The 72089-nt window shown below is 42.8% G+C and overlaps 1 protein-coding gene across 1 annotated transcript; it reads left to right on the plus strand.

The window, feature by feature from the left end:
• Positions 1–6590: 6590 nt before the first annotated feature.
• Positions 6591–57662, plus strand: Rybp (RING1 and YY1 binding protein). The gene is made up of 5 exons (XM_021165552.2): positions 6591–6710; positions 7347–7472; positions 56407–56583; positions 56681–56779; positions 57072–57662. Exons 1-5 carry the CDS (start codon positions 6679–6681, stop codon positions 57322–57324), a joined length of 687 nt encoding a protein of 228 aa, XP_021021211.1. The 5' UTR covers positions 6591–6678; the 3' UTR covers positions 57325–57662.
• The last annotated feature ends 14427 nt before the right edge of the window (positions 57663–72089 follow it).

The following is a 72089-nucleotide window of genomic DNA, read 5'->3' on the forward strand; positions in this document are numbered from 1 at the left end:
TGGGAGTCTACCTCAGATCCACAGACTTGCCAGGCAAGTGGTTTTGCCTGCCGAACCATCTCTATGGCTCAGGAATGGTGATTCTTAACTCACTGGGTCATTTGAGGCTTTAACAGGGGAATAGATGTAAACATGGTTTTGTCCTGCCTTCAGTTTTAACTGAGTATCTACTGGGCAGGGGGACATTTTCTACTCTAGTCTAGACACTACAGATATAGATTGAAGAAAGAAGAGCTGTAGTTCCTGAGAAATTAAGTTCTAGTCGATCCCCAGCAGACAGGCAGCCGGACATTCATGGTGGAAGTTGTTGGGTGCACGTTCAGGCTTAATCATCCAAGGGGGAAAATGTAGCAGTTTGAAGGGCGTTAGTGACTTGAGCTCACGGCATGTAAGATATTTAAGGATTTTTGAAGAGGGATTTAGCAGGCCCCAGGACACTGGGTAGCTTGGAACTATGGAGAGATCTAAGAGTGAACAAGGCAGAAAGACCTTAGGAGGGCTGTGCATGGCAGAGAAGGGCAAGGCCCTTGGGTGCCCAGAGTCAAACTGGAGACTGAAGAAGCCGTGTGAGCAGGAAGATAAGGAGCCTGGAGCAAAGGCAAGACTCTGGGTCTTAATCTAAACATCATGAGAAGTCCTAAGAACATCCTTAGCAAGGCAGTGCCTGTCATAGACACAGATAGGGATCCCCTTAATGCTGTTTAAGCAGCCTGGGGAGCCAGAAAGTGGACAGGCAAATGTTTCCTGCCGACTGTCTCTGAGGCACATGGGGATGGTCTTCCCGTTGGTGACTGTGGCCATGCCTCTTTAAGGTCCTCTAGGACTTCTTTTTCAGTGACCACCAGTACTCAAGGACAAGACACCTCATACAGCAGATTAATCAGTAATCTGATCACTAAGTTATAAGAAATTGTTTAGTTCCACCTTTTTCCAGAAAATTCTTAAGTGGAACCACACAGCAACCCATCTTCAGAGACTGGCATCTCTCATTTAGAATAAAGCATTTGCTATCTATCCCGCGGCCTGGGAGGCAGTTTGTCCTTTTAACTGCTGAGTATTATTCCACGCTGTAGATGTACCACAATGTGTTAATGATCCACCAGCTCGGGGCATCTGGATGGCTGCCAGACCTCAGTGCCAATAAAAAGGCAGCTTTAAGTATCTAAGTATAATGTTTTGTATGAACATATGCCTCCCCGTCTCTTGGTAAATCCTTAGGAGTGGGATTGCTGGCTCGCACGGCAAGTGTATGTTTAACTTGGTAAGAAACCGCCAATCTGTTTTTTCCAGAGGAAATGTACCATATTGCACTCCCACTGGGAATGAAGGAGGGTAGTGCCACATCCTCCCCTGCACTTGGCATTGTCAGGCTTTTTGACTTAAGCCACTCTGAGGCTCAGGAGGTACACTGCTGTGGCTTTAATGTGTGGGTTCCCTCCTCAATACTGATGTGGGACACGTTTCCTCTGACATCTCTGTATCTCCTGGTGAAATGTCTGCCTGTGTCTTCTGCTCATGTTTTCATTAGGATACAAATCTTCTATCATCTACGTATTCTGTGAATATTTGCCCATAGTCCTTGGCTTATTTCAGATCTGTCCCTTTTCTTTCTTGTGTGTGTGTGTGTGTGTGTGTGTGCGCACACTTCCTCTTCAGGGCTGGGCTTATAGGTCAGAGTCACCTATAAACTGTCAGATCTATATAGTACAGGAGATGGAATCCAGGGCCTTCTAAGTGCTAGGCAAGCATGCTACCAACTGAACTACACTTTCTGCTTCTCTTCGTTTTCTTAACAGTGATTTTTCAAAGAGAAGACTACTTAATTTTGTTTAGAGACAGGGTCTCGTGTAGCACGGGCCAGCTTGGAACTCTTTACGTCCCTGAGGAGGACCTCAAGCATCTAATTACTCTCCTCCACCTCTTGAGGGTTGGGGTTACAGATGCGTGCTGCTGTGCCTGATTTATGCAGTGTTGGGGATGGAACCGAGGCTTCCTGCATGCGGTTGGACCACTCTACCAATCCAGTTACAACCTCCGCCCCGAACCTTCTCTTTTCTGTGTCATTTTCTAAAAGCTCTTTATCTACAGCTATGAGACTCTCCTATTCCTACCTTCTTCCTTATACAATTTAGATTTTTATTCCTTGTTTTGTTTTGAGACAGAATCTCTTTACATAGCTCTGGCTTTCCTGGAACTCACTATGTAGACCAGGTTGGCCTCAAACTCACAGATCCACCTGCCTCTGCTTCCTGAGTTCTGGGATTAAAGTTGTACGCTATCATACTAAGACTGATTTCGTTTTAGTAATTGTGTGCCGTGTAGCTCAGCAGAGTTTTTGGTTCGTTGTTGTTGTTTTGCTTTAAAAAAAAAAAAAAAAAAAAAGGGCATGTGAACGTGTGCGCGCCACAGGCTTGCAGTTCTCAGCACCAGCTCCATTGTGACTTGTGGCTTCTCCTGCTGTTCGAGGCACAGGTTAATGTCAGGCCCTGTCTGATAGCACTCACACAGGTGACACTGCAAAGTCTGGGTAAGCTTCAGCACAGATGGTCAGGGACACTCCACCTGCTTCTGGCTTGGGCTCCTGCTCTAGAAGCTGGTCCTGCCTCCAGCATGCTGCTTTAGATGTGTTCAATGATATCCACACATGCCCTGGGTCAAGGGAATCCCGTTGGGTTCTTCTCAGTTCCTGAGACACTCCAGGTGGTTCGTTGGTCCCTCCAAGAAACAATTTTCTCTAACCCCTTAAAGGTACACTCTGTACAGAGTAGGGCATTAATTGTTAGTCACTACAATTGAAATCTCTACCTTCCGAAGTCGCTGCCCTTCTGACTCTTCCAGTCACCTGTTGATACTGTTTGGTCTCCGCACCCCTTCCCTTCAATCACACTGGCCCTGGAAGGGGTCATTAAAGCCATTGAGACCTCAGTGCCCTAACACCTTCAAGGATGAGATTACTGGGGAGTGTCAGGAAAGTAACCTAGCATTAGAACTGGTGGCCACCTGAATGCATTTTAAGAAAATCTACTACCAAACACTATTGCCATTAGTCCATTAAAGTCGGGATAAGCAGGACTGGGGCACACATCTGTGATCCTGCAGTTGGGAGGCGGTGTTAGGAGGCCCATGCATTCCAGGCCAACCTCAGCTACATGAGACCCTATCTGAAAAAGAGACACCTCCCCCCAGACAAAGACAAAACAACAAAGAAGGGATACTGAAACAAGTTAATCATCTAAGAGAAGAAAAAAAAAAAAAGTCAAGAAAATAATGTCAAATAAAAAATAGTTTCCCAAGCCGGGCGGTGGTGGCGCACGCCTTTAATCCCAGCACTTGGGAGGCAGAGGCAGGTGGATTTCTGAGTTCGAGGCCAGCCTGGTCTATAAAGTGAGTTCCAGGACAGCCAGGGCTATACAGAGAAACCCTGTCTCAAAAAAAACAAAACAAAAAAAAAAAATAGTTTCCCATGGAGAGATGGCTCGGGGGCTAGGAGCGCTGGCTGCTCTCTTCCAGAGGACCTGGGTTCAGATCCCAGCACCCACATGGTGGCTCATGGCCATGTTTCACTGCAGTTCCAGAAGATCAGTGTCTCTGTGGGCACCAGGCTATCACGTGGTACACGTGCATACATGCAGGCAAGGCACCCATCCACATAAAATAAATACATTAAAAAAAAATAGTTCTTCTAAGAACCATCTGTTGGTGGTACTTTCCTTGGGCTCAGGGAAGCATTCGCACGTTCAGCCTTTGCCGTCCTCAGTTCACTGTAAACCTCAGCCTAGACTGCCACTGGAGACTCCAACCATTAGGTTGATATGGGAGGGCCTGGGGCGAGCCTTGAGGTACTTGGAGACTGGCTTTGCCTCTCCCATTTGTTCATCACGTCTTTATTTGGAATTTTCAGGTTCAGAATTTCAGCCTCTGAGTATTCAGGCTAGCCCAGCTTGAGGGTAGCAGTAGCAAATTATCTATCTATCTATCTATCTATCTATCTATCTATCTATCTATCTATCCATCTATTTGAGTCAGGGTCTATTCAACCCTGGCTGGCTTCAATCTCACTACATAGGCCAGACTAGCTTCTAATTCAGAGATCCACGTGCCTCTGCTGCTGGGTGTTGGGGTTGAAGTGGAGCTGCACCATGCTTGCCCTCCTTTCTTTCTTGAGCAAAAAGTTCAAGATAAGAGCCAGAGGACCAGGGAAGGCTGTCACCTCTCGCTTGCAGGCTATGCAGCTCAAGCCACGGAGTGTGAACTCCAAAAATCTGGGGGTAGGGTGTCCCCGGAACTAGAAAGACACTTCTGACGTAATCTCCTTTCCCACAACCGAATGAAAGGAGAATTCCTGAAACAACAGTCGAATAAGAATCTGCTATCTCTTAGTAAGTTCCTAGCGATGAGATCTTTTGAAAAGGTAATACCAGACAAAGGCACACACACAAAACGGCATCCTGGAAAAGTTGTCCTATAGAGAAAGGATGGTGTGTTTGCAGTGGGATGCTACAAGATTAGGCAAAGACACGGGTGTGAACTTGGATGCAGGCAACAGAATGGAAGGATATCAGAGACTCTCTGCCTGGACAGAAGTGTCAGCCAGGGGCTGAGAGTGTAACTCAGTCAGCAGCAGTCCTTGCCTACCACAAGGCTGTGATTCCATCTCCACCACAGGGAGGAGAAAGTTCCACCCAGGCATACCAGTTTGGGAAGTGACAAAACTGAAGTTGACTGACCAAAGTTGAAGTGGAGTGATTGCCTTGGGTGGGGGCTGGGCTGCACAGGGACGGTAAAAAGGACACCCTCACCTAAGGGTGTATCCAAGGCCATGACTATCTTGCACTGAGGTGCAAGACTGCGGTTTGTGCTTTACTTCTACATAACAGAGTCAGTCTCCTTCCTATGACCTGTGAATCCCGTCCTTCTCTTGATGGAGTTTCCAGGGAGATTATTTATTCTTTTTACTTATTTCGTATTTATCCAGTGCTTGGGAATCAAACCCAGGACCGCCTGCCTGCTAGGCAGGAGCTGAGCTGCAGTCATTCAGTGGTTCCCTGACTCTCCCTCCAAAGAGATTTTTTTTTTTTTTTAATGCACCAGGGGCAGAATGCTGGAAGTACGCCAGGCTGACCCTAGGGGCTAAGGCTGCTGGCCTAGGGCCATGCCTTGACATGCACATTCCTTGGCTATCTCTGGTCCCTTTGCCCTGGGACTCCATCCTCCCTCTTCTTCCTCCTTCACTCCTAAGGAGTAAGTGGCCCAGGTCTGGGAGGGTGCTGACCCTTGCTGAACAGTGTAGCTGGCCCTTCTGGGTGTGCCTGTCTGGAGGACATCTAGTGCTGATCAAGCTTATCTCAGTCACATTGCCTCCCTCTTTTATTCTCTCCCTTCAGATCCCAGGACTTCCTGCTTCCCGCTCTCCAGTAGCTTCAGCCGGTCTCCAGTTTTGCTCTTCTCCCAAGAGCCAGTCCTGATAAGAACCTACTTTGAGTTTGCACGTCAGAGCTGGCTCTTATCTGTCCCCCACACCCAATCCCTGCCCCCACCTTTTAGCATCACCTACTGGTCCTGTTCCACCACCACCCCGGAGGGGGGGCTCCCTATAATCTTTAGACATTTCCCCCCAAGCCCGGGGTTCCTTGCCAGTGCCTGGGGGTAGAGGGCCCTGAGTCAGTCACAAAACCCAGTGGCAAGAGCACGCTTGGAGCAGGGCAGAAAGTGAGGGGTATCGATCTTCTCCCAATTCCAGACGCCGGAGGGAACGGAGTCGGGCCCTGGCACTTCCTAAGTGCGGGGTACAGGTTAGCGTGCGTTTCATCCAGGGTGCCCTCCCTGGGAAGAGCGTTAGGAGCCTTATTTCGCAGAGGCAGGAGCCGCGACTAGAGGTTGGAAAGCAGGCATGTGGTCGCCTGGATCTGAACAGCAACTTCCCCGGGGAAACGCCCTATTTCGGCTGCGGGGGCCCGAGGCTGCGCCACACCCTCTCCAGAGTTCCCTCCGGCGGCCCGGCCCAGGAGGCTGCAGGTCTGGCTGTCGCCGGGGAGGGCCGCTTGGGGAAGGCGGCCACAAAGCCCCTCGTGGCAGAAGCGGCAGTGCGGGAGACGCGGGCCTCGAGGCACAGCCCCCCGCGGCGCGCGCAAACTGCGCGGAACTACTTCAGCGGAGCGGCTGCGGGGCCAGAGTCCCAGCAGCGGCCGCACAGGGCTCGGCGGCGAGTGGGGGCCGCCACAGAGCCACGGGGGCCCGCGGGCACGGCCACGTGCTCCCCGCCGGGCTCGCACGCTCAGACGCGCCGGGGCCGCGGGGGCCACCGGCAGGCACGCGCGCCCCCCGCGCGCACACACACTCCCGGGCACGCACGCCGGCCGCCCCGCCCCCCCGCGGCGCCCCGCCCTCCCTCGCGCTACGCCACGCCCCCGCGGCGCCGGTCGTCGTCCTCTTATTGGTTGCCCGGCGCGTGACGCGCGGCGCCCGGCCCCGCCCCTCGTCAGTCACTCGGCGGAGGCGGCGCTGGCGGGGACTAGTCTCGTCCGGAGACTGGCGGCGGCAGCGGCGGCGGTGGCGGCTGGAGCTCGAGCCCAGCAGCGGAGGGCGGGCGGGCGGGGGCCGCTCCGCGACGCTGCGGACCGCGCTTCTCCTCTGAGCGGCGGCGCGCGCAGCTGTGGGGCGCCGGGGGCCAGCCCGTCCATGACCATGGGCGACAAGAAGAGCCCGACCAGGTACCTGCCGGGCGCCGAAGGGGCGGAAGGGGAGGGCGGCCGCGGCGGGCGGGGACACCGGCGACTAGGCCGGAGCGGCCGCGCGGGGGAGGCGCGCTAAGATGGAGACCCGGGGGCGGAGGGAGGCGGTGTCGCTCCGCTCGGGCCGGCGGCCGTGCGCGCCGCAGCCATGGCGGCTCCTCCTCAGCCGCCCTCCGCCGTCGCCGCTCCGCCCAGACAAAGGGAGATTTAACCAGGTGGGGCGGGCGGGAGGGCGCGAGCAGGGGCGGGCAGCGCGCGGCGCCGGCCCCCTCCGCGCCGCCGCCCGGCCGTCCCGGCTGCCCGCCGCCTTCGGGATCCGGCCCGCGGCCCGCGCCGCGCCCCCGCCGCCCCGCGCTCGCGCCCACGAGTCGGCCCGCTTCCTGCGCTCGGCGCGGCCCCGCGTGAGCCGCCGCCGCTAGGCGCTCGGTGCCCGGGGCCAGAGGGGGCGCCCGGCTCCGCGCTGTCCGTCGGCCTCTCGCCTCGGTGCCCGCCAGTGGGTTGGATGGGTGGTCGCCGCGAGAAGTTTCCAGCGTCGGATTCCTGGGAATTGACGAGGGCTCACCAGCGTCTGTTTTCTTTCCTCTATTCTCCCCTCGGTTCTCCACTCCTGCGAAGGCCAAAAAGACAAGCGAAACCTGCCGCAGACGAAGGCTTTTGGGATTGTAGCGTCTGCACCTTTAGGAACAGCGCCGAAGCCTTTAAATGCAGCATCTGCGATGTGCGGAAAGGCACCTCCACCAGGTACTGGAAGACGTGTGTTAGCTTTTGTTGAAAGACTTGTTTTGGCTTTATTTCTTTATTTATTGCGCGGAGGAGAGGGGAGTGAGTCGTACTTTCATTATTATTGATCGTCCTCTTGCCAACTTGTTGATTACGACCCTTTTTTTTTTTTTTTTTTAAAGCATTTGGTGATGGGCGATGTGGTTCAGGTTGTGTGCCATTTCAAGTTGCGTCCAGTGCCTCGTGCTAAAATACAGGATTTATGGGAGGGATTTCCCTCAGGTTTTCGTCTTGTTTCAGACAGACACTGGATTTATTTGACATTTGCATCCTTTGGCTTGTTGCTGTTGGCTCCCACAGGGGAGAAAGGAGGGTAGTGATATGGATTGAAGAACGTTAGACATTTTGGTATTTGCCGCGTGCAGAGTGGTTTTAATTTGTTCAGAATTAGTTTTTTCCTGAGTTTAATGGTGGTATGGTAGTACAATAAGACTGAATTGTGCCTTTTGTCTATCTTGGGTTGCAAATACCTTTTTTTTTTTTTTTTTTTTTTTGCAATTTTGGAGATACATTCTGGAGGGTTGGAAAAAGTGCATTTGTCAGGCAGGGGGCCTGATGATGTGTCTTTTGTTACTGGCTTGTGCAGAATGGTGAAGTGTGTGAATTGTTGAGGTGAATAGACTTGAAGTTTGTGTTAATGGCTTTATGTTAAAACATTGTAAGGGATTCTTTTATATTGAGATGAGAGTGGTTAACTGCAAATGAGTTGAAACTATTTGTAGAGGTAACATTAAAATTGATTTTATAGTCTTGCAGGTGTTTTAACTTTTACTTGGAATTTCTCTTGTTAAGGCTTAAGTTCTTATTGCTCCCATTTAAAGGGACTGTCTTTAGAACACATAAGAAAGGGAGAGTTAGCTTAAGACTCAGCAGGCCTTCAGGTTGATGACTAAATGTTTCATTTCAGCAGGTGCTTGCTTTTGAATTGGCAGCATCCATTGTCACTAGTTCCACCTGGATGTTCTGAGTGAGGAGTCCTATCATTCTAGTTGCTTACTTACATCTGGGATTAAGGAGGCTCAGCTGCAAGTATAAGTGGAATGAATTGCTCCAGTTACTGGGGAATTTTGTGAATTTTACTAACGCTTAAGAAATGAGACCTTTGAATCAAAACTCAAGAACTGAAATTTATTTCCCTGTAAGTAGTCTTTCTCTACTAAGACAGCATCTCACTATACTTAGAGCTCATCTGGAACTGCAATCCTGTTACTTCAGCCTCCTGGGTGCTGGGATGTAGATCAGCCTCCTGGTATCCAGCTAGTAGGATCTTTTTTTTTTTTTTTTTAAGTAAAGTAAATTAACGTCAGTTTTTTGTATCATAATAGATTAGTTAAACAGAAAACCCATTTCTTAGGATTTGTTCTGCTGTCTAAAATCGCGGAGATTCCATCACAGCATGAAAGTTTAGAAATGTATTTGTTAACTTTAAATCAATAGTAACTGTATACTATTTATGAGTAATGTTTTTTACATGTAGAATCCCGCTGAGGCCAAAGCTCTTTATTGTGGTTTTGCCTTGAGTGTTATGTGTAGTTGATGTTCAAGGAAATGACCAGGGAAACTAGTAAGAACTTGAGAACCTTGCTGGTAAAGAGAAACTTCAGCCAGATTCAAAAGTTTACATCTGATGTATTGCTGGGAATAATTATCTCATATTGAAATGCTTTTCAACTTTTACTTTTATTGAAAAGTCTGATTCACTAACTTTTTGGAAGCATGCGAAAAGTGTTGATTTAAGATTTTGTTTACCGTTTTCAGAACCACAGATGACCATAGTGAAATTTTAAACGGGTATATTGGCATGCAAGGATATTTGAGTCTGTCCATTCAGAAAAAAATGAAGTACCGTCTTTCAGGTCTTTATGCAGTTGAAGTCATTCAGTAGGCTTTGAACAAAGTATGCAGGTGGGAAACCGTCACCAGTTCATGATAGTCTTTTTGAACCAATCTTATTTGGATTTGGTTGTTATCAATACTTTAGAATTCCTCATTAAGTGGAATGCAAGTGGCATTTTGTGTACTGTATAGCTCACTGGTTTCATATGAAGAAGTATGTCCAGTGTTCATGCTCTCCGAGCCAGTGCATTCCTTCACTTAATTTTTCTTGGATATTGGCTGTACAGTATTTTTTCTTGAACCTTTTTCTTAAGTAAATTTACATTTGAGTTTTTTTTTTTAAGATTTTATTTATTATATGTAAGTACACTGTAGCTGTCTTCAGATCTCATTACGGGTGGTTGTGAGCCACCATGTGGTTTCTGGGATTTGAACTCAGGACCTCCAGAAGAGCAGTCAGTGCTCTTAACCACTGAGCCATCTCACCAGCCCTACATTTGAGTTTTAAAAAATGTTTTTATTTTCTTTCCATAATTTACTTATTTTGTTCCCATTACATCCCAATCTCACCCCTCCTCTCCTCTCATTCCTGCCCTTACAGATCCCCCTTCCTCTTCTCTTCAGAGATAAGGAAGCACTGCCCCGCCCCCTCCCCCCCCCCCCCCCACCGGTCTAGTCAGGACAAAACACCTCCTTCACTGAAGTCCAACCATGCAGTCCAGGTAGGGGAAGGGATCCCCTGGCAGGCAACAGAGTCAGAGGCAGCCCCCACCCCAAATTGTTGTTAATGGACCACGTGAAGACCTAACTGCTCTTCTGCTGCAAATATGGGGGTGAGTTGGGGGAGGCTTAAATAGTTTTATATCTCCAAAATTTCATAGGAATTTGCCTGTGTTTTCTCTCTTGTGGCAGTGGAAAACTTAATTTGGTTTTTGGTTTGTTTTTGCAGCAGTGGGCATTAATGTCAGGTCTATAGGAACTTCAAGCCAGCATGATGGTTGGGATTGGGTAGTGGGTAATAGCTGAAAATTGGCAATTTTGAAATAGTGTGTTTGCTGATAGACATAGTTTTGTTGCTTTAAGCTAGTGTTTAAACAGTCTTAACTGGTTGGCTGGCCAGCAGTTATTGTGGAGTTGTTGATTACCCTTGCCTTTATTTATTGCTGCTGGCATCAACCAGTCAATCCAGGAAAACAGCTTGAAATTAGTCCAATAGGACACAGCGATTTGCCCTTTGTGGATAGCGTTGATGTTCCTCAATTTAAGTAGAAAAATACTGCCCATCATCTAAAGAGCGTTTATAAAAATTCCTAGGATGTGAAAGATGCTGCTGAAAGTGGGTGGGGGTGTTAGTTAAGGATGGTAGAACATGTCGTCAAGTAACTAGTCAAAGCTCTAAAGACTACCAAAGGTTGTGTAAAGTGAGGTTAGAATAGTCTTGGCTTGGAAATCAAGCCAGGGAGAAGGAACCCTTCCTCCCATTCCTTTGGAAAAGAAAAACTGATTTCTACAAAATCAGTTGCTAGCTTTTTACTAATATTAGGATGTGCAGTAGGTTTTTTGTTTGTTTGTTTTTTAGTTGTATTTATTATATGTAAGCACACTGTAGCTGTCTTCAGACACACCAGAAGAGGGCATCAGATCCCATTACAGATGGTTGTGAGCCACCATGTGGTTGCTAAGATTTGAACTCATGACCTCTGGAAAAGCAGTCAGTGCTGTTAACCACTGAGCCATCTCTCCAGCCTGTGCAGTAGTAGTTTAAATCTGCACTTAGAACTGAATTATTTTAGAATAGGGACTTTGTACCAGTAGCATGGAGCAGAGTGAAAAGAACAGTCCCAAGGGAATAGGAGTGTAGACATTTATCTAGTGGGATTGTCTGAGGGCAAAAGAGAGCTTTATATATTTGTTCCTTCATTATTTATGAATGATCCTGCTGGGCTAAGGTCTGTATTTTAGAGATAATTACTACATATATGTTTGATCTGAAATTTTTTTTTTGAGATAGGGTCCTGAATTGCCTGTAACTGGCTACATAGCTTAGGCTGGCTTTGAACTCTTGGCTTCATTCCGTTGCTAATCTTGATAGTTCTGGTATTATAGACTATGTGCCATTAACTCTGGCCTTCTCTAGTCTGTAATTCCTTTCCTAACCATATTTTCCCATTCTCTAATCTTTAGCTGATTTTTTAAAAGAGTTATTTATTATTATAAATAAGTACACTGTAACTATCTTCAGATGAACCAGAAGGGGGCATCAGATCTCATTACGGGTGGTTATTGAGCTACTATGTGGTTGCTGGAATTTGAACTCAGGACCTTTGGAAGAGCAGTCAGTGCTCTTACCTGCTGAGCCATCTCACCAGCTAGCTGTTTTTTGTTTTTTAAAGATTTATTTAATGCATATGAGTTTACTATCATTGCTCTCTTCAGACACACCAGAAGAGGGCACCAGACCCCATTACAGATGGTTGTGAGCCACCATGTGGTTGCTGGGAATTGAACTCAGGATCTCTGGAAGAGCAGCTAGTGCTCTTAACTTCTGAGCCATCTTTCCAGCCCCTTTAGCTGATTTTTTTTTTTAATGTTATTTATGTGTTAGGTGTATAGGTATGTATGTGCAGGTGAGCAATGGCATCAGATTCCCTGGACCAGCTGGAGCTACAGGTGGTTGTTAGCTGCCTGATGTAGATCCTGGAAATCCAACTCTGGTACTCTGATAGAGCTTCAAGTGTTCTTAACCACTGAGTCATCTCTTCAGCCTGTTTATTACTACTATTATTATTATTATTATGTTTTAAAGAGCTTTATTAGGGACTGGGGGCATACTTTACATATCATACCATTTAGTCATCATGAGTGCAACTAAGTGATTTTTCTTCGCCATTTGAAAGAGTACAGCTGTCAACACATTGCAAGTTTTAGAACATTGCCATAATGTGATTTCCACTTTCAAAGTCAGTGATACACAGTAAAGTTAACCCTAATGTAATAATAGACTCTGGAGGGTTGCCTCTCATCATGGTGTTAACACCTAGCTTTGTAAGATGGAGAGATACAGGAGCTTTTTTTGTATGTGCAAGATGGCAGGTGGGTGGAAGAGAAGCATGACCCCTTTCCTAGGTGTAGCTTGAAGTAGTATTTCTTATCCTTTTAATGAAAGAGGGAAGGAAAAGTAAAGCATTATAAATGCATGAACTAATGCAAGTTTGTGCTACAAGGTTTTCAAATTGTTGGACAGAATAACTTCCTACACATGGTGGTAAAGCTGATTTTGTGACTTTGGTTTTTTTCTCTGAGTGAAATACTCTAGACTTACTGGAACACTGTTTGTTGTATATTCTTGTCAGTGATTGTTACTTTGCTAGTAGTGGTATATCTTTCCCTCCAGCTGCTACTTAAATTGCCCTCCCTTGAGAAAGTAGAGATGCTTTGGATCAGTCACTATAGGTTTAGAACTTGGTTGGTTTTGTTTCCAGATATTCCTTTTTTTTTTTTAACATTCTTTTTACGTGTGCACATTCACTCCATGGCAGATGTGGAAGGCAGAGAACACTTTTCAGAAGTTGGGTGCTCTTCCCATCGCTTCTGTCTTGGCCATTCCTTGTATCTGCAGAGTTTATGCATGCCCCTGTCGTCCTGATCTGCATATTTTATCTCAATGTTGAGTTGAAAGTCTTTTTTAATTCCTGGTTTTTTGTTTGTTTGATTTTTGGTTTTTCAAGACAGGGTTTCTCTGTGTAGCCTGGGCTGTCCTGGAACTCACTCTGTAGACCAGGCTGGCCTCGAACTCAGAAATCCACCTGCCTCTGCCTCCCAAGTGTTGGGATTAAAGGCATGCGCCACCACACCCGGCATTTCTGGTTATTTAAACACAGCCACGACAAAAAGTTTATATTGTTTTTAGAACTTTGTGGACAGTAGAAAGAACGGAAAAATTTAAGCTGACTACTACAGTTGTAGAGAAATAACTAGTTTTATAGAAAGATATTCAGGCTGTTGAATTAGAAGTCAGAGAAGTGACTGTTAGTATAAACTTGTGTTTGAGAGCTTTGGAGTTTTCACTTTGTAACTTTGGACTTCCCTTATAAAGATATCTTGACAATTCAGTCTTTTGAAAAATCACTGATTACTACAGAAGTTTTGTGGAATAGCCATAATATAGTTATGATCTTTGCTGAAGCCCTTTAAAGGGCATCTTTCTGGCAGTACATTTATCCGTATTTCCCGAGAATCCACAACTGTGGTTTTGCACCTCAAGTCACATTGGCTTCACTGTGTTTTTCTTTAGTAAAAACACTCCTGTGTTCCAGATCATCAAACTTTACCCAGCCTCTGAAGCTGATGTGCCTTTCAGAGCTGGAGGTTTTCAAAATCACTCTTAATGCAAATTGAGTAATCACTTTGTTATTGTAGTGAACTTACTGTTTCGTTGGTACTTATGTGCACTTGATGTCCTTAAATAAATTACCTTGGTAGCTGTCATTTGACCAAGTTTTTATTGTGCACATAGCTGTGTGAGCTCTGTGTACATGCACAGTGATGCAAAGATAGGTGAAGTTCCCGTTCCCATTCCTATGGAGAGGAAAGGGAAAATATATAAACAGAAAACTGAGATCATTTCAACAGTGACACATGCCCTGAAGAGTGTGGTAGTGAGGAACATAGAGGAATGAGGGCTGGACTGGTAGAGGCTGCTCTTCATATAGACAATTCCCCTGTTTAGGTGTGGGTGGTGATGCTGTTTGCTTTTGGAGTCAGGAGAGTTGAGTTCTGCTGGTTTATGTGTGCTGTTTAGCTTTTTTAAAGTTCAGATGTTTATATTGCTGGCGTTGGGGTCATAGGGTACCCAACTTTTCTTAGTTGTATGTTATATACTAAACACAAGTCAGTTACAATACCTTGTGATGTTTTTTAATCACCAGGATAGGAAATTATAACACCACTGTATTACTTACTGGACTGTATGGCAGATATTAATTATGCACTTCAGTATGTGAACTTCCAAGGTTTAGAAACCTTCCAGTTGCAGTAGCTTACCAAAAGAACTACCAGAACCAGCTCCTTTCCTAGTTGCTCAGAGTAGTGGAGTTCTGGACTTGAGCTGGAGCTGATGGCATTCTCATGTCTTTCTGACTGGCTTTTGTTGTTGTTGTTGTTTTGTTTTGTTTTTCTCCTTGGTGGTATTGTCTTTGCTCCCTTGAAGTATTGACTGCTTTACCTGTTGGTAGTCTACACGTTTAAAGACTTGAATTTCTACAATGTGAACTCATGTTTGCAACTTGATGTTCCAGATTCTTCATGAAATTGTTTGGAGAACTTTCCCAGGAACTCCCTGTTTACTGCCTCATATTCTGTCCTTGGTGATTCCTTTCCCTTAATGTTTTAAGTTCTGTGAGAGGAGTCCTTCATCTTTACTCATTGTCATGCTGCTGTGAGCAGTTCTTGTTTATTTTACCAGTGCTGTTTTACTCTCAGGCCATCTGAGTGCTCTGAGCAGCTGCCCTCAGACTATCTCATCCCTTCCCTTTTCCTTTTCTTTTCTTTTTTTTTGAAGATTTATTCATTATATAAATACACTGTAGCTGTCTTCAGACACCCCAGAAGAGGGAGTCAGATCTCATTACAGATGGTTGTGAGCCACCATGTGGTTGCTGGAATGAGCTCAGAAGAGCTTGCTCTTAACCACTGAGCCATCTTTCCAGCCCTCTTTTTTTCCCCCTTCTAAAGATAGAATCTATTATGCAGACTAGGATCTAGGTCTGGGAGGTAGCTGGGTTGGTCAGACCATTAACTTATCTGCTCCCACCAAGGTAAGCTCTCCAGCACTGCCCCAGTTAGCTCACCAAATGTTGCTATCAGCAAGAGATAGGGACAGCTCTCCATTCTCTGTCTTCAGGGGCTCACCAGCACCCCCACCACCAGAGTCAGCTGCCTAGGTGACGGGCAGGGCTAGCTCTCTTGCTTTCTCATGACCTTAGGGTTAGGGTCAGCTCTGCTGCATGCATTGAGGGACAAGAGGGGAAGAGTCTCTAACATTATGTGACTAGGATTAAAGGTGTGAAACTTCTAGAGGTCATAATAGGGAGTTTATTCTCCTCTCTCATTGTTTATTTTGTTTAGCAGTTTTTCTTTTTGTTTGTAATTTTGAGTTGGAGTCTTAGCCAGGGTTGACCAGGGTATGTAGCCTTGAATAGTTAGTTCTCTTGCCTCAACCTCCCAAAGCTTTAGTTTCTGCCATGTTCTACTATACCTGGCCTGGCTCACCAGCCACTTCTATTTCAAGACATTGGTCAGTAAGTGAATGGAGAACTCTCTTTTAAGAACTTGGATTGAAAAAGATCAGAGCATCACGAAGTATCCAGGGAAGGAAAAGGCTGAGTGAGGTGACTGATGATGGCATGGTGTGAGGCAGCTCATCGGAGTTGATGATTGTTTAAAGTGGAAACCATCTTCTTCCTTGAAGAGAAGGACTCATCATTGTATTTGAAGTAAGATTGGTTGTTTAGACTGGTTCATGCTAAGCTTGAACTCAAGCTTGTTAGCCTCCTTCCCTGGATTAATGAACCACAACTGGACTGTGCTACTATACATAATGTTTCTATTACCTCTTTTTAAATCTCCAGGTTCTTAGAATAGGGCTTCAAGCATGTTAGGCAGGTGCTCTACAATTACATCCCAGCTCATCATCTCCATACTTTTAGTCTGCTCCCAATGCTATGAATTCCCGTAGAGTATTTATTATTAGTCTTCCTATTACTACTATCACCACTATTACTGCCTCATTGTCTCTGTGCTTGTGTATATATGACAAATATACCTGCTTCTTCACTTGAACAGCTTAAAGGCAGTTCAACCCATAGGTTGAAAAGCTGAGTTCTGAGAGAGTTTTCCAAAGGTGTCTCACAGACCACTCACAAATTCTGCTTCAAATTGTCTCCTTGTTTGCATTGCTTTTAGCAAGAAATCTAAATCCTGAATATGTCAAGTTTTTTGTGGTTTAGTCTTTTTCCTATGTCTGTCTTAATTTGTGCGAGCATCATGCAAGTACTCTATCTGCCCTCTATACAGAGTATGTTTGTTCAATACCAAACCGTTTGGTGTTTGTTTTTTTTTGTTTTGTTTTTTGTGTTTTTCGAGACAGGGTTTCTCTCTGTAGCCTGGGCTGTCCTGGAACTCACTCTGTAGACCAGGCTGGCCTTGAACTCATAAACTGCCTGCCTCTGCCTCCCAAGTGTTTAAGGGTGTGCACCACCACTGCCTGGCCGATTGGTGTTTTCTGAGTGTGGACTGTGATGTCTCACTTCATACATCCAGTATTTATTCTTCCTCTGTTTCCTTTCTTCCTTTACTTCTTTCTTTTCCTCCCCTTCCCTTTTATTTTATATGCATTGGCGTTTTTGCATGTATGTGGATCTGTGTTAGGGTGCCGGATCCCCTGGAACTAGAGTTAGACACCCCCTGCCAAGTGGGTGCTGGGAATTGAACTTGGGTCCTCTGGAAGAGCAGCCTGAGCTCTTAACTGCCAAGCCATCTTTCCAACCTTTTCACCTCCTCCCTTTTTCTTGTTTTTGGGTGGCCCTGGTGGTCCAGACTGGATTCAAACAGAGTTTTGCCTGCCTCTGACTCCCAGGTGCTGAGATTAAAGATGTGTGCCATCTCTGCTCCCTTCTGTTTTCTTTTTAAGGGGTTTTCCTTCCTGTGTGTTCTAGCTGATGTGTTTGTCCTTCCAGATGACCTTTCATGGTACCTTTTTGCATGCATTCTGTAATGCATATATCAGCTGTGTTTTTATTTGATTGCCAGTGTGCCTCTTTTTCATCTTGTTGGGTTTTTTTTTTTGTTTTGTTTTTTATAGTTTTGTTTTCCTGTGTTTATTATAATATACCCTGGCACTTCTAGGGGTCCACAGATGTCTGTTGTATAGAGTAAATAAAAACTTGGAGAAATATATAGTTCTTTTGGCTGTTAGGGTTCAAAAGCCACTGCTTAATTTGTGCTAGAGCAACACCCCCATTCAACCCCAGTTTTGAGTTCTTGTAAATGTTCTTTCATATATGAGGGCCTTTCCTTTTGTGTTTAATGTTAATGAGTTAGGTGAGCATTGTCTTCCTAAAGTGTGCCCCTAAGAGGAATAGTGCTGTTTTTCTGGTTTTGTTTTCTAGACAAATACTGGGACTTAAATGTAAGATTAAAAAATCTTGGAGGCAGGAAGTAGTAGTGCATTTAAAATGTTCCTGGGGTGCTTTTTGAGTTGTGGTGTTTTGAGGCACACTTGAATATCAACTGTCATAAGTATTATCTTAGTAGCCCAGGTGGTGGTTTTAGCGGCCAGAAGTCTTTGGGAAGTCTAGAAATGAAGCAAGGGGTTGATTTTTTTTTTTTTTTTTTTAAAATGGGCTAAACCAATTTTAAAGAGGCAGATTGTTTGTTTGTAAACTGATACCCAATGCAGCTTACAGATGGTTAGCACTGACTGATGATGGAAGCCCTCTGTCCCTTCTGCATTGTAGTGTGTTTATAACTTGATGGTACACCTCCTACATAGGGGAGGTAGTTTCATCTTGATACCGGTTGTTTACTGTTGTGTGGAGTAATGTGGAGTAATTGTGTTCTGTTGAATTCTTGACACATTCACTTCATTTCTTTAGCTATATTTTCATTTCATGCAGTGATTGACACTATGGTGGCAAAAATGAACCCAGTAAATTATGGCAGTTGTGGATATGTATAGTGTTACTCAGAGATTGAGAGTTGGAATCCTAAGGTAAACAGGTGAAATTTCTAAGTTGGGTTAGATACTTTCTCTTTTCCTCTTAGCCAGTTTACAGTATCTGTTTTATCTTGTGGTTGGACAAAAAGAGAAAAAAGAAAAACAGTGGAAGGTATACAGGGATATGTAAAAAAGCATCTGCGTTAAGACTTAATGTAGTTTTCTAGCCGGGCGTGGTGGCGCACGCCTTTAATCCCAGCACTCGGGAGGCAGAGGCAGGCGGATTTCTGAGTTCGAGGCCAGCCTGGTCTACAAAGTGAGTGCCAGGACAGCCAGGGCTACACAGAGAAACCCTGTCTCGAAAAAAAAAAAAAAAAAAAAAAAAAAAAAGACTTAATGTAGTTTTCTATACAATTAAAGAGCATGAAGCATATAGTTAAAAAATTTAGTGGCCTTTGGAAAGACAGAGATTAAGGGAATGCTAGTTTCCTCAGCATGATGACTCTTAAATTGTGGTTAGTCATAGAGAGAACAAACTGGTGACTGCTTTCTAAGAACAGCTCAGATGTTGCATGTAGAGTGTGAGGTTTGCTAGCTCTTCTCTTTTACAAGAACTCTGTTTGCTACCACAGGTACTGAAAGAATAGAATATGGCAAGAAGTCAGACTCTTGACTCAAACTACTTTAAGCCCTCAAATCCAGAACCCTTTAGTGGTCTATATAGCCCGTAAGGAGAAGGGTGCCATGACTGACTGCAGTATTATTCAGATGTTTTGACCAATTCCTGAGTCACTACTGTCTAATACATGTGGTAATATGATTGGCCAATCATTAGATGAATCAAACTTAGGGCCTTAGGAAGAGCATCTAGTGTTGATCACAGTTGAGCCACTTCCACAGCCCATTAGTTTCTGCTGTATGAATAAAGAAAATGTCAGTAAAGGTTGATAAACTAACCAGGCAATGGTGGCAGCGGTGGTGCATGTCTTTAAACCCAGCACCTGGGAGGCAGAGGCAGGCGATCTCTGAGTTCTAGGACAGTCAAGCGCTACACAGAGAAACCCTGTCTTGGGGGTGGGGGTGGGGCTCTAGAACCTATTTAGAGACTAAACAAGAGTAGAAACACCACCAGCTGAAATGTTTTTGAGGAATTTAGTTACTGGACCACAAATACTTGTGTACATTTCTCCTGGTGCTATGTGGTCATATGAGGTTTTGTTAGGAGTGACAAAATGGGATAGGTGGTAGCAGCATATGGGATGATAAGCTGTATGTAGGGTAGGAAAGGTGATGAAACTGAGTGGACCAATTAGTGTGTACAAGGTATAAACTTCTTTACCCTGCACCTTCACAACATTCCATCCTTTTCTAGGACTATTTCAGTTTGAAGAGAGCAATATTATAATGCTTACTCAGAATTCTGGAAAAAAGCCTAGTCACAGAGCCTGTAATGGTTAGTTAACACTGTATAGATTAAGAGATTCATTTTACTTATTCCTGTTTCATTTTCCTTGTGTTTCTTATCCTTCTCATCCTGACTCCTAAAGAAATAATCACCTTTAAATCTAGACAGAGTGTATATTATTTTCTGCCTTGAAATCAAAAGTTCGCTGCTTGACTTAGAAAATTATACAATTCCTCGAAAGAACTTTTCATGATATTAAAATTACCAGCAAGAAGCAGCAAGTGAGTTGTGAGCTCTGTAGGTAAGTGTCACAGTGGGAAGTACTTGTTGCCTGGGTAGAATCTGGTTGATAGAAGTTGGGGACCCTGTTAGTTCTGCTTTCACTCTGTGCACTGACCCTGTGTCCAGTTCTCTTCAGTTACTGAGGAAGTCAGGTGACATTCAGCTTGTCGTTAGTTATTCTAGGATGTAGTATATATATGTCAGTAAATAATCAGCTCATGGGTTGGCAAATGCCTCCTTTCCCGTCTGCCTCTCTTATTCCAGATACAGATTACTGTGAACCTTCCTCAAACATGGCACCCATCACATCCGCATACAAATCTTTGCTCACTGCTGCTGATATCACCTGATTCCTGACTAGGACATTTTTGCCATTGTTTTGCTCCTCCCTTTCCCTTTAGGAAAACCTTGAGCATGCCCTTCCTGATGCGCATACCCTTCCTGGTGGGTTTGGGGGTTTGTTTTTAGAGTTTCTCTCTTTGGAGGGTTCCTGAGTCTGCACACATAGGATCTTGTGTGACTGTGTTTTCTGATTTATTGTTGTTTTCTGAGAAAGGACTTAAACTTTCTCTTAAAATACTTCAATGCCAAATTATTTGTCTAAAAATTTATAGGGAAATGGATTTGTAATGTGCTACATCCAATGATGTATGAATAAGTACTAAAAATAATTTGGTATCTCTGCTCGAAGGAGTTTTATCTGATATAAATGTTGGAGTGTTCAGTTAATATGTAACTGAACAGTTTTTTTTTTAAAGCTAAACTCTTCATTTACATACCCTAATTTTTTCTAAGCTCAGTGAAGACTGAGGAAAGTGAGGGTGTCGACAGTGGTATTCGAATATCTGACCTTGAAGGTAGGTGGTACATGCCTTTAATCCCAGCTCTTGGGAGGGCAAGGGTGGGGAATTATGTAAATTCCAAGACCAAGCCTGATTTACATAGTACCAGAATGCCCAGGGCTACATAGAGACCTTGTTTCAAACAACAAAACAAAGGACCCCAAAAAGAAGAAATTTGGAAAACTTGAAATCACTACAGAACACTCAGTGCAGAATACAATTGTGTTTTAAAGTATTTGATGTATTGCAGCCCTGGGGTGGTGCATACTTACACCTTTGTTTTATTGTGTTAATTAAGGAAACCCCCTGTAGCATACTTCTTCTGACAGATGCCATCTACATTGGGAGGTCTCTGTGACTAGCATGCATTGAACATCAGATGTATATTGACTGTACTTGGTACTACGTATGGAGGTACAGCTTGTCCTTATCTGCATAACAAGCCATCCCAGGGCTGGGTAGCTTGGTGTGACCTTGTTTTTGTTTTTAAAGCTTCATTAATGACCTTGTAGTCCACCCAGTGCTGATAAGATCCAATTTTTAATGGGGATTTAACAGAGTAGGAGTTTGCATTTTTCTCCTTTAATCCTCACAAGGCATTGGAATCAGAGAGGTATATGGCTCTTTAACAGATAAGGAAGTGAGGCTTAGAGTTTTAACACTCCTAATCCCAAGGAGGTTTTGTTGTTGTTGATCTTTCTTGCTCCGTAGGATCTTTCTTGCAGGATCTTTCTTGCTCCGTAGAAATAGCATATTTATTTAAAACCACAGTTTAGAAACATTAGATGCCCATCCACCATGATAGTCAACAAACTAAACTTATTTTATTCTTCTAATATTTTACTGCCTTAATACTATTCTTCACTGCATTTTTTTTTTTATTTCAGTGTATTTTGCAGAATCTCTTATCAATTTTAGTCTCTTGGAGTTAACATCAGAAATGCAGAGAGCATGTAATTTGTCTATCCAACAATTGGTTGATTGTTTGGTTTTTTTGTTTGTTTGTTTGTTTTTTATCTGCAAGGCTCTCTTGCCCTTGGTATATATTTCCTGGCCACACTAATCAGTGTTCATTGAACTCTTTATGCCACTATGTTGCTTGTCCAGCCACATAGTTTGTGGTTCAGGGCAGCCTCCATCACTGAGAGACATGGCTAGCCCAGTTGGATAATTGTCTAAAAACTTTACCCTTTATCCCTATCTGCTAAACTTCAGCTTCTGGTACAAGGTCCAGCTTATAATAACCCTTCAGGGAAACCATCCTTGATTCTTGTCTGATCATTAAAGCAATGTTATATTAGGTCTCCAGCAGAACATGAAATTATTTTGTACTTTTTTTTCCCTCATATTTGTTCATCTGTATTTGGGCTTGAACCCCTCAGGGTAGATATATTGTTACATTTTCCAGTACAGGCTTTTGTATTCTTCATTACATTTAAGAGCACAATCCACTATGCTCATTTCTTGTTTAAATGCCTTTCACCCTTAAGGATAATTAGGTCTTATGTTGGTAAAATTTTTATGCAAACATATTTCCAGTTTAAAAAACTGAGTTTAGGTATGGTGGCACACTTCTGTGGTCCCAGCACTCAGGAAGTTGAGACAGGAAGATGAAGAGTTGGAGGCCAGTCTGGGTTACCTAAGTAGCAAATTAAAAGCCAGCTCACACTGAAAGCTGGTGTGACACCAAAACCAAAGGCTGAGAATGTAGCCCAGTGCTTGCCTATATGTTGTGTAGTCTGAGTTTAATCTCATTCTGGAACACAAACAAGAAACTAGGTGGATGGCTTGGAAATATTACCATACCCAGGTTTTTTGGTTTCTTGAGAGAGTTTCTCTGTGTAGCCTTGGCTATCCTGAAACTCCCTCTGTAGACCAATCTTTGAACTCAGATCCTCCTCGTTTGTCTGTGTTAGAATTGAAGGTGTGGCCGTGAGGCTGGGCTGCTGTTGTCTTATTCCTTACTTGGGTTTCTGGTTTTACTTTTCACATAGACTATATTAATTTTAGGGTGATTATAGTTTCAGTGAGTATCTGCTTTTCTGCTCACAGCTGACATATAGTTGATACAAGGTGGGCTTCTCATTCTCTAGTCAAGCTGCTGGATACAAACTGTACAAATAGGGTCAGGGTAGGTGGTCTGGATCCTGAAAATGGCTTAGGGTGATGGTAAAGGTAGATTAAATTCAACAAAAAACTTGTAATATGTACTTTCCTTCAGAGATTTTGCAGTTTGAGTAGCACTCGGAATGTTTGTAGTTCTTTTCTTTTCTAAGGGGTTTTTCAAAGAGATGAACTAGAGCTCTTGAACGAGGTACAGTCATTTTTGGCCAACTGGGGAAATTCTAGGTCTTTCTTTTCAGCTCTTTGGTATTGTTTTATAAATGAAGTCTCTAAATTGTTTATTAATGCTTTCAGAAGTATTGTGAGTTTCATGAGTGGAAATGACATTTCTCCCAATGCATTGTGGTGTTTTGGTAAAAAGATTTGCTGCATTTAAGAAATATACATCAGTTACCAATTGTCAAACTTAACAGGCTGGTCCTCAACTCTGTGTCCCTGCCCCATACTTTTCCCTAGTGCTGGGATTACAGACATGTACTTTCATATCAAACCCAATAGTTAATGTTTGAATAAACTTAAGGCTGGTTGTATTTGTTTGCTTTTCATTTTCTTGTGCTTTGAAAATCACTTGAATATGGTAGGTTGCATAGTGACTCCCAAAAACATGAAGCTTGCTTATTTATTTATCTATTTAGGCTTTACATATTTATTTGTTTGTTGTTGTTATTTTGAGACAGGGCTTCTCTGTGTAGCCCTGGCTGTCCTGGAACTCACTCTGTAGACCAGGCTGGCCTCAAACTCAGAGAAATCCACCTGCCTCTGCCTCCCAAGTGCTGGGATTAAGTGTGCCACCACTGCCCGGCTACATGAAACTTTAGTGTTGCTAGACAGGAATGACCTCTTCAGGATCACTGAGTTTATGCTTCCACAAAAGCTTTGCAGTGTAGATCATTCTAAAAAGATGGGTGCTATAGTCTATGAAGTGTGTTGAGTGTGGGATGTGTGTAATGGTGGTTTTGGCACTAAATTGACAGCTCAAAAATGTTAGAATCTGTTGCCAACCAAATTAATCAAGAAAGAAAATACATTTAAAAACATTTAGCAAGCTAGTGAGATTTTTTTAAAAGATTTATTTATTTGTTTTATGTATGTGAGTACACTGTAGCTGTACAGATGGTTATGAGCCTTCTTGTGGTTGTTGGGTATTGAATTTAGACCTCTGCTCTCTCTGGTCAACCCTGCTGGCTCCAGTTGGCCCACTCAGTCTGTTTGGCCACTCATTCAGGCCCAAAGATTTATTTATTACAAATAAGTACACGGTAGCTGTCTTCAGATGCACCAAAAGAAGGCGTCAGATCTCATTACAGGTGGTTATGAGCCACCATGTGGTTGCTGGGATTTAAACTCAGGACTTTCGGAAGAGCAGTAGGGTGCTCTTAACTGCTGAGCCATCTTACCAGCCCTTCTGTGCTGTCTTATGTCCATACTAGTCTATGGAGCCTCTTAATTTCCTGTCCTTAAGTATTTTCAATTGCTCCATTGTCCTTCCTCACTCCTGTTATGGAAGGTTGGCCTTAGCAATTTATTCCTGCTCTTCCTTCATACCCCATCACCTTTTTGTTTTTGAGACCAGGTCTCACTATGTAGCTCTAGCTGTCCTAGTCTTCACTATGTAGACCAGCTTGACTTTGAACTTCCTGCCTCTTTCTCCCTAGTGCTGAGATTAAATTCATACACCACTAAGCTCAGCTCTGGATTTTTTTATATTACATTTCAGCAGTTGATGATGGGTCTTGTATAGTTTTCTTTTTTCTTGTTTTCTAGTTTTCTTTCTTGTTCTAGGGTTTTGGTTTTTTTTTTTTTTTGTTTCGTTTTTTTTTGTTTTTTTGTTTTTTTTTGTTTTGAGACAGGGTTTCTCTGTAGTCCTGGCTGTCCTGGAACTCACTTTGTAGACCAGGCTGTCCTCGGATTGGAACTCAGAAATCCACCTGCCTCTGCCTCTGCCTCCCAAGTGCTGGGATTAAAGGCGCACGCCACCACTGCCCAGCGGTATAGTTTTCTTGATCTCAGTGTTTATCTAGCATTTTTTACCTGAAACTTAAGTGTCAGTCAAGTCCTCATACACTCTCTAAGCAAAGGAATGCCAAATAGGCTTGAATATTTGAGAGTTCCCAAATGTGGACTGTTCAGGAAGGATTAGGAGGTATGGCCTTGTTGGGGGAAGGTGTGTCACAATGGGCTTTGAACTTTTAAAAACAATGCCACCACCACCCTTTTTCTCCCAACTTGGAGATAATGATGCAAGCCATTAGCTCCTGCTACCATGATGGCCATGGACTATTTGTAGTCCTCTGTACCTTAAGCGAGCCTGTAATTAAATGCTTTCTTTTATAAGGTGCAGTGCAACAGTAACTAAGACAATTAACCTTTGACTGCTGCTTCTTGAAAAATCTTTTTTAAAACAAGCCATAGGGATTGTTTACCCAGCTGTTATATACAAGGAGCTAAAATCCAGTTAGATAAAGGACTGTCTCACTTAAGGTGATGGAGGAACTGAGTAGAACTACATCTAGATCAGACCACTCTGCCTCCCTGTGAAGTGACCCTACGAGGCAAACCAGTCATTAGGAGCACGACTGGAAGGATTGCTCTGGACTCTTAAGTGCAGCTGCTTCCATGCTCTTTCTCTGCTTCGGAATGTTTTACCCTTTGGACAGGCAGAAATGATGTGCCTTATTCTCTCATTTTCTGTTTCCCCCTGCCTGTTGGAATCACGGAAGGCGGCATGTATTTCAAAACAACTAAGGACAGTCTCTTGGTTTCCACTTCTCACAGTTCTCCAGATGATCACTCCTGAGAGGAGAGATTCCCAATTAGCAGTGTATAAACAATAGCAACTCTCAAATTTCTAGTGGGTCCATGTTATTTCAGCAGGCCTATGATTGGTTTTGCTTGCTTATCTTGAACAGCACTTAGCTTGACAGGTATTTGATATGAGGGACTTCCAGGTGTGAACTGTTTGTCTTGACATCTGTTTCTCTTCTCTGCCTTCTAATTTCCCCCAGTGGCAAGTATGTATGTACAATTTTTTTTTAATTACCATCTGAAACCCATCCAGTAGCAGTTCCTTTCCCCTTGTAAGGATTTGGTTGTAGTCTACTTTCATTTCAGTCATGTTACTTGATGACTTTCTTTGTAGATAACTGTGGACCACCTGAGCATTTTGATAAGACTAGAAATGCTCTACATGTCTTCATCTCTTTGAAGCTTATCTGTTTGTTTATATATTTTCATATATCAGAAAACGGTGGGGACAGCCATTCCTTACTTTGCAGACATCATGTGTGATGTAACTGTTTACACAAGGCTCTCAGAAGGTCACATAGAAGTGCAAGACAAGAGGAGTTTATTTAATTTTAGGTTTTTTATTTGTATGTGTGTATGCATATGTGTACATGCTTGTCATTGTGCAAATGAGGGTCAGAGCATAAGCTGATGGACTTTGAATCCGAGTGGGTCCTCCGGATTCAAACTCATCATCAAGCTTAGCAGCAAACACCTTAATCCACTGAGAATTTGCTGTCTTAAAAGGAGTTGGTTTTTGTTTTTTAATAGAAAAATGAGATGTTAGAATTTTACATGAGTTTTTTTTTTAAATATTGATACTCAGACATAATAAAACCTTTTTGGTATTGAGTCTGAATTTTGATTGTGCAAATCTTTTTTTTTTTGTTTTGTTGTTTTTTTTTTCGAGACAGGGTTTCTCTGTATAGCTCTGGCTGTCCTGGAACTCACTTTGTAGACCAGGCTGGCCTCGAATTCAGAAATCCACCTGCCTCTGCCTCCCAATCCTGGGATTAAAGGCGTGCGCCACCACCCCCCGGCTGATTGTGCAAATCTTAAGAAAGTATTCCCATAGTCTCAGAAACTCTCCTTTCCCCTCGCCAATAATATGAATTCCTGTTCCTGTTCTTGTTTCTTCAGTATTTTATTTTCAGGTTATTAGATTTATGAAAAAAATTAAGTGACTTTAGCATATTTATTATAGTTTTATATTCTGTTGAATGAGCTTTTTTATGTAGATATACATCATCAACTTCTTTGGTAAAGTAAGCTTATTATTTTTTTATTTTAGGATAGTAATACCTTAGTAAGTTATTAGTTTTTCACAGGTGTGCTGATATGCTGGATAGCAATAGTTTGCTTACTGGAGAGAACAGAAGACACTTAATATAGCCCAGACTGGTCTTGAACGTGTGACCTTTCTCCTGCTTCAGTCTCCCAGATACTGGGAGTGTAAATGTGCGCCATCACACTTGATTAGATATAGGCAGGTTTGTTTTTGTTTTTGTTTTTTTTTAAGGGGGTCATAGTTAAAATGCTTTTGAAAGTGTTCTGGCTGACAACAGAATTTCCTTTTTTCTACTGACATTTGAGGCAGACAGAGTTCTGCCTGAGGTGGAAGAGCTAAAAAACAGGACATATTTCATTGTTGTTGGTTAAGAGATGGATTACATACTTTTGGTTATTTAGTAACCCATATGAGATCATCTCTCTTATTAACTACATTACTGAGAACTTGAGCCTAGAAAAGATTTGGTCTTGTAGAATATACTTTACTAACTGACTTTTTTTTTGTTAGTTTTAGCTTTTTAAAGTCTTCCACAGTATTTCCCTGAGCTCTTAGCCCTGTGTTCAACACCCTGTACTTGAGAGCAAAAGACTATACTGTGCTGTGTCAGGTATTGCTCTATAGCTGGCTACTCCTTTCTTAGAGGAAGGAGGCTTTCCTACCCTTGGTTTTCCTTTTCCTAGTTGTCTAGTCACCAGGCTCAGGGGGACTGAACTTTAAACAACCATACAGTGAAGTGGATGTTCAGATTATCGTATAGTCATAATCTCTTTGGTAGATGTCAGTCAAGGTTTTAAGTTCAGTTAATCGCCAGAACTTTGTAAACCGAGAATTGGAAAGGAAGCGTGTTTCTGACGTGAAAGTTTCTATATGGACAGTAAGTTCCTGCTTGAGATAGTTTTTGTCCTGTGTCAATTGTAAATTACCTACAGATTTTAGGCTGCTTATGAGAACTGTTTGGTACTGAATCCATCACCAACCCCCTCCCACCCTTGGTTAGGAATCTGATAATTAATGGTTGATTTTTCACCATTTTTGGTCTACTTATATTCAGGAACAACTTTTCTGTTCATAAGATTAATTAGTGCAGCACTTAAAACAGTTCAGCCTCAAACTATATACTACCTGTTGGTATTCCATAGAGATATAGGTGCAGTGTACCTATATCTGTCTTCATAATGGGGGAAAAATCTTTTATCTTGAAAATTGTAATTCCATACTGCATTTATGAGAACCACTGCAGAAAAGTCTCATACTGTTTTTCTTAGTGTCAGTTTTGCACAATGGGCATGATTCTGTTTCCTGATTTTGTGTATAGTCCTCACATGGTGTGTGCTTCTATGTTGCAGTGTATAGGTTGTCTTGCTACAAAGTCTAGTCATAAGAATCTTTTAGCAGCAACTTACTAGACTCTGTGTGTGTGTGTGTGTGTGTGTGTGTGTGTGTGTGTGTGTGTGTGATGTTTAGATGGCCACATAGCAAAAACTTGTTGCTTCCACTACACTGGTGTTGATGTCATCAGTGATGACCATCCACATTGTACCTCACAAGACTTCATTACCCAGGATCTCCTTAATTTCAGAAGTTCTCTAGCTAAAGACCTGTGCAGTGTTGGCAGGCTCATGGTCAGTTTCACTGTACTCCTCAGACCTTTTCCAGTCATTGGTTGCCTTTTTGGAGACAGATTTTTGGCCAAGGCAAATGTGGTGCCAATCTTGCTTGCCTCTGATACACCTCTGGTACATGACTTTGTTCTCGTTGGGGTTGAACTTGGGCAGCATGCTAAAGAAAGTTGCAGCGCAGCTTCTTTGAGCAGAAAGCAGAAAGGCTTGATCGTTTTTATTATCATAAAGGGGGTACGTGTGCATGCCATGGCTCTCCTGTGGAGGTCACAGATGACTCTGGAGTCAATTGTCTCTTTATACCACTGTGTGGGTTCTGGGAATTAAACTCAGGCCATCAGGTTTTTGAAACAAGTTATCTGCTGAGCTGGTCAACCAGAGCATGAGTTTTTAAATAACATTTTCTTGGACCTTACTAAAAGACTGAAATATGCATATGTGAGAATGTTCTAAACATTATGGCTTACACAAGAAAACAGCTATTCTGTGAAATGTCCTTTAATCCTACCTATAATTTGTGTGCTGAAAATGTAACTTGCATACAAGTTACAAATGGGATGCAAGAATATTTGAAAATTAAGGGTTTTTATGTTAATCTTTAGAAGATTGAGTTGCTACAATTTCCATTTAAGATTTTTTAATAGAGTAATTTATAGTACATGTAAATTGTCTGTTAACCAGCTCCATTTTTAGTGATTTTACTTAGCTGTGTAGTCTTCACCCTCAGAAGTTCCCTTGTGCCTGATGGCAGCCCATCTTCTTGCCTTAGGGCAGCTGTTGACTTAAATACCCATTGGAATGAAACATGCAGTTTTTGCTCAGCATATTGCTGAGAGTTGTTTCTTTTGTTATGTCATATCAATAATATATTTCATTTCTTTTACTGCTTTGTAATTTGTTACCTGGATAAACTACATTTTCTGCATTCATAAGTAGATAGATTTGAGATTAACTCTGACTTTATGGCTTTTATGAATAATGCTGTAAGCAGTAGGGCCATGGGTATATGTTTTTAGATTTCTTTAATAGTAGATATCTATGGGTAGGTAGCAGACTTTAAAGACGCTTCTTAATTGCTTACAAACTCTTTTCTGAAGTAGTGCTATTTTTACATTACTGCTACCAACATATAGTCCTACCAACTGTAGGACTTGGTGAATTGTCTTTGATATTGTAGTCCTTTTTGAGTGGGTGTATTGTGAAACCTCCTTGTGGTTTCAATTTTTATTTCTTGAATGACTAATGACTAGCATCTTGAGCTTGCTGCCCCTTTGCAGCCCTTGGTCAAGTTTCTACTCTGGTTTTTAGCTCAATTAAGGATTAGGATTGTTTTATTGAGCTGTAAAATGTTCCTTCTGTATTTTGGACATATGTCTGTTACTTTGAGTTTTTTTCAAGGTCGTCTTGGTGTATTTTGAAGAGCAAAAGTTATTACTGTTGCTGGCTGTGCTGTGTTTATGTCCCTCAATCCAAATGTTGCTGTCTAATCTCTATCTAGTATGTTGGTATTAAGAATGAGGACTTGAGGGTAGGGTACTCGCAATTGGATTTCATATCCTTTTCCTTTATTTCTTTTTCCTTCTTTCCCCATATGATGAGGGCATGCAGAACACATTGTCTTTGAGAAATGGGCTTTCATCGGACAGCAGATCTGCTAATTTTTTGATATAGGGCTTGAATCTCCAGAAATAACTGAGATAGATTCTGTTCATAAGATACTCAGTCTTTGGTATTTTGTCATGATAGCTCACGTGGACTGAGTCCCACTCACTTTTTTCCAAAAGAGAGGTATACATAACTATGCATTAATTAATACTTACTTGATAAATAGTTGTGTTTGGTTTGTGTGTGTGTGTGTGTGTGTGTGTGGGTGTGTTTTAAATTTACTTGTAAGGGAGACACATTTTGTCACAGGGTACATGAACTTACCATGAATTTAACTCTAGCAGAGGCTAGAATCCTATGATAAAGTCACCACCATCTGGGAAACAAGTCTACCATGAGTCAAGGGGACACTTCATATTCAAACCACAACAATTACCAAATTGCAAAATAGATCTTGAATAATACTGTTTTTTAAAAAAAAGACCAAAAATCAGTTAAATAGAAAATTTACAGTTACAGTACCAGAGTTGGACTTTGTGCTTTTATTCTGTACATCTGTAGTAGGCAGCATAGTGATAACAAGTATGTGTCTACCTGTCTTTTCTCTCTGTGCTGCCCCAGCCTCTCCCTCCCCTATGCATCTGTGAAGATCAGAGGACAACTTTTAGCATTTGATTTTTCCTGAGACCTTGTTTTTCTCAGCATGCATACTCTAGTCTAGGGTCCTGAGTTTCTTTTTTTTTTTTTTTTTCTATTTCTTGTCATGTACTATGAGACTACTGGGTTACACATGGGGACTACCACTTCAGGCTTTTTTGTGAATTATGGAAGTCATCTGGTATCTATCAGGCTTAGGTGGTTTCTGCTTTTATCTGCTGAGTTGTTTCCCCAGCCTAATAATGACTTAATGGAAAGTTAACCTAGAGGCAAGTTATGCTCACTTAGATTTCAAATCCTTATCATCCCCAGTCTTCTTTGAATCTCACCTTTGCAGAAATGTTGTCATATCTGGGCACTGTGTGCATGTGTCTGGATCCTGCCATAGGAGTGATAATCATGAAGATCAGAAGCTCTAGGGGCCTCAGGTCACTAGGCCAGGACATGGTAGTATGGACTGCTGAAGTGATTTAGCTTGTGTTATGAAATACCCCAAGACAAGGGAATTTGGAAGAGGTTCATTTTCTGAGTTCTGGAGGCTAGACTAGTTCCTTGCACTTGATATTTAGTGAGTACTGTTTGTTCTTTGCTTCCATCCTTATTGCTGTGCGTTCATTGCAGAAAGTAAAAAGCTGAATGATCTAGGCCCTTCCCTCAAACCCTTGGCAAGCCACTTGTTCATCCATAGAACAGAGCCTGTTCAGTGGGAATTCTTAAGATGGACATGAACAGGCCGGGGGGGGGGGGTGCAATAAGCTTTTCAATTATACACAAATGTTCTTTTCCTGTTATCTACATATATTTTACTTGGAAAAGCTGCATTTTAAAATATGGCTGGAGAAATGACTCCGTGGTTAAGAGTGCTTACTGCTTTTGCAGAGAAAACCAGTGTTCAGTTCTTAGCACCCCATGAAGAGTGTGCCTGCAACTCCAGTTCCAGGGGCATCAGACATAAGAGTACTTCCATTCAAGTACACAGGCATATCACACATACACAAATCTTTTAAAAATGAGTTTACGAAATGTTTCTAGCAGAAGCCATAGGTAGAAATTATAATTTATTTAACTTTTTAAGATTCTAAAAAATTTTGTTTTGGTCCCATACCTAGGAGAAGCCAGCCAGCATAGACAGGGTTCCTCATCTTCATTGAATTTTTTTCTTTTTTTAAGAGAGAAAAAGAGAGAGAGAGAGAGAGAGAGAGAGAGAGAGAGAGAGAGAGAGAGAGAGAGAGAGAACACAAAATGGAGTATGGAGACCTGGGAGATGTTGGCAGAGTGAATGTGTATGAAATTCTCAAACTGTACACAATATACTTTCTCGGCATGTTGAAGCTGTTAACCAGAGTTTCCCACTGACTAGAACAAACTATCATGAGAATATGCTCAGACTTTAAAATATAATAACAAATGGATTGGAGAGATGACTTAACAGTTAAGAACACTGTTTGCTTTTTCAGAGATCCTAAGTTCTATTCCCAGCAGCCACATGGTGGCTCACAACCATCTGTAATGGGTTCTGATGCCCTCTTCTAGTTTGTTTGGAGACAGTGACTAGCAGTGTACTAATATATATATAATAAATAAATTGAAAAAAGTAGGATTACAAACAGGTAAACTGTTACATGTGTTCCATATTTAGAAACACACAGTTGGAAAGCATGCAGAGACTTTTCCCTATTTTTTTTTTTTGAGGTGTTGGGGGAGTGGGTGCCACCAGAACTACATCCCTAGTCTAGTAAAATCTTTTCTTTCCAGTTATTAATACTTGCTAAATATTCATTGCTCAAGGAAACTTCCATCTTATCTAAAGCTTGGAAGTGTAGGTATGAATGGATAGAAGAGTAAGAATGCATGGAAAAGTACTCTTGGAAAATCTTGGTCATTTTGGCTTTGCTCCATCCTCCTATACACCCAGAGCAAGGTACTTAACACTTTCTTTTGCTTTCAAGACAAAAGGCCCACAACAAAAAGGCAAAAAGCAAAAAACCCAAGCGGCCAGTGATGGCGCACACATTTAATCCCAGCACTTGGGAGGCAGAGCCAGGTAGATTTCTGAGTTCAGGCCAGCCTGGTCTACAGTGAGTTCCAGGACAGCCAGGGCTACACAGAGAAACCCTGTCTTGAAAAAAAACCAACCAAACAAAAAACAAAAACAAAAAACACAAAAGGCCCAAGCTTACTTGGTTTACACAAGTGCTTTTCAGCTCCAAACCTACTTTATATGTTGAGATGTAAAGAAAACTTTGTGGTGTGTGTAGCTGCTGGTCTTTTTCAGCCATAGGATTTGTTTGCATTTTTGGATTCAATTAAAAGTATAGATTAAGAAAATCCAGCAAAATCACACCTGTAGGGAACATATACTTGATTCCGATCGGTGGGTGTAAGTGGACACAGCACACCTAGCAGTTTTTATCACTAGGTAATACGACTCTTTTTGGTGTGTTTCTTAACAGCATGTAAGGTGGTGTGGCACTTTGTCAACAGTTTTTCTCATTCCCTAAACAATGCAATATAACAAATAATTTGGAGATGATTTTGAAAGAGGGGAGAGTATATGGATTATATAGAATTCTGTGTCCTCTACAAAAAGGATTTAAACATGATTTTTGTATGAGGGAGTCTTGATCTAGATTCCATCACATATAATTAAGGATGATACCTAAAGATGATTGCATCAACCAGTGTATTTGTAATAAATGATGTGCAATCTATATATCATATAGATTGTAGAAAATAGCACATTTGTTTCTTCTCCTAACATCTAAGAAGAAAGTGACAAAAGCTCTTCACTAATTCCTAGCTTTGTATAAAAGCACTAAGCCATAAGTTGATACCAAAGCAATAGGCTCACTATTCAGGTAACTAGCTTATTCCCCCAGAAACATTTTTAACCCGTTCCAATACTTAAATGTGGGTGGTCAATCCCTATGGGGACAAAACCCATACCAAACGGGTCTTCCAGAGAGCTGATAGACTCACATCAGGTAGGGAATGTGAATGTTTATGGGTGGTTGAGAGATAAACAAAGAAGAGAAAGGCACAGTGTTCTGGGAGGATGCTTATGGGTGGATGAGTGTTCCTGTCTGTATAGGTCTGTATTTCCTTGTGTGGTCATGTGTGTGGGAAATCAGATCAAAGCCTGGAGTGGCTTTCTTCCTTAGGAACCATTTGTTTTGAGCAGCCTCCATTGGCTTGGAACTTTGCCTGGTGTGCTAGGGCACTAGTGGACCAGTGAGCTTTCTCTCTTTTTCATCTTGTCATCATTTGCCAGATACATACCACCATACCCAGCTTTTTATGTGGTTTGTGGGAAATTTAAACTCCTGCTTGTGAAGCAGGTGCATTTAGAGCAATTAAAACTGCCATTATAGTAGTTTCAAGAGTGCTCTAAAAATACTTACTGATGATATACATGGATGTTTTGTTTGTATATGTATGTATATATATACACACACACACACACACACATACCCCGTGTGTATGCCTGGTGCCTGAACAGAGGCCAAGAGGTCTTCAGATTCCCCTGGAGCTGGAGTTTAGGACATTGTGAGCAACCTTGTAGGTGCTGAGACTCTGGAAAAGCATCCCGTGTGTTTAACCACTGACCCCATTTCTTGAACACTTTTGGATGAATACCCTTCTGCCTCTTAACTTCTTGTGACTTCGCCATACTTTTCTAAGGCATCTCAAGAGTGTTTGGGTTTGCCTAGACACAGCAAGCAAATACAGATTCAGTAACCTCCTTTTCCTCTTCTTTTGTATTATGAGGGAAATGGCAAGAGCGTCTGTACCACAAGTATTCTTGGTTGGCCTGCCACCTTGCTAGGGTTTTGCGCCCCTATCAACTGAATAGGCATGTTCTGGGCTGCTTGCTTTTGGTAGCTTTTCCTAACCCAACAGGGCATGCACAATTTTACTGTTTGAAAGGGTTTGAAGAAAGTTAAGTGTGGCTTCTCAGCAGTGAAGAATGTGAGAATGTGTAGTGTTTCAGGAAGGGTGTGAGAAACAGCAGGCTGTTTCTGAGACTTGGTTCCCCCTACCAGGCTTTGCTACAGAACTTCCTGGCTCCCTGTTAGGTTCTTCTGAGTGAGCTACTTACAAAAAAACTTCCAAGAGTCTTCAAATTCATGCACCTTTAATCAGTATCTGTTGCCTGAGGGCAGATGATTGTTCTTGTAAGGACTGCCTATTTCTTAAAAAACAACTGAGGAAAAAATGCAGTGTTTAATACTGCATCCATCCCACAGATCTGGAAGGGAAAGCATGATTGAGAATCACTCATGACCTAGTGGGGTTGCCCTACCAAGCCACCTTTTGGGGGGAGGGGGTGGGAAGGAACTTGTGGATGTGCTGGTTAATCATGGCTATTAAGCATTCATTTACCCAGAAATAAAAATTTTAGTTTCCAACTACAGCTGGGCAGTGGTGGTACACACCTTTAATCCCAGCACTTGGGAGGCAGAGCCAGGCAGATTTCTGAGTTTGAGGACAGCCAGGGCTAAACAGAGAACCCCTGTCCTGAAAATTAAAAAAAAAAAAAAAAAAAAAGTTTCCAACTATAGTGTTAGTATAGGGGGCTCAGAATAGATGAGTGCATAATCCTTAAATGTCAGCAAAAACCTGTCTCTGCCTGTCATCCCTCATCCTGTATCTAGACTCTGCATTCAACTACCCTGGTCTTACTGTTGAGCAGTATGGATGATTATCTCTTCCTCAGACAGCTATTTCCTTTGAATATTCTCTTGCATTGGTGTCTATTGAAATGCTAAACTTCCATTGTATTTTCCACTTAAATACCCTTATGTGCCTGTTTTCATCTGCCATTGTATTTCCAGCATCTGCATGATGGTTGAATAACGCTGAACATTGAATGAATGGATGAATCATAGAAAGAACACTAACAGGACAGAAATGTTCTACAAAAGCATGTGCAGAACCACATAAATCTGACAGCTAAGATACTGAGAGCCTTTGATCAGGAGCTGTCAGGGACTGTGTGGAGTTGGAGGTGGAAAGGAGACATAGCTACCATGTTTGGGGTTAGCCTGGACACAAAAGAGACAGTAGTCACATCTGTGCTAAAACTTCCCCCAACCAACCATGTCTTTCCTGCTTGTAGAAAGAATGGCATTAGATGACATATGACACTGTGGCATTTAGGCTTAGGTGAAAATCCTACTGTCTAAATGACAGTCTAAATGGGAAACCTGGTGGAGAGGATATAACCAATGTTTATGAAAAGTGTTTATTTAGAGCAGTTGTTAGCAAATGATCACTAATGCTTACTGCAGCCATTTTATTGACAGGAGTAGGATAGCTAAGCTTTTCCTCAGTTACTTGTTTTTAAGGGGCAGAGATCATCTAAACCTTTAAAATTTTAAATTGCTTGGCAGATCACTTGTTTATTGTCTGGTGTTGCTTATTAATAGCAGATGAGTCTCAGGCTTGTCTCTAGTCTTTTGTAATATGTTTTTGCTTATCTGAGTACTACTAAGAAAGTCAAATAAGTGAACATTAAAGGAAGTTAATTAATCATAAGAATTTAGAGCAAGGCCACTATATCTAAAGCTTAAAATCACTAGAATTAAGGACAGACTCGAAGTTATCTGGACATGGTATTACACTTTCCTGTAAAGCCAGTATCCTGGAGGTTGAGACAAGTAGATTGCGAATTCAAGGCCTTCCTGGAGCAAGATTTTGCTTGCACTCCTCCCAAAAAGGCAGGGCCTTAGAAACTTCATTTTGTTGTCATATAATATGGAAATGGAATGAATATTTTTCAGCAGAAAGGGAAAATCAAAACATGGTTAATCTCACAGCATAAAGTATTCTAGTAAACATGAGAGAAGATAGTTGGGTCTTGCCCATTAATTGTCTGTTTCTAACTGTTGTAGGGAATTAAACACTGCTTGTTTGTTTGTTTTGCTGAGTGCCTTGTGGGAAGCCTAAGCATGTTTAGAGGGTAAGTTCCAGAAAGCATTGTCTAAGTCGGGACCTCTATAGTGATGTTGCCTGGTCGTGCTGTGCAGTGTTAAGTGACATGTGATTGGGAATTTTGAGCACAAGATTTAGTTATTTGTGTTAATGGTAGCTGTCCAAACCATAAAAGTGGAAGTTTCTCCTGCTGCTCTTCACCCTCTGTGGGAACATTATATAGTTGGACATATCTACCACCTGTTATCTAGGCCTCAGGTCTTCTATTCTGTCTTTTACTCAGTGGGTTCCCCAAATTGACTAAAAATGGCTCCTTAAAAAGTACACTTCTTCCATCACTTGCATCAAAGTGGCTTTATGATAGTTTATTCGTGGGTTCTGAGATCAGGGAAGAAGAACTTCCAGAATCGGTTTTCCCTTACACCATGTAGACCCTGGGGATCAAACTCAGATCAGGCTTAGTGGCATCTCTCCACCCTGGCTATAATTTTTTTCGGTGGGTGGGAGGTAGGGGTTCGAGACAGGGTTTCTCTGGGTAGACCAGGCTGGCGAACTCAGAAATCTGCCTGCCTCTGCCTCCCAAGTGCTTGGGATTAAAGGCGTGAGCCACCACTGCCCGACATGATTTTTAAATATTGAATTCTGCCCACCTCTGTGTGTGTGCACACATATGTGTCATTTTACCCTTTGCAGAAAAGGTAAAATGTAGTTTAATTATGAAATAAATCCAGCTAGTTTCCTTTCTTCAACTGTTTCCAACCTTTAGTCTTTATTTTGTCCCTTTGCACCATGCTTTAAAGTACTGCAAAGGAAAGTTTCATCAGATGTTGTAATAACTACAGTTATTTGAAAATACAAAGTTTCTGATTACATTGACTTTCCTTAAGGTGTACATACATTTCGTTCAGTTTTTAGTTTTGTGTTAGCAGGTCCCCTGGTATACATGCAGATTGGTTGTAAGTATGGCTGAAATACTTAAGACTTTGAATAATGTCTCAATATGTATTTGTACTACAAGACTCTTTAGCTTGATACCTTACCTCCAGCAGATGACTGACTCAGTAGAGGGAAATCAGGTTTTTCCTAAATGTCCCCAGCCACTGAGCAGGATACCTTGTAGAGATCGTGGCAATCTGATTTCACAGTGATCGCCTGCCTCTCCATTTGTGGCTGATGTAGCTTGATCCTGTTATTTTTCCTCTGGGGGTATTCAGGGTCATTGATTGGCCCACCAGACTGATTTCAAGTGCCTGCAGTGATACTTTGACTTGAGAAAAGACATTTAACGGGGAGCTTTTTTATTGGGGGAAAGAATTCTATTGAGATTAATGGATCTATAATTTTAGAGACAGAGACAAAATACTGTCTTAAGGCAAATTAAATAAGACTGAAGTTTCCTTTAGAAAATATTTCACTGGCATTTTAGAATTGTCATAAGATAGAGATTTCACCTTCTTCATGAGGGCTTCTGCCCCTTTTAACAGTTTCCTTAGGGATTACGCTTTTAAATTGAGAGTCGAGTGTGTGTGTGTGTGTGTGTGTGTGTGTGTGTGTGAGTGTAAAAACATTCAGACCTGCCTGCCTCTAATACAGTGATTGAAACAGATTGACACTTTTTTTCCTCTGTGACAGAATTGTGCCTTTGTTGTACGTGGCTCTGCAGGGTGTATAACAAATTTAACTTGGGAACGAATGGCAAACTTTCTCTGAAAAAGTAGTGATTCTACTTAGTTTTATTGCTGCTGGGTTTTGTTTTGTTTTTGAATTAAGATTTGCTCGTAGGACAACTTTTGAGTTAGTCTTTTGAAAATGCAAGCAATGGGAAAGTTTGGGGGTTGCCCTAGTAGGAGTGATTCTCCAGATTCTAGTGGACAAACCACAGCCTACAGCTCTTGTAGCACCTAAGAACTCATCCATGGCTTTTACATTTACTAGCAGTTGTTTCTTAAGTCTTGATTTTTGTGTCATTGCTATATTTGCAAATTTGCCTGGTTCACTACAGAAAAGGTTTCCTGATCCCTGATCTAAAGAAGTAGTGAATACTGACACATTTTAATTGAATATTTGTGTTAGCTAGGTTACTGAGTCAGGTGTCATATGACATTTTGGTCAGTTTAGTGGTGATCCCATGATATTATCAAGGAGCCGAAACAGTCTTCTTTTACCTGGCAACATCCTAGCCACCACAATGGAAATACAAAGTACTGTGTATGGTAAAACTAGTGTAAGCAATCCTATTGTATTTCCGGTGATGTAAAAGTATGGTGTTCATACCTGAATACAACATTCTTGATAATGACTGAGGTGTGTGTTGCCAGGTGGTCTCAGGCTGGTCTCCACCTTCTCATTCTCCTGTCTGAAGCATTGGTATTATGGGTATGTGCCAACACATCTTACTTGCTTTACGTACTTTTTGTTTTCATATAAGCTTATACATATTCACTGAAAAGCAACGTACTGCGTTATGCCAACAGCAGCCTCACATATCTGTTTAGTACACCTCGATTGTGTAATTTCTTTCTGCTGAATTTAATACTGAGTTATTTGTTCCCAATGGGCCTGTGAGAATTAGGCTATATATAATATCACCACCACTGGACAGTATAGGTTTGTAGTAGTTCTCAGATCATTCAGGTTTGTGTAAATGCAATGTGATACTCTTATAGCAATGAATTGCTGAACACATTTCTTAGAACATAGAGACATCATTAGTTCACCTGGGTTTTCTCAAATATACTGATATTCTCTCTAGAGTAGATTTAATCATGATGTATAAGTTAGATATTCTCTCTCTACGGCATCCATCACAAAGTTATCATACGTTTGGGAGATGATAGATGTGCTTTTGTTTATTAGTTGTGTGTTTGTATTCTATTAATTAATGTATTGCCCCCCAGATCAGTAATTGCAAGATAGTTTTTTTGGTAAGGAATCTGGGAGTGGCTTACTCCTTATGAAGTTCTTTCCTTTGAAGGCTTGGTAGGGGCTGGACAAAGTATTGCTCTGCTGAAGATCTTAAGTGCAGGTACAGATTTCAGTTGCTCACCAAGAAAGCCTGTCCATAAGGCTTTTTGTGGTATGGCTGCCTCACTCCCACACACAGTCAGTCATCCTGTTCTTGATTGCTTTATGAAAATGGGTGACTGCTGGACCCAGCCTGAACAACATGGGATCCACAAATCACACCTTCTGTTTAGTTCTTGTCTGTTAATAGTTGTTATATTACATGTTTAGGTTTCCAGGAGAGACCTCTCTCAGCCAAGTTAAGAATAGCAGATTTGATTTGTGATACAGCATTCCTCTTTCTCTCTTTGCTTATCATAGAGCTCAGTGAATAGAGGTGTTCCAAGGATGGGAAAAGTCCCTGTAGATTTCTGGTTTTTCTCCAGTAATTATGTGTTTACCTCCTGTTTCCACATGAGTGGGTCCAGCACAGCAGAAGCAACTGCATCACATTTGGAAGTGTTTTTCGAAGATGACTGAGGTGTTTAATAACAGCCCTTTTGATAGTTGATAAACTTCATAACTTCATGCACATTTCTGGAGTCTTAGGATCAGCAGTAACAATGTTACCTGTTTTAAGTCAGGTTCAAAATTTAATACCCTCTTTAAGGGATATGTTCAACCCCTACCCCATTCAGTCCTGTCCCCCAAAAACTACCCATATGGTTACAAACTTCCCCCATTTCGTTATAAGTATACATGGTTAGGATGAAGTTTAATTTTTAAGTTAGGCATAATAAAATAAGTAATACAAATCAAAACAGTATACCATAGTAAACGTTACTTAAAATTTGTGAAGTGATTATTTCTGTAACTTCCTATTAATATTTTTGGATTATAGCTAACACGTTGGAAAACAAAAGCTAAGGCTGAAGGAGACTACAATGTAGCATTGGGGTTTTGTTTGCATGCTTTGCTTCTGTTTTTGAGACAGGTCCTACTATGTATATACTCGGTTAACCTAAAACCCAAAGTTATATGTCTCTCTCGAGTGTTGGACAAGATCTCTTACTATGAACCATGCCTGGGACTTCAGATTCTCCTGCCGCAGCCACACAAGCACTTTGATTTCAGGTGTGCACCATCGCATCTGTCCTGAACAAGATTTTAAAGTCAGATTTATTTTCAGGGGCAACTATTTTAGCATAGAAGTAAATCGAATTGTACTCTGTCCTTCTGAGGTAAGCTTGTTTCCTGTGTTTGACTGGTGAACTTGTGCCACATGTTAAAATCATCAGTATCCCAGTTAGAAAATTAGAAGTGTTAATAGAAATAGGAGAGTGAGTCATGGTGTAGAAAACTGATACTCGAGCGTCAGAGGCAGACTTTTACCCTTAGAAATGTTTCACCTGTGTGTGTTGGGGCCAGGAGAGGAGGCAGACGTCTTAGTACCAAGTGACAGTGACTTTAAAACCACTGATAGGAAAGCATATCACTGTGCCCAGCCACAGACAATTTCTTACCTCTGGCATTGTTCCTTATGATGCTATATGATAATAAAGCTGCGATGTAAAATGGTAGTTGCTACAAACTAGACAAGAAGACTACGTTTAAAAACCAAAAATAAAAAAAAAATCCCATCAGCCATTGAGGCTGATGCAGATTTCATTGCTCAGTTTGCAGGTCATGTAAGGATCATGGAGGTGACTTTAGCCCTAAAATTTGTTCTAGCAGATCCAAGACCCTGGATTTATCTAATTTGTAAAAACATGCCTTTTAAAAATCATCTGTCCACCAAAATAACTGCTATTCTGGCCAACAACAGCTTTAATTGCTGATTCAACTCTTAAATTGTAAAAAATACCTATCCTGACATGATGATCAAGGGCACCAGGAATCTCTGAATCACACATTTCCCAACTTTTGCCTTATTTTTACATTCTTTTTGGTTTCAATTTCCAAACTGAAAGACACAAATATTTCAGATAATGGGTTTGAATCGTTTCCTGGGACTAACCCTTCTCAACAGTCTTGCTATACATCCACTTGTTGGTTTGTGGTCCTCTCCACTGACAGTGCAGTATTTGCTCTTACCTTCCTAGCCCCTGGCCTTTATGGAAGCCTTGTCTCCCTGCTAACTTGCTGCCCATATTAGGAAGGATGCGGATTTTGGTCTAGACTCTGACTGAAGTCTTGATTCCTCTTCATAAGGAAAACCTTGGGGCAACTCCTTGTCTTTCTCCACAAGGGAAGTAGGTACGAAGATTCTAGCTCCTTCTATACTTTGTTCCCTCTCCCTCTTCATCAGAATCTAGGTCTGGTTGCCTGGAAACTCACTGGCTTTAAGCCTGTCTTTATACCCTTCTTTCCTTATATTTCCTTCTGTATTTCTACTTCCCATGTTACTTTCTCATAAACATTAGAAAACATAGGCTCATTCATCAGCTAAGGGGATCAGAATTTTCCCTGTAGAAAACCCACCGGGAACAGGCTCCCATCTAGGGTAGGAGTGGTGTGTCTACAATCTGTTGGTCTCTCAGCATCCACTCAGCCCCCTCAGCATCCACTCATTTAGGCAAGGGCTTACTTCTTTGTTGTTGGGTTTGTTTGTGTGTACACTCAGTCCATTGGTTGTTTGCTTGAGTGAGAGCTGCGATTTCAAAAGCTTAAGGTTTTTGAACCAGTCTTCAGTTTTGAAGTCACTGGTCTTCACTCTTAAGTCGTCATAAAGGAACATCCATTTGGAAGTGTTTGAAACAAGAGTCTCACTAGGAACCCAAGTATACATAACTAAGGTTAGCCTTGAACTCTTGCCTCAGCTTCCAGAATGCTTGGGGTATATCACCAGGCTCTACTATCTTGGCACCTTTTGATGGTATCTCATGACTAGGAAAAGAGAGAACCAAAGTTCTTTAGGTCAGTACTGTCCTTCCTTACTGCCTTCTCCCCGAGTACAGAAATAAAAAGCAAGCCAGGCGTGGTGGCACATGCCTTTAATCCCAGCACTCGGGGGCGGGGCGGGGGGCAGAGGCAGGCAGATTTCTGAGTTCGATCCAGGACAGCCAGGGCTACACAGAGAAACCCCCATCTTGAAAAACCAAAAAAAAAAAAAAAAAAAGCAATATGATAGAATTTTGATATTGATTGAGAAAACAAGTAAAGCAAGAAGGTTCTGGGGTCAAATAAGTGGGAGTTATTGGTTGCAACCAAAGCTGTGGGACTCTAAAAGTGGTTCAGAGGCCAGACTAGAGTTTGGCTCCCAGCATCCACATCTGGTGGATCACAAATGTCTATAATTCCTCTTCCCTGGGATCGCAAGTCCCTTCTGGCCTCTGCAGGGGTCTGCATTCAGGGATCTGTACTTCTCCCATACATAATTTATTCACTTTGATAAAATTACCACAGCATTCTTCAAAACACATGTCTCACCCAAACACCACTAGGAATGGCTAGTAGATCAGGTTATAATTACCAACCCTAAGCTAAGCCTTGGAAAATTTGTAAATTGTGTTTATTTCTTAGAATTCCATGGAATTAACCTGAATTTAAAGATATTTTCACAATACCAACTGGATTCATTTTTATCTCTGCATGAAGCTTTGTTTATGCTTTTAGGTGCTTGTCTTTATGTGCATCATCGGAACTCCAGACAGGAGCTAGTAATTGACCTACAGACTGGAAGGTTGGATTTCCCATCCAGTCAAGTTATGACAGTTTGTGTGTTGCAACTCAAAAAAATGTGATTGGGTCAGTATTGACTTTTGTTGCTTTCTTTGCAGGTCAGAGCACTGGCTGTCCTTATTGCTCTCTTGTGAACACACACAGTCATGCTCCCAAAGTCTTTGAGAGTTTGCTTAGTGTCACCAAGACCTTATTGCTTGGGTGGCAGCAGGGTTGTCATTCTATAGGCGCTGAGGAAGGTGACTTCCTTTGCAAAAGAAAGTTTGGTTGAACCCAAGAGTAGTGGCACACACTTTTAATTCTAGCATTTGTGAGGCAGAGACAGGCAGATCTCTGTGAGTAGTTTGAGGCCAACCTCATTTAAAGCACTTGTGTGTGGTGGGGGGTGGTGTAATTTTTATCAGAAAGCTCACTTTGCATTTTGGACATCATCATCGAGTCCTACTCAGAGCTCACTGATCTCTTGTAACCTACCTACTCTGTTTTCATGATCCTTCTAAATAAAACCCCTCAGTGCCTTAAAAGTTAGGGACTTCAATTTGTTGATAGGACAATGCATACTTACAAGTTAAGATTTTAAAGATTAGTCTTAATAACCCCACCCATATTCCTGCCAATCAAAATATATTACCCAGCTATTTGAAGGTGGTAAGGGTTTTATTATGTTGTGGTTTCCACAACATAAGACTTCATATTTATAGAGGAAAAAGACTGAGCGGGCATACATCTTTAATTTTTTGATACTATTTTAAATTTTGATCATGGATACATGTTGAAGTAAGGTGACTTTGACTTGTTTATTAATAATAGTTAATTTTTTAAAAAATTACTGAAAGACTAACAAAGTAATTTTAAAAGGGTAGAGTTTGATCCCCAGCAGTCAAGGGAAGGGGAAAGGGCCTGAGAACATGGCTGAACAGTGAGATTCACAATTGTGATCTGCTTCTGAAAGAATTGTACTCAAATCCTACTATTGTTTTAAAGATAGTTCAATACACTGTCTTCCAGAAAGAGGGCTGAATGCCAGTGCATATGACTTAAATTAACAACAATGATCATGTCAGCTGCTGGTATAACAAGTGACACACTTTAGGGCAGGGTTATTTTCTGTCCTTTGTGGACAGTGTTGGGCTCCACTGGGCAGGGCAGCTATGCAGACTCCTTTAATAACCTTACTGATCATCCTGAAATAGTCAAGAAGGGATAAATTATTTTCCACCTAGCATTTCATGGTTTGTTTTGTTGGAAGAGTAGGTCTTGGTTTGTATTCTTAGCTAGCTAGCTACTAGCCTGGATCTTCCCATATAGACCAGATCTTAACGGCTTTATGCCTGTGGCAGTCTTGCTTGAGCTTCCTCAGTAGAATGACAGGTGTGCAGTAAATGTTGTGGCAGTTAAGGCTTGTCTTTTGCATAATTGGAATATCTTTTCTATGATGTCAACCTTCTCAGACATTTGTCTGGTACTTGGAGGAAAATGGTTGGTTTTATTAAACTAAAGTTTTAAGACTTAATGCTTTATGAATGAATAAACATGTGAAACATGGGGTAGTTCTTTGCTTACTTTATTCCTTTCAGCATTATATTCATTGTATTCTCTGCTGTTGGAAGAGTAATGTAAGACAAGTATGTTTTCCTTTTTAACAGCTAGAGAAACTGAGACTGAGGAACTTGTTTCTTGTTATAATTCATATGGAAACTGATGGGCTAGGGCTCCACTTCGGTTTTCCTAGTAGCTATTATTGTTCCCACTAGAACGCTTCAGCCAAAGCTGCCTGCCGCCAGCACAAGAGGTAGAATTGTGAGATGCAGTCTCCAGAAAAAGTAAAACCTCTGTATAAAATACAAACTTCTTAATTGTAGACTGCTGCCTAACTTTCAAAAGTTGGTCGACTTTCTTTTCCCTGGCTGTCTTGGCCTCAAATGCAATAGAGATCCCTGCCTGCCTCTGCCTCCCAAGTGCTGGGATTAAAAGTGTGCTCACCATGCCTAGCAAGTGTCTTTTTTTTCTCTATAGGCTTTCTGAATACCTGTATTTCAATTAAATTCTATAAGCTTGCAATTCAGTAGTCTTCTGGTTTACTTTTAACTTTGAAAAAGCCTGACTTAGCATGCATGCCTGTAACCTCAGTCCTAGGAAGCAGAGACCAGGTCCTTGGGGAGTGCTGGCCAACCAGTATAGCCAAATCAGTAAGAGAGCCTGCCTGTGTCAGCAAATAAGGTGGAGAGCAGTAGGTGACATTGCACATGGCCTGCTTCCACATACACATATGTTTCCATCTATTGTACATGATGTTATTGAAACAAAAAGTAGAAGTAGCATTGTAGTTGGTCATCATTCAGCTTTAAATGTTAAATTGGTAATCATCTTGATCTTCACAAGTGCCATGCTGCTCCTGTGGAGCTGTATAATACTCAAACACGAACTATCAGAGGATTGCATGTTAGCCAGTTTAAAGCTGCCGATGAAGACGAGATTAGGAGTTTAGGGTTGGTCTGCGCAACATGAGACCATGTCTCCAAAATTAAAACCCTACTTGGAAAACAAACACTACTGTACATCCATATGTGAATATGGCTCACATGAAAAAGATTGCTAGTGCCCACTGTTGGGGTGGAGAACTATCACAGTGTTCAGGTTGTGCTGGTGAGTGTGAAATGGCACAACCATGTTGGAAAACCAAAATTGGCAGTTTCTCAAAAAACTGGATGTAGACTTGCTCTACATGTAGCTAGGAGAAATGAGAACATATGTCCACAAGGATTTGCATTTTACTCATTTCAGCTTTCTTCGTTTTTAGCAGATATGTCGATCAAAGGAGATTGGGTAAACAACAGGCACACAACCTGACCTCTATTGCATTTGAGGCCAAGACAGACAGGGAAAAGACCAAGCTCAGTGCAAGTAGATAATGTACTTGAAAAGTCTATGCTGTGTCATTCGTGTATATCAAACTGGAGGGCAGGTGGATCTGATCTGTATACTAAATCTGTGGTCTCATTGAGCTGAGAGAGAGAGGCACAGAAGATAGGAGATAGGCTTGGGGATTTAGCTCAGTGGTAGAGCTGGGTTTGGTCCCCAGAGCCTGCGCGTGCGCCCCCCCCCCCCCCATGATTGATAGGAGATGGTAAGTTGGCATGATGAGGCACAGCTGTATGCCTAGGTACTAGCAGAAGGAGCCTAATATAAGAACTCCTGGCCCTTATTCCTGAGGGAAAAGCTTCCGTTTCTGAAATGTCCCCCTCGCCCCCTATTCACAGGATTCTAGAAGGCATTTTATATTTAGAGAGCAGTTCATATAACTAAAATCTGTCCTTAATTCTTTTGACATTTCTACCTTTGGCTACATATTGTTTGGTGATCAAGTATGACTTTGGAACACAGTAGTCTAGGGTGTTAGAGGCATTGGTCAGCGCTATAGATCAGTGCCTGTGATGTGATATTCAGGGTTCTTGTTGCACAAACATCAGTCTCTTTCTGGTCGTGCTCATGCTACCAGGGTGGAAGGCTCGTTTATCACTTTGTACCCCCACATTAGCTAGGATGCTCTTACTTCTCCTCTAGATTAATGCATTGCTTAAAAATGTTAGCTGATCTAATGACCATTTGGTATTTATTAACTTTAGACTTTGGAACACACTCAGAAGCACACAAGGCAAAAACTAGAAGAGTTACAAGGAAGAAACTTGTAATAATAACATGAGTTTTTTTGTTGTTTGTTTTGAGACAGGGTTCTCTGTGTAGCCCTGGCTGTCCTGGAACTCACTTTTTAGACCAGGCTAGCTTCGAAGTCAGAAATCCACCTGCCTCTGCCTCCGCCTCCCAAGTGCTGGGATTAAAGGCGTGCGCCACCACTGCCCGGCTATAGCATGAGATTTTAAAAACAAAAATATTGGGGCTGGAGAGATGGCTCAGTGGTTAAGAGCACTGACTACTCTTCCAGAGGTCCTGAGTTCAGTTTCCAGCAACCACATGGTGGCTCACAACCATCTGTAATGGGATCCAATGCCCTCTTCTGGCATGTGTCTGAAGACAGCTAAAATGTGCTCCTATAAATAAAATAAATGAATCTTTAAAACAAAAAAGAAAATATATCCCATGTGATAAAATTAACAGATTCATACTAATAGAAAGATCACAAATAGCAAGTTAACTGGGTCATCACAGCAATTAATTCAAGGGGAACCCATATGTGGATACTCGGTCAGTGACCGAAACTTGGTAAAGTCCAGAATTTCTCTACTGAACAGGCAGCAAGTGCTTTTAACCACCGAGCCCCCTTTCTAGTCCGTACCGAAGGGTATTTCTAGAAAGCAACTCCTTACGTTTTTCCTGGTCATGAAAGACAGAAGCTCCCACTGGCAGGCAAGACAGTAAGAAGTGAAAACAGTAAATGTGATGAGAGGGCTTCGTTTGAACCCCAAACAGAAAAAAGCTTGAGCACAGGGAACAGAGAGGTTTTCGGGTTATGGTTTGGTGAACAGTTATCATTTAGATGTTATAGTTTTCCCTAATTTAGATAATTGCCCCATGCCTACACAAGATGATAACATTAGCTGAGGGATTATATGGGAACCATGGTGTCATTGCAACTTTTCTGTAAGTCAAACTAATAGCCTTTTGAAAATTGGTGAGTTATTTTAGCAGTTTTTGTAAAAAGTTTGCTGGCAGTTATTTAAGAGGGTGGGGGAATTCTCTGCATAAACACTTGCTGGTCATGTAGGAATCCCACTTGTAAAAAAGAGTAACCAGAGTACTTGTGATGGTGTGGGTTCTAAGCAGACTTACTCATTGTACTATGCTTTGGGGGATTTTCTTTATTTTATTTCTTTACTAATAGAAAGATCACAAATAGCAAGTTAACTGGGATCAAATCTGTAGATCCTTTTTTACTTTGCCAGAGAATCAACATTTCTGAAGGGCTTCAGCTTCCTACAGTTTTTGCCCCACGGCCATAGTACTTAAAAAGTATGATGCAGATTGCCCAAGTCTGTCTGTTTCTGTGAGCAAAAGTAGAAATAAGCTTGAGTACTTGGTTATTTGAGGTGGGTGGGGAGGTGGGGGATTAGAGCTTGTACCTCATCCAGTACAAAACTGGATTAGAAACACTTGAGGATGCTGTTGGGATTCCAAACTTTTTGCTTCCCTTTAAACATGGTGTGTAGTTCTTTTCGTCTTTCCCGTCACTTCATTTTCCTTCTCAAACTGGTGTGTTTAGAGCACATTACGGCATACAGACTATCCTCATGGAAAGCACTTTGCATTGAGAACCAACAGTGTCTCACACTTTGTGCTAGGGGATAGCACTATAGAAGATAATAGAGAGGTATGCTTTGAGACCCAAACAGTTAAGTATAGTATTATAATGCAGAGATAAGCTGCTGCTAATGTAGCATCTTCTGCCCCACTTTAGAAGAAATACATTCTTGTAGTAAGCACCAAGTTCCTTCAAAGCAGATTTGGGGGTATAATGCAAAATTGAAGAGGTATCTGCACTGCCTTACAGTTATTCATACTCTAGTAAAGAAAGGGTAAAGTAATCAATTATAATAAGCAGCAGATAACCCACCAGAGAGAAGGCTTCCTAAAACCTAGCCTCAGATGACTTGTTCAGAGAAACCGGGAAACAAGTGTCCTTGAGCTTGGGTTTACGTAAGTAAGCTTGAAGAAGCTATCTCAGAAGCTAAGGGATAGAAGGTAGGCAGACAGATGGTGAAGGACAGCATCGGAAAATACAATGTTCAGTGTAGTTTAGGCTTGTGTGGATGGACAGTGTGGAGAGAGTTTTAGCAAAGTTGTGAGAGTGTTAAGTCCAGGAGTTAAGATTCCCTTCTGTAAGCATCCAAGTGGAGCAGAGGGTGTGTTCATTACCAGTGATTTAGAAACCATTGTAGCATGAGCATTAAATCATAAATTACCTTCTTACAGCTGTTATTTGCTTGTACTTAAGTTTGGGGGTAATTTTAAGAGTTAGGTTTGAGGGAAACATTTGAAAAGATAGAACCTTAATCTTAATTTCACTATTACCTGCAGAAGATAGTTGGATGAGTACTAGACCTTAAATTGCCTAATAGCTTTTATATTTGTTTAGAGAATTACAGATCCTTTGTATTTTATAAGTATTTATTTTAGTGAAATGAATATAATTTCAAAACAGTTACATAGATTTCTAAATAGGGTCTTTGACAGCAATGAAGTAATTTGCACAGCAGATTGGATTGCTTTAATGTCTTGTTTCTTGGAGGGAGACCTGATTTATCAAGGTTATTTGCATCTGAAACTGTATTTGCCTAGAGAGTTGTTGTCCTTGTAGTTTATAAGGTAGTTTTGCATGCCTTTTGGAAGAAAAGGATTCGGTTCACATCCAACTCACTGTATAATATTTGTAACCTGTTATAGCTGATTGTAAAAACAGGCTAAATAGGCTGCTGACAGTGTAGAGCCTGCCTGCATCTCAAGAGCAGGCACTTCACTTAGATGTGTTTATTAAATATTGAATGCCAGTGTCTAAGCTAGAGAAACTTGAGGAATCACTCTCTCGGTCAATGTCTTCATCATCAAGACATACATACATACATACATACATATATATATATATATATATATATATATATATATATATATATATATGTCTATATTATATGTCAGGCCAGCTGATGTGACGTAACTCAGAACCACAGAGTACACTGAGCCAAGGCTTTGATGCTGCTGTAGACCTTCCTCCCTCTGTTAGGTTGGGCAGATGGGAGCCTGTCCTGCCAATTTAGGCTGTTAGGGTACTTGGGCTAACATACTCAAGAGCAGAATCCTGACACCACTCAGACCAGATGAAATGCCAAAGGAACCCATTGATCTTCAGAGAAAGGTCTAGGAAGCTAGTAGGGTGGCTCAGTGAATAAGGACACTTGCTACCAAACCTGGCAACTTGAAGTCAATTCTCAAAACCCACATGATGGGGTGAGAGAACCAATTTCCTCAAGTTGGTTGTCCTGACAACTACCATACATGCCATGGTACAAACCAGACACACACACCCTTTTAATGTATTTTGTCCATGGACTTTAGAAGACATGCTATGATGACCTATACTTATGGGACATTTGCTAAAAATCATTGGTGTGGCCGCAGTTTTTCCTGGTACTTCAGGTACCACAGGAAAGAGATAAGTGGAAAGAAGCTGTTCTTACATATAACTGAAATCACTGTTGGTAAGTTGTGCTAGTGTTTAGTAAGTTCAGGGTCTTTATTCTTAGACCAATAACTATTACATTGCCTGTTTCTTCTTTGGAGTTTGAGTTCATCTGAATGATACTGCAGGTTGCCTTTTTGGCAGTGGGACTTAGCTGTGGCGCACCATGCTTACATATAAAATACTTGGCCAGAGCAGCCCCATACTGTTCAAAACTAGAGACTCCAAGGAGCTTTTGCCTGTCTTGATTATATCAATAGAAAAATTTCACATCAGAATTTATTTTTGGTGTGGTTTTGTTTGTTGTTTGAGAAAGGGTTTCCCTGTCTTTCCTGTGTAGCCCTAGCTTCCTTGCTACTCGCTATTCCCAAACTTAAAGATCTGCCTGCTTCTGCCTCATGAGTGCTGAGATCCACCCAACTTCATTCAGATCAGAATTTAAAGTTGAAGAAATGTTTATAGCACCAGAATAGAATAACACACAGGCTGTCAATAATAATGCTACACTCCATACAGCCTTTGAAAATGCTCCATTGTAAACTCAGGACACAACAGAAAGGCTGTGAAAAGACAGCTTATTTTAGAGTTATAGGGACAAAAGTTCTTCTAGACCTTCCGGAGAAGGTCTTCGTCCTTTAGAACCCCTGTATCAATGAATCAATTGGCCAAGACTTTGGGCTGTGTTTGTCAGGCTGGTTTATAAATTGTTCCCAGGGTTTGAACTACTTCTAGCATTCCTAAAATTTTAATTCTTTGGTTATAGAAGAGTTACAGTTCTGCTTTTCTGGTATTCAAAATAGTGTGTTTAGGGCCTAGAACACATTTCTGTATTGTTCAGAATGAAAGCTTTGAATTGACCATTCATCTACTGTTTATTAATTAGCTAAGGAAATTTGTGTGGGAGCTTGTAGTGGCTGACCACCTGTATCCGAAGAGTATGTAATAATGTGTATGTAATATAGATGAAGTTTGCAGCCTCCCTTGAAGCCACTGAATGTCTGCCAACCCCAGATCCTCAAGTGAAAGTTCACAAGAGGCTCTTTGGAGATAGCCTAATGAAGCTGGGTGTGTCTTTATTTCCTGGGCAGGGTGGGTACTAGTTTCTTTTCAGGTACATTTTCTCTTGACTCCTAGTATTTGAGCACGCATCTGTAGCTGTGATGGTGGTGGTGCTTTGGCTGTATGCATTTTCAGTAGCAATCATTTTTATTTTGCTGCATATGTATATATGTTATGACTAGAGCTAAATGAGCTTTTCTTCTTATTTTATTATGACTGTAGCCAGATTAACTTTAAATGTGACTCTACTGTGCTCTAAAGTAATTTATTGAGGCTCTGTAACAGAGCCTGAGGAGCCCAAAAGCTGTCCAACTCCAATCTGTACTCTGGGTTTTTGGACAGGGTTGTCTTTATTTAGTCCTGTCTGTCCTTGGAACTTGCTGGCCTCATTCACTGAGATCCTTCTGCCTCTGCTTCCCTAGTGCTGAGACACCCAGCTGTACTCTTTTACACTACATGGCTCATATTACCTGTATGACAACACGGGAAATATCTGGTAGAAAAGGGCTTTGTGTATGGTTTGGTTGTGTTTCTTGGCTTTTTTGAGACAGGGTTTCTCTGCCTAGCCTTGACTGTTCTGGAACTCACTCTGTAGACCAGGCTGGCCTCCCAAGTGCTGTGATTAAAGATCTGCATCACCACTGCCTGTTGAGAAAAGAGTTGATTTAGTAGTGGGAGACAAATTTAACAGTGCCCGGTGGCTTTCTTGATTCTGATGTATACTGGTGGGAAAGAATAGCCTAGAATTGGGAAAGGGGGAAAGCAGAGAAGTTAATGATACCCTACAAGGTATGGCCAAATAAGGTGAAGACTTTAAATTACCTTTGTGTGAAGATAACTGGTTTTAATTTGAAGTCATAGGTTCCTTGGTATTCAAGATACTGTGGGTCAGGGATCAGGATTAAATCAACAGAAAAGTTGTACTTAGTAAGAGCCAAGACCTCATGTGTGGTGTATGCGGCTGCAGGGGTGGACAGCTAGCTTATCACATTGCCTCAGATAAATGCAAGAATCACTCTGAAATGTCTTTAACTGTTCACAACTTAGAATTTAAATTCTTCTACAGAGACTAGTTCAAATAAAGATCAGTTATTTAGTTCAGTATAACCAGGCATTTTGCAAAGAATATTTTTTATATAACAAAAATTATATTTATGTAGATATATAAATAAAATATTTGTAAAATATTTTTTAATAATTGTCCTGTTTACAAACGCATATTTGGTCTGTCCTGATATTGAATGTATCACCATTCCCATCTGCTGGTACACCTTTTTGTCTACAGGAAAATTAGCTGCATATAATAAGTGCTTTGGTGACTTCAGGCTGGGCATATCCATGTTTTTGGAAGGGTGGTGGGATTTAGTGCTTCCCATAGGGATACCTTAATATGAGATAACATTCTGGGTTTTCACTTTCCCTAGGTCATGAAATTGTTCCTTAACACTTGAAGTGCTGGGGCAGGGGTGGGGAGGTGGAGTAAGTATTATAGCAAGTTTGTAGCAAGTATTTCAACTATTGAAAGTAATAAGTTGTCACTGTAGGGTTTGAGTGGGATAGAGAAAGTTGTGGGTTGCTTATAAAGGTACCTGTCAATTAGAGAGGTTATAGAGCCATGCATACATTTAAAACACAGCAATTCTAATTTGTCAATTTTCATAGTTAATGATCGATCGAACGTGATATTACCTAGTCTTAATTCCTTTTGATTTGTATAAAACAGCACATCACTCCCTGCCCACACACTGTTGTGCCTATTATGCTAGAATGAATGGACCATCATTTATTTTCTGTATATATGGGTTTTTGACCTGCCCATAATGAAACTTGTTGCCTGTGCTGAAGAATTAGAGTATATTTGCTGATGTGTTCATTCGTTGCCAACATTGGCTCAAGTATTTAGACATCTTACCTGTTGGCCAAAGCACGTGAGTAGTGCAGCAAGCTAGCCTTGTTTGGAGTCGTGTATCCTGGAGAAGCCAGGGAGCTACAGTAGAGAGGAGCTGGAGGCTGTGCTGTTGTTAGTGCAGTACCTGGAGGCTGTCTGTTAGTGCAGTACCTGGAGGCTGTGCTGTTAGTGCAGTACCTGGAGGCTGTGCTGTTAGTGCAGTACCTGGAGGCTGTGCTGTTAGTGCAGTACCTGGAGGCTGTGCTGTTAGTGCAGTACCTGGAGGCTGTGCTGTTAGTGCAGTACCTGGAGGCTGTCTGTTAGTGCAGTACCTGGAGGCTGTCTGTTAGTGCAGTTGGAGGCTGTGCTGTTAGTGCAGTACCTGGAGGCTGTCTGTTAGTGCAGTACCTGGAGGCTGTGCTGTTAGTGCAGTACCTGGAGGCTGTGCTGTTAGTGCAGTACCTGGAGGCTGTCTGTTAGTGCAGTACCTGGAGGCTGTCTGTTAGTGCAGTACCTGGAGGCTGTGCTGTTAGTGCAGTACCTGGAGGCTGTGCTGTTAGTGCAGTACCTGGAGGCTGTCTGTTAGTGCAGTACCTGGAGGCTGTCTGTTAGTGCAGTTGGAGGCTGTGCTGTTAGTGCAGTACCTGGAGGCTGTCTGTTAGTGCAGTACCTGGAGGCTGTGCTGTTAGTGCAGTACCTGGAGGCTGTGCTGTTAGTGCAGTACCTGGAGGCTGTCTGTTAGTGCAGTACCTGGAGGCTGTCTGTTAGTGCAGTACCTGGAGGCTGTGCTGTTAGTGCAGTACCTGGAGGCTGTCTGTTAGTGCAGTACCTGGCCTTCACAGGTTGCTTGAAGGTTCGGGAACTCCCTTTTCTGTCTCTGTTCATCTCCTTCTGTAAGGCTACGAGCATCATCGCACATGGCTTACACCAAAACAGATACCATTTCTGATCTCCATGATACTAACATCTGTTATTCTGTGCACAACCTCACTCAGGCTCTTATCACCTGTCATTACTGACAGCCTGTAGTACCTTCATCTTTGCTACATACAGCCTTGATCTGTAGGAGTGGCTGGGTGTACACAACACCCTCCCTTTGCCTCCACCTGCAGTAAAGTAGTTATTTATATGCCTTTCACTTGGCATTGAGGTGTTAAGTGCGGTCTGGTAAAGGACACTACAAAACTTGACTGAAGTCCCAGCATGAGGCCACTTGGGTGCCCTTGGTTCTGTCTCTGTATGGGTTGCTCTGCAGGTGACTCTCCTTGGCTGTCTGTTCAGTTTGTTTGTAGTGGGCTTAATTGAAAGGACTCTCAAATCTAGGTGCTTTTCCATACAGAACAAGGCCTCATCTAGCCTAAGCTGGCCTCAAATTCATTAGGTTTAACAGCAGTGCTAGGGATCAAACCCAGGGCTTTGTGTATGTAGGGAAAGCACACCTAACCACACACCACCACCACCACCACTGAAATTTCCTTTTGACACCTGAGTGTCAAAGTTTCAAATAGGTTGTTTCAGGCCTGTTTTATACTGCCTGATAACAATCCCTGAAAAAGGCTGGGTTTTGTTCCTTTGTTTATGCAGTGCAGTGCACTTCCATATTGTCTTTGTATGTGTAGCTATATTTCTCTTTGAAGAACATCTTAGGTAGGGCTGCTTTGTTAAACCTAAAGGGGAAAGTCTGGACCCTTGGAGGCAAGGGTTTAATCATCTAGAGCAGTGTGGGTCTCAGCCTGTGGCTTATGTGCCGCCGCCACCTCCCTTTGGGGGGGGGGAGGTGTCCAACAAACCCTATCTCAGGTTGCATATCAATTTTTCACATTACGATTCATAATAGCAAAATTACAGTTATGAAGTAACAACAAAAATAATTTTATGTTGGGGTTCACCACATCAGACGGAGAGCTGTATTAGGTCTAGAGAGATCTTGAGATTTTTATCCTTTTCTTAGAGAACTGTACTCTCAGGTAACTGGCCTCATGTTCCAGGCTTGCGCTGCTGATAGCAGACATTCTTTGAAATTATACCTTTACTGGAATTAAAAGCATCTATCCCCTTTCACTTGAATCCCTTGTCTTCTACATCATGTCTTTTCAAGGGATGCTCCAGTAGCTTGTTTGCCTAACAGTCACATGCCTTGGCTGTGCTGTTCTAGGTTCCTCTTATCAGTGGTCAGTAATAGTAACATTTCATCCCAGCCATCTCTACCTGAACACAAACTGTCCCCACATCGTGCCCCCTCCCCTCTCCGCCCCTCCCCATACTAGATGAACAGTACTGCCTTGTAATATTTGGGAATATATATATATATATATATATATATATATATATATATATAAAACTTCTGTTATATGGCTACACGGGAGGGGCTGCTGTATGCAGAAATATTGGCTAGCATTCCTTCCCCTGAGTTTGGGTCTGTGAATGGACCTGCATTGTGAAAGTGTTTGGCACCACATAGAAGCTATGTACAATAGCAGCGAGAGAGCCCGTGTCAGCTGGGGATTGGTGCAGACATAACTGTTACAGCACAGTCAGTGTACTGCTTGTCTGTGAGAGTTGTTTGGGTTTTTTTTGTTTTTTTTTTTTTTTTTAACCAGTGACTTCATCCTCTTGGGAGTTTGTATGAACCACAGTTACCTTTTATTGCCTTGTATGGGTTGTCCATGCCAATCACAGCTGCAGGGGAGCAGGCCCAGTTAGAATAATTAGATTGAGGAGTGAATGTCACACTTCTAATTTCATTCTCTTTTCAAGGGATTACCAGTGTCCGTTTAATAAAACGAGATTAGCCCTCTGCAGCGGATGTATTTGAAAGCTGTCAGTATAATTGTGACAGCTCAAAAGAAGCATTTTTAGCACTCCTATAAACTTGTTATAATAGATGGTTGCATATGGGTGTGTGCATATGATAGAGATCTCCTTTTGAAGGTATACACACAACATTGAAACTGTGGATTATTATTGGACAGTTGCCTTAATAAAATCATTAAAGTACTCACACAGTGGTTAATGCTTTATCTTGTGTTGACTGTTGTAGGAAACCTCGCATCAATTCTCAGCTGGTGGCACAGCAGGTGGCACAGCAGTACGCCACTCCACCTCCCCCTAAGAAGGAGAAGAAGGAGAAGGTTGAGAAGCCTGACAAAGAAAAGCCAGAGAAAGACAAGGATATTAGCCCCAGTGTCACCAAGAAAAACACCAACAAGAAAACAAAGTAAGTTTCTGGGTACTACAAACAATTTTGCACTTGAATCAGACATTTTAAATGACGATTTATTTTTATTTTTCTGGGTCTTTGCTTTGTCCCTTAGACCAAAGTCTGATATTCTGAAAGATCCTCCTAGTGAAGCTAACAGCATACAGTCTGCTAACGCTACAACAAAGACCAGCGAAACAAACCACACCTCAAGGTACAGTGAAATTGGTCGGAAGTACTAAGTCAGAAGACCAGGGTTACTGAATACTTAAGAAATTTTAGACTGAGGGAAATGGAAGGAGGAGCTAGAGGGAAGGCTGCTGACCTTTTAAGATCATGAAATGATTTGCCATCCACAGTCAAAAGTTCTGCTTGCTGATGATTATTCCTCTTACTGTTGTTATGGTGAGCATAGTTTAGTGGGCAGCTTAAGTCTGTGAGCACAGGTCTAGGAAGGCTTGTGTTGATATTGTCACTTCTTAAATGGTTCCCTTGACGTATTTCAGGCCCCGGCTGAAGAATGTGGACAGGAGCACCGCACAGCAGTTGGCAGTAACTGTGGGCAACGTCACCGTCATTATCACAGACTTTAAGGAAAAGACTCGCTCCTCCTCCACATCCTCTTCCACAGTGACCTCCAGTGCAGGGTCAGAACAGCAGAACCAGAGCAGCTCGGGCTCAGAGAGCACAGACAAAGGCTCCTCCCGCTCCTCCACGCCAAAGGGCGACATGTCAGCAGTGAATGATGAATCTTTCTGAGATTGCACATGGAATTGTGAAACTATGAATCAGGGTATGAGATTCAAACCCTCCACCTGCCCATGCTGCTTGCACCCTGGAGAGTCTTCTGTGGACGACCTTGTAGTGACGCTACCAGGAGAGGTTCCGCTTGCCGTGGGCATCTGGCTACCAAGGAATTTCGTACCCTGACAGTTACTCTTGACACTTTTATGTATTCCATTGTTTTATATGATTTTCCTAACAATCATTTATAATTGGATGTGCTCCTGAATCTACTTTTTATATATATATAAAAAAAATCTGCTGTGCACAATTTTCCATGTACATTACAACTGGTTTTGTTTCTGTTTTGTTGAAGAGGGTTGGGAGGGGGGGAGGGAACTTTTATTTATTGTGTTCACAGACTCCATCCTGTCAGCATATCCTCTTAAATTTAGTTCTTTCTTCCAGCTATACTCTGTACTATCAGTTTTGATATAACTATATATATAAATATAAAATTATATATAAAGGGTTATTTGAAACCAATCCATGGCAACGCTGGTGCTTGATACACTGTGAAGTGAATACAACATTGAACAGTTGACACAGATCTGGGACAGTCCCTTCTATGAAAGTGCTGAAATATCATTAAAATCAGTCTTACATGAAGTATGTTCCAACCTGCGTGGGAACTTGACTCTCTCATCTGTCTTTAGAGTACTGGATAATATAAAAAAATATATTTTTTAAACAATGTGATCTCAAATTTAAAGACTGCTCCAGATAGCCTGCATTTGCAATGGGCTAATTGACAAATGACAAGTGGTTCAGTTGGAGGGCTTTGACCATTCAGAAGTAACAAGACTAGCTCCAGAATGCCAAGTATTCGTGTAAATTATGGTTACATGTTAACATTGCTGTTTTTATTAAGCACTCATGAAAATATGGTGTTCTGTATCTCGAATTCCGGCCTTTTTCCAGACCTCTGCTCACGCCTGAGGTAGATCTAGCAGCTGTCTCTTAGTTCTAGGGTTGCAGTAGTGCATCTTTGAATCCACACCACCCAGGGAAGCAGTCTACTTCCCCTGTGCTGTTGCAGTGGTGGATTTTTGTGATCATGGCCTGTTTTACTACTCCTCCTCCCCTACCCCGTCCTCCAAATCCTCACCCTACCAATGCAGTTGTTAGTCTTTCTTCTTAAAACCTACTATGGCTCATTTTATTAAACAAGGGTTGTCACCCTCACATCCAGACCTGACACCGGGATCTTCCAGGCTCTGGAGTCCGTTCTTAGTTCCTCGTGTGGGAAAGGATCGCAGGGGTGCATGGGCGAGTTGCAGGGAAAGCTCACTTTCCAGGAGAGTGAACGAGTAGTAGGTGTTCTTTGTTGACTGAACTCTGAAAGTTTTTCATTTTTACCATTTTAGGGGTAGGAGATAATCCAAGACCACTGATAATAGTTTATCCCCCCATCCCAAGTCTGGGTGACTCTGCTTTGCTTTTAGATTCAGGGTATCTCTCCTATCTGACTTTACCTTCATATCCACTGAGTTTGTAGTGCTTAAGTCACATTAAGCATGTGGTGTTAACCTTCCTTTAGTTTATCACACTCAAGGACTCATAGGAGAGCGCGTAAGGAAACACCAAGTCTTGGTGTTAAAAGAACCAACCGGGTTTGCTTAATAAAGAATTTCTATGTGTGGAGGCAACAAGTTAAGAACATATTAACAGCTTGAATTGAGTAGCCAACAGGAATGGTTCCATTCACATTTACATTAAAACCAGTCATTGGATGCGCCGGAGTCTGTCCACAAAGGCAGTGCTATTTGTCAATGGGCTCCTGTTCTCGACGCATGGACAATGCTCCCTCTTTTTAAAACAGTGCTTGTGTCTGGGATGCAAGCTGTACTTACCTTTTTAAATACCTTTTTAAAGTATTTATTAATGAACCAAAGGAAACCAGGTGCTTTCTGTAAGCATCAGAATATATAATACATAGTGATTTGACTATGAATTTTAAATCCACATTTTAATATTAGTGGGGTATTGCAAAGACATTCCTTCTAAAGTTTTAATATTCCTTTTATTAAGGGTCTCAGGGAGGGTTAATTAGTCAGCCATATTTATTTTCCAGAGGTGTAAGGAATTGCTAAGTTTTTTAATTAACTTTTTAAAAAAAAATTAAATGCCACCAAATTCATGTGGATTGCACTGCTCTTTGAACCAATAAGTGTTGGTATGCACTTTGTTCAGAAACACTGTGTACTTTTTCAAAATGAGTTTCATGTAAAGTGATTGGACCCCCTAGATTAGTGGAAAAGGCTGATTTACCAGCTCCTCATAGGCTACTAATTCATTCATCGCTGGTGTCTTGGGTTTTCAGTTTTGCCTCCATGATAAATTAAAGAATGAGGAGAGGTGAAGGGAGGGAAGGACCACTTCAGAACTAGTGGAGTGAACTTGCCTTGAGGTAGAAACTGCAGTGGTGGAGTCTAAGCAATCAGATGTTCCTGGCCGCCCTGTCTCGGCTGTCGTGGGCTGCGTTGGGATAGAGAGGTGCCACACAATGCCATCCTCAGGCATGCATTCTGGAAATGGAATTCCTATTAGCTTCCTGCATTTACAGTTTGCCCTGCTATAGTGCTCCGTAGGTAAAAACACTAGTGTAGCTTACAAAGAGACATTAAGAGGACCAGAGATACTTGGTATTCAGTGGCACAGAAAGAAAGCAGATTAAACAAAAAGCACAGTGTTAAGGCTTGCAAGTTTCCCGTGCGTTTAGTACATGATCTTTCACACTCGTGTGCACACACACAGCTGAGCTGACATGCTCTGCCCGAGTCATGCAGTTGGGAAGGGGGAAAAGACATCTTGACACCCACGAGAATATTTTAATCAAAACCTTTCAGTTTGGATCTGGATACTTCAAAACATTGGCAGACGCTTCTGTGAGTTTAGCTCCACTAAGATGTCTCGCCTGCCTTATTAAGACCATTCTCAGTCTACATTTTTAAGCTGCCGTATCTTAAATTATTGAGAATTTATTAATTGCTGAATATATAATAACCTTTGCTTGTATGTTACCGAAAATGGTTTAAGAGCCAACATTTAGAGTGTGACAATGGAGCTGAACAGTTTCTAACGCGCAAGCAGTTCTGTTCTTGTGTATGACTTGTAACCTTAATTTACTGTGTAAAGATGGTTACATTATTTCCTTAGCTTTGTTTGTTGGAGACAGATAGCGAATGCTTGTTAAGTATGTCAACATAATCTCCCCTTGTGAACTTTTGTTAATGTCTTATACGAGCTCTATTTTCCATTTGCCCAGAAAGATGGCTTGTATAACGCTTTGGAAGTTTCTGCTCCGTCCGTCTTAGAGCTGACAGTCTGTTAGGTTTGTTTTCTCTTCATGCTAAAGTGTCGGTGGTTTTGTGAACTGGTCAGAAATTCACAGGTCTTAAATGTTTGGGGGAAATTTATATTGGACACTGCTCTTTGTCTAGCAAATAAAAGATGTTAATATATTCCTGTTATTGGCATGTGCACGACTGTTATTAGAAGCCACTTTATCATTTTCCTGCTTTAAATAGAAATGTCTATTTATGAATTCTGCTTGTAGTTTTTTCACAAATAAAATAGTAAAATTTACATTGGAGACGATTATTTTTGTTCCATAGGTTTTCGCCCTTAGAAAAGTCATTTTTCATGCCCTCTCCCACACACACTTGTGGGATGTTTCGGGGGGAGGGAAGGGACGGGGGTAGAAAGTATATTTCCTTCAGTATTCGAGTTACCACAGCTAAAGTTATTTTGAGTGTCTTAGTGTGCAGATCATCATATGGTATAAGAAAGAACAGAGCTAAAGAGCCATCGAGACTTGGAAGAAATCAGTTGTGTCTGTGCTCCCTTAAGATAGGCTGTAGATGATCTGAAGGAGGAACTGGAGAGGTCTTCAAGCGTTTGAAAGCCCTCAGTCAGCCCTTACTCTCCACAGAGCTCACTAAGCCTGTGGTACCCAGATGGAGTGAAACAGCGTGTCTAGTCCCCAAACCCCAGCATAAGACTGGCTCTTTAACCCGCTGCTGCTTGTGGCCTGCCTCGTGGATTCAGCCTGAGGGACTCCTCTTCCGGTTCTGTGCTTGAGCTCACACTGAAGGGAAGAGTGCATATGGAGTCTTGCCTTGTTGAAGAAACGCTTACCCAATGGTTCCTGTCTGCATTTCCATCATCATTCGGGTCTTCTGAAATAATTGGCAAGGTTTCGGGGCATAGAGTAAATGGTAATGGTGCTGATGTTTGCCCCAAAACGACCTAGGTGTAGAAAAGTTTCCTGTTGTCTTCCTCCGATGCTTTTTGTGGTACTTGCAGGCGGTGGGGCTCCCCACTGATAGTGGTACTGGGGACACTTGGGTGAATGGAATCTCTCATGTAACTTGTCTGAGCACCAGGCATCAGGAAGAGTGTATTGACCTCATGACCTGAGAGGCTGAAGCTGCTGCTCAGCTAAATTATCATGGACACCAACTATCCGGACCTTAGAACTGCTTGCCAGTTGAGCACAGTGTGGTAAGTCACTTGCTGAGGGAATTGTACACGGCCAGAATGGTGTTAAAAGTCACAAGCAGTGCCCGGAACCAAACAGAAAGAAGTGTCTTGTTCCTTGCAAATTAAAGCAGGACAAAGGTAGAGCCTTTCTGGAGGTAGGCTGGTACCTTCCGCCAAGTACTGTTTGCTAGGCACTGAGGGAAAGAAATTACTGCCTAATCTAACTGCCCAGGGGAAGGAGAAAGGCTCTCATTTTTCCAAAAAGACTGTACTCCATACCTGGGAATACAAGCCATTGTGGGGCCCAGGCAAATGGTGGAGTGAAAGGTATGCAGGCTGTGTGGGGTTGGGGAGTTGGGCATCTTTCCGCCATCAGGGCCCTTGGGCTTTAGTTTTGATCTCACATTCACAGGTTGCTGGGGATTAACACGGGGAGGTGGAGAGAACAGGAGACTTGAGAAAGGTCCTCTGTGCAGCTGCTTTCATTGTCCTGTGTTTGGGGTTGCACATGCACAGACCTGGCAAACTCTACTAACGTGAGATGACTTCCCCAAGTTTCCCAGGCAGATTTTGAACTTGTGGTTCTCCTACCTTGGCCCCTAGAGTAGCTAGGATTTCAGGCTGGCCTTTACTTATCAGAGCCAGCTATACAGATGCCTTTGACCCAGAGCTGCTGGGCAAGCATACAGGGCGCTGCGCCTTCTCGCCATGTGCTCATACCAGACATCACTAAGAGTCGATCACTTTTTTTTTTTTTTAAGCTGAATCCAGAACCAGACTTTCCCAACACAAACTAATAACCCACAGAACATTGATAACCCATGCCCATATTGTGGAACCCATTTGTAATTCCTGACCTGGACAGAACTCACTCAAAAGTATTGGAACAACATTTGAGTCACTGAAGGAGTCCAAGAAGGCCAGCCAAGAGACTTGGCAAGAAGGAAAAAACTACCCAGGATGAGCACCCAGTTCCCTGTAGAACAAAGCCAGGTTGGAAGATTCCTAGCACTGCCAGGATTGGGCAGAGGCGCCGCAGACTCCTGATCCAAGGATCTGGCAATCCTGAGTGCTCAGATGTAGGCTTGACCAGGACCCACACAGGCTACCTCACCCCGGTTCTGTCATCCTCAGCCACAAAGCACAAGCCGGGTCACCAAATGGATGTCACTTCTGAAAGTAAAGGGTACGTACAACTTGTGGAGTAGATGGAGCTGAGAGAGACTGGCTTGCAGGGATTGGGTGATCTTGGGCAAGTCAGCCTCCTAGGCATGCTGTCCTTGCTAAGACAGACGGAACGTGCTCTCTGGCCTTGGTCATTTGCCAGGTCAGTAGCTGATGCCTTGAGAAGTGGCTGTTAAACAGTTTCTAGTAACAAGGGGATTTCTCTTCCTGAGTTTGCATTCTCATGTTCACTGATAGCCTCACTGATAGAAGAGTTTGTTTTATGATTGGTTTATTGTGGTTTTTAGTTGGTACTATTTTTCCTGGCCCAGAGGCAGGGGCAGTTGGTTAAAGTCCATGTATAAATAAATGAAATTCAGAGATGGCTTTGACAGCTGCTTTGTATTTCTGTGGCTACAGTGTTGTACCCAGTGTTGCTTTCCATTAAAAGTTTTGAGTTTCCAGTGATGTTCATTGTCTTGTTAATATTGTTTGGTTGTCAATGTTGCTGAATTTATTTAAGTTTTTTCTTTTTTAACTAGTATATACTTGTTGAACAAAACAATGGGTTTTGTAATGACTTCTTTTGGATACTTTTGAAAAGTTAGTTTTGAAGTTTGGGGAAGTTTCTCGTGGTACCCCCTCCCATTCCTGCTTCTGCCCTATTGGACACCCCATCCCTTGTTCTGTGCAAGTGGTCACCCCTGCTGTGCATTTGTGATTGCCACTGCTATAACCGGTATAAAGGACAGCATTTATGGTATTCCTTTCTCATCTTCAGCTCTTATTTTCTGTCTGCCTCAACCTTCATGGCCCCTGGCCTCTGATAGCAGCAGGTTGTATTTCTGTTTTCGAGAGATCCTGCACTAACCCTCTTCCCAAACAATCCCTCTTCTAGTCTCATGTCATTTATATGTCATATATATGTGTATACATACATATACATATATATATACACACATATACATAACCTACATTCCACACATTTAACATATTTTACTTCACATGTGAGGAAACGTGCAATAAGTCATTCTGGGTCCAGTTTATGTTGCTTACCGTGATTTCCTGTTCTATCCATTTTCCTGCAGATGACTCATCATTTCATTCTCAGGAGTAAACAGAAATCCACTCTGTTACCTCCTCCCTCCACCCCCACCCCCCACCACACACATATTTAATTCTGAAGGTGGGGAATTAGCCATCTAAGTACCTGCCAACATGGAACTCTGGACATTTAACCCACAGGACTTGCTGAGGAGTGAGCCTGGGGCTTCATGCAGGCTAGGCAAGCTCTATACCAACCAAGCCACCTCCCAGTAAGGTTGTATTAGAACAGTAGCTGCTTGAATCGCAAAAACTCTTAGAGAAGTCCTCCAGAGAAAGGAGACCATGCCCTTTTCTTCACCCTGCTTTAAAAAAAAAGAAAAGAAAAGAAATCAAAACCACCAACTAATCAACTAATACGATGCTAGGGAAGGCTTTATGAACAGAGCAAGGGCAAACTTGTTGAGCCCGAGTATTAGATACATCTGCTTCTGTTGTTTGGAGAGAAGAATTGCGCATCCAAGATCCTTGCTTTGGTCAGATGTTTCCAAGGCTTTGTGACTTGAGGAATGAATTCCTGCCTCCTGTTCAGAATATGCTGTCTGCTTACCTTAGCTGTCAACAAGGCCCTCCTGATGCTCTCATGGTGGTCATACGGCAGCTGAAGTGAGTCCTAGCTCCACTCCACAAGCCTTTCTTCTGATAGCACATGAGGAGACGTTGGCAGCAGGCCATGACCATCCACCCACCCTCAGTGCCTGTGAAAATCCCCTCTGCCCCGACCTAACTTCTAAAGACTGCTGCAGGAAAGAGGCTTTAGGCTTGGGGAGTCCCACCACCACTGACGCTGCCCAAGCCACGTAGCTCAGCTCAGTGGGACTAGCCTTTCCCCAGGGAAAGGTGGTAATATTAGCAGAATAGTGGAGATGGTGTGACATGTATTCCAGGATGAAGACCCAGGGTCCCCGAAGGACCCCACTTTTAGTCTGTCTCCTCAAAGCTGTGCCAGAAGGCAGGCTTCAGGATGGTTGCTGTTTTCGTACCTGCCACAGTACAGTGCCTAGGTGTGGAGGGAGAAATATTTGCTAACCCTGGCTAAGCAGTGGTATGGCATGCTTTTAGTCCCAGCATTGGGAGGCAAAAGCAGATAGATCTCTGTGAGTACGAGGCCAGCCTGGTTTACAGAGCAAGTTTCAGGACAGCCAAGGCTACAGATAAACGCTGTCTGGAAAAAAAATTTTTTTTTTTTTTTTTTTTTTTTTTTTGCTAACCCAAAATATCAGGGAGAGAGAAAAATCTTCCTTTCTTCCCTTCATCAGTGAGTGAGTTCATAAAACAAACTCAGTAGCCAGTCTAACAGAAAAAAAAAAAAAATCCATTTTAACTTCATGCTTAAGAATGGGAATGTCATAGCAAACTCACATTCAAAGAAGGGCCTCATGACTGACTCTTATGTAGCCATGAAAAACAGGCCCAGGGTCTGGGAGTTACTGAAGACCTCTGTAGACTGATGAGGGAGAAACAATGAGCAGGGTCCTCAATGGGGATAGAGTCAATCCGGTCAAGTAGAAGGCTGTCCCTTAGATCCAGGAGTGCTGGCTTGTGCCTGTTATCCCAGCACTTGGGAGGTGGAAGCATGAGGGTCGGGAGTTCAAGGTCAGCCTCAGCTGTAGACTAAATTCTAGGCCAGTCTAGGCTTTGTGAAACCCTGTCTACAAAACAAAGCAAGTCCCTTGGAGGAGTGGCACGCCATGACTTTATCTGTGGTGTTGACTTTCCCTGGCGGCGATACAGTTAGTTCCTCTGACCCAGCGGAACCTTTTGCTGGTCTGGGCCTGGTTTACAGGTTTCTCCATCACTCTGGTAATTCATCTTGATTGTCAACCTGCTAAGATTTAGAATCACCAGGGCTGGGGAGATGGTAGAGAACACTGGCTGCTATTCTGGAGGTCCTGAGTTCAATTCCCAGAACCCACATGGCAGTTCACAACTGTCTATAACTCCACACAGACATACATGCAAGTCAAAATACACCAATGCACATGAAATTAAAAAAAAAAAAAAAAAGATTCCACATCACCATGGAAACCCTACCCTAGGCTTGTCTGTAAGGGGGCTTCTGGAATCGTTTAACTGAGGTGGGAAGGTCCACCCTGTATTTGGGTGGTGCTACCATCCTGTGTCTGCAGTCTTGGGTGAACACAAAGGCATCCCTCTGCCTCTGCTCCTTAGCTGCTGATGCCTGTGACCAGCTGCCTCAAGCTCCCGCAGGCATCACGATTCCCCCACCAGGATGGACTTCTTAAACCATGAGCCGAAATGAGTCTTTCCTTCCTCAAGTTGCTTTTGTTAGTATTTTATCTCAGGACTTAACAATAGATGAACGTGGCAGGCTTAGAGATGGGCCTCCCTGAGCTAGGATATACTTCCTTGCACCAGCAAGGTTAACTGAGTATTCTGTCCAAGCACCAGAATGTGCTAGCGACCCTGGCTCTCCTCCAGCAAGCCCAGCACACAGGTAGATGCACCTTGCATTGACATATGGGTTTCTAGTTCCGAACAGTGAGTTTCCAAGTCCGGGGGTAGGGTGGATGTGGGGTAGGCACAGACTCAGGATTCAGATCTGAAAATTATCTGTTTGACGGTTTTAATCAATTCTCTCTGGCCTTCTCCTCCCCTTCCAGAATTACAAGATCCACAGATCTACAAATCACTGGCCTTAGGGAGATTTTGGTTGCTTTTTGATTTTTTGCAACCTGGCTTGGTATTTGGTGTTCTCAAGGCGGTGGGCCATCCATCTATTTTCCATCTTCAAATATTTTCACCGCTTTCCCCTTTCCTTCTCTCCTGGACTGTAGTTTTATTTTGCTGCTGTTCTACTTTAAAAATAAACAAGGTCTGGAGAGATGGCTCAGCAGTTAAAAGCACTGGCTATTCTTCTGGAGGATCAGGGTTCAATTCCCAGCACCCACATGGCAGCCCACAACCGTTTTCTGTAACTCCAGTTCCAGGGGATCTGACACCCTTTTCAGGCCTCCATGGGTATTAGGCATGAAACAAACAAACAAACAGGAACTCCATCTTTACCTGAAACTATTAAAGTCAGTTTAAAAAAAAAAATTGTATTTACTTTCCTAATAGTGCCAACAAGCTAGATGAGGTAAGGAACTTTAACAACCTGATAAAGAGTCTCTGTATAAAAATACACAGACATCACTCCAGGGTGAAAGACTCAGGACCCGTGCAACAAGGATGTCTGTTTTCACAACTTCATCTCTACTGGGATTCTTGCCAGGAGTTAGGTAAGAAGCTGCAATAAACAGCATCCAGATTAGAAAGGAAGAAGTAAAATTGTCCGTCCTTAAGCATGACATCATCTTTTACATCCAAAGTCCAAAAAAAAAAAAAAAATCCCCAGCCCTGTTCTACAAATGAACATGGGAACAAGTTCAGAGAAAGTGCACATTAGAGGAACGATGCACAAATCATTGTTAACATCCATTCACTTGCAGTGAACACATTGGAAATGAAATGCAGAAAGATTAATGAAAAATGCTACGTGTGGTGGCACACATTTGCAATCCCCGTTCGCAGGAGGTAGAGATAGGAGCTTCCCTGTGGGATGAGGAAGGAGTGTTGCTGGCCGGCCATCACAGCCTACTGGGTGAGCTGCTGTGGGGCAGGACAGGGAGACATTGTCAAAAAGGGAGCAGGGACAGCTCTTGAGGAAAAAGAGTAGAGGCTGTCCTCTCTCTGGTATTCATGCACAGACACACACAGACAGGTCCTCACGGGCACACACATGCACGAGCGCACATGTGAGGAACACCAAGCTTGCCCTGTAGATGCTTGAGTTGGTTTGAAGTGGTGTCTGGGTAATCTCAGTTGCCTGGCCCATCTGGGAGACGGCTACATCTGGGATCTGTCAGAACCAGAAAGCAATTTCACTAAGCCTACACCCTTAAATGTGGAATTCACGGGATCCTCCTGCAGAAAATGAATCCGAAGCTTGCCACAGAGGACCTTTGGAAGTTGGGGGGTAATTAACCTTTCAGTGTAACATGAGCTTCCTCAGCTAAATGGAGGGGAAAACGAGAGCAGGTTTAATAGTGAACAGATTCGTGGTCGCCTCAGTTCCCACGTGCTGTACGGAGCTATGTTTACCACTTGTGGTCTGGCATGAGAGGACCACATAACACACCCTACTGGGTCTCATACTACATAGCCCAAGCTGACTTGGAAATCATGCTGTATTGTCAGCTAGCCTAACACTAGACAGCCTCTGCTGTCCTAGCACTCTCTGTAGTTCAGGTTACCTTCCAACTCACTGTGGCACCCAGGTTTTGCTCCAACTCACTCAGTGGCCTCTGCTATCCTCAAACCAGTGCGATGCTGCTGCCACAGCCATCCTAGTGCTGTTGTTACAAGCATGAAACGGTATATCTAGCCCCATCTCTGCTTTCTCCTCTTGACACAAGGCTAGGCCCTGGCCTGCTCTGTGGCTATGGAGACAGCTGTACCCTTTTCCCAGCATGGGCTTCACATAGAGGTCCTAGCATTGTCTCTGTCACCGCTTCACCCACGACCTTCCATGCTCTCTAAGCCATAATTGACTTCACATTTGATCTGCTTGACCCCAGCCACCCTAGAACAGAGTCCCTGGTGGACAGAGCTCTGAGAGCCTACGAGACAGTAAGAACAGCCACTTGCCCTCTGGGGCCCACGAGGCCTCAGGCCAGTGTCATTTGACCTGTCTGAGGTTGAAGAATCTCCGCTGTATTTGGGAACCAGAAATGCTGTGAACGTGGGTGGTTAAAAGAACATGGCTGTCATCAATTGTCCCTCATGCCAGAGCTGACAGGATTGAGTCCCAAGAAGCTACAGGGTAGGTGCTGTCCCAGGCCAGTCTCCTGTGGCACAGATGAATATCTTGTCCCTGTGATTTCACACTGTCTTCTCCCCGTCTAAATGCCCACTCACCCCCGTGCCTCTGTTGGATTGGGTTGGTGTCTTGTTTTTCAGACAAGCTCTTGGATCCCAGGCTGGCTTTGAACTTGTGAACTCACTGTGTTGTCAGGGATGACCTTGTCCTGATCTTCCTCTTCCTGCCTTCTGAGTGCTGGAATTACTGCTCTGTGCACCACACTACAGTCACACTGAGGAATGCATCGTGGCTTCCCAGAGATATTTGCATAGGACATCCTCATTAACCCTGATGGACCTCCTGAGGGACAAGTCTTAACTAAGTCAGTGTTGTCACTGTGATGGCTTCCTGGGCATGACTGGGTTTGGAATCACCTGGACGACAACGACACACCACTGGGCATCTCTAGGTAGGCTTAACTGAGGAAGACCCACCCGAACATGGGTGGTACCACACCATGGACTGAATAAAAAAGGAGAAAGGAGAAAGCAACCTCCGCTAACATTTATCTTCCTCCTCTTCCTGACTAGAGACAGAGTAAGGAGCCACTTAACCATCTTACGGCCCTGGGCTCCTTTCCTGGAGCCAAGACAACCCATCTCTCTTAAGCTGTTATTCGGTACTCTGCCAGGACAAAGAATAAAGTCATGCATCCAGGGTGGTTTTCTCTCACCACAGGCTCAGAGAAGCAGCACTGTGAGTTCTGGGCGAGAGGAAGCTGAGGCACACATTCAGTAAGGAAGGCCCCTGTGCTCTCCTCCGAGGTTTTCCAGCAGCATCTTAAACCTTTCTAAGATGAGACTGAGGGTTGAGAGGCAGAGCAACTTCCTTGAGGGCTGTGACTGACTCTCCTGGAGGCCCACTGTCTACCTTCGCAGGGGTGAGGAGAGGCTGGAGCTGACCCTTGTCAGGGATCCAGAGGGTCTGCCCAGCCCCAGATGACCTGGGTTTGAGACACTGCCCCAGGTCTTCAAGGGTTAGGAAAAGCCTATTTCCTCAGCTGTAAAATGGCGTAGGTAACAGAGGTGTGGCTGTCAGACACATTGCATCTCCCTAAAGTTTCCCCAGCCCTTCTGTACAAGGCCTGGATTTTCTAGGGCAGTATTTGGCCCTAATCCAAGCCCCATAAATGGCAGCCGGGGGAGGAGGGGGCTGTACCTACTCCAACCCCAACACCCCAAACCCCTATAATTGGAGTCTTGTCGGTGAGTTATTGGCTCCATGTTTTTATAGGCTCCCCCACATACCCTCCCCACATTACCTCCAAACAGAGGCCTTGTAAGACCCGAGCCAAAAACATAGCTAAGAGAATGCATGCCAGTGACCTGGCCCCTACAAGGGTGATGTAGAGAACTTTCCAGGGCTGGGTCTGTTCCTGTTCTCCCTCTGGCAGCTCCTGCCTCCCTTTTCCTTCCACAGAAGCTGCTCTGTCCCCTCAGACTGGGCCAGCTCTCACTCAGTTCTCTAATGGTTCTGGGAAGGGTAGGGGCTGTGTTTCCAGGCCAACATAGAAGCAGCCAGCCTGGGAAGTCAGTCAGCCTGCCATTGTCTCACAGTCGGACTCTGACACGTCGCCAGGCCCACACAGCAAGGCACGGCCGCTTGCACTGTGAGTCACAACCGGCCAGCCAGTTGCCTGGCCAACATCAACCAGTCTGCTCATTAGCATACCCAGCCGGGCGAGCACTTGGCTGCTGCAGGACAGCCAGGCTTGGCCACATTGTCAGGGACACTCAGTCGTGGCTGCTCTCGTCCAGGGTCAATCAGCAGATGCCCAGCCAATATCAATAGGCCAGACGCCATCTCGGGTTGGATTCTATTACAGCCACTAACACTGTGAGTGAATACTACAGTCACCAGGTCTCCTAGCCAGCCAGTCAGCCAGCCAGCCCGTCAGTCAGCATCCAGCTGTCAGCTACTAGGTATCTGCCACCCAGTCAGCTAAGAATCAGCCAGCCTTACATTCAGGCCCGTTGGTCCCTAGGACAGTATTTCACAGCTGGACTCAGTTTCCCTGTTACAACTCTCCACTCAGGCACAACTGCTCACCTATGAGGTACCCACCAACCAGGCAGACTAGGCGGGACAGCCTCATGATCACTTTCCAGTAATAAAGGCAAGTGGTCAGGCCTTTCTGATGGGCACAGTCACTTTCTGTCTGCTAAACAGCAACATCATCACAGGCAGCCACTGTCGTTGGCCTGGTGGGTTACAGGCCAATCAGTAACTCTCCGAGGAATAGACATGTCACCAAGGCAGGCAGACAAGACTCAAGGGGGTCACGGGCAGACATGCAGACATACAATCAGTGTGAAAAAGACAGCCACCCCCCCCACCCCCCAGCCAGCTAGCCTGTCAGTCACAGCCATCAAGCCGTCAATCAAGTTCCCCAGCAGGCACTCTCAGGAGATCAAATTCAGCCTGTCAGTCATCCGTCACCCAGTCAGTCAATTGCCTGGCTATTTAGTCAGTATGAGATTTTAGGCAACCAAACCAACTGACACACTGTCATCAACTAGCTATCCAGGCAGTCATGTAGACACGGAGCCGGCCTCCTGATTGACTCATCCTGTAGTCGAACTGGCTTGCTTCACTAGTCCAGCAGCAGTGGCCAAGATTGTCACAATGCCACTGGCGTTGGCCTGTTTTGCTTGCTAGGCAGTGTGCTTATTACTGGCATAAGAAATAATTTATCTTTAAATTTTATTATGCTCGTGTGTGTGTGTATGTGTGTGTGAATGCCATATCATGCATGTAGAGGTCATATGATAGCCTGGGTGGTCAGCCTTGGCAGTAGGTGCCCTAACCTACTGAGCCATCTTGACGCCCATCTTATTCATTTTTGAGTCTGGTGTAAAATGGAACTGTTTTTTGAGTTCCATTTTGAAATTGTTTATTGCTCTGTATAGACACCTTTACCCTCTGAGCCACCTTGCCAGCCTAAAGCCATCTACTCTTGAGGCTGTCTGGTGTGTGGAAACAGGAGTGTAGGGTTCAAACTGTCTCCCTGGGCTTGCAGAACATAGAAAGGAGGGAGGTCTGAGCTGTTGGGAAGGTCTTGACAGGAAGCAGAGGCGTTCACGTGCTTGGGAGTAGTAGACTTTCGGCCCTTTGATGTCAAAGG

The sequence above is a fragment of the Mus caroli genome, unplaced genomic scaffold, assembly GCF_978045245.1.
Source record: "Mus caroli unplaced genomic scaffold, Mus_caroli_1 scaffold_7, whole genome shotgun sequence".
Taxonomy (NCBI): Eukaryota; Metazoa; Chordata; class Mammalia; order Rodentia; family Muridae; genus Mus; species Mus caroli.

Coding starts and splice junctions, on each gene's coding strand:
- Rybp (XM_021165552.2), top strand. CDS start 6,679: ATGACCATGGGCGACAAGAAGAGCCCGACCAG. Junction 6,711..7,346: donor GACAAGAAGAGCCCGACCAG/GTACCTGCCGGG, acceptor ACTCCTGCGAAG/GCCAAAAAGACAAGCGAAAC. Junction 56,584..56,680: donor AACACCAACAAGAAAACAAA/GTAAGTTTCTGG, acceptor TTTGTCCCTTAG/ACCAAAGTCTGATATTCTGA.